Raw genomic sequence first — 72,089 nt, 5'->3', positions numbered from 1 at the left:
TATTTTCTTCTATATTCATTGGGACAAATGGAAAAAAAAACCGTGGTACTTAATGAAGGTGTCAATCCTTTGCCAGGGGGCTCCACTCTCATAAGCTAATTATTTCCTGCACTCAACATGAATTGTACTCTAATCTACATCTTAATACCATCACCCTGGGGTCAGACTTCAACACAGGAAGCTTGCAAAGGTCACAAGCATTCTGCGTGTAGTCGCCATTTTTATTGATGAAATGAAGAGTGTTCAATTTATAGTAAATGCCTCAAGTTATTTAAAGCTACTTTTATACACTGGGAATAAGAATTTAGAGGGTTGGGCTGTTGAGATGGCTCCGTGGATTAAGGCACTTGTCACCAAGCCTGACAACCTGAATTTAATTCCTAGGACCTATGTGATAGAAGAGACCCAACTCTCATAAGTCGTCCTTTGATCTCTATGAGCACACACACATTCACACAATCATGCATGTGCACACACAAACACTGTGATAAAATAAAATAAAAAATAAAAAAGAATCCAGGGAATTGAGCACCCTGCACTTTTCAGAAGACCTTGGTAAAATTATTGATTACCTCTGGTCTTAAGGTGTTTTCTATCACTTGGTTCCATCTGTAAAGTTACCTGAATTTTATTACAAAAAATAATATTGTAAGTGGTGTGCTTGTATTTATTGCTGCTGGGAAGGTCAATGCTAATTTCTTTCTTTTTTTTTTTTTTTTTGGTTCTTTTTTTCGGAGCTGGGGACAGAACCCAGAGCCTTGCCCTTCCTGGGCAAGCGGTCTACCACGGAGCTAAATCCCCAACCCCAATGCTAATTTCAAGTATCAATGCAGAAGAATGTTTGTACCCCATTCTTTTCTCTACGTAGATGGAAACAGTAATGAATGAGAAGCAGTGAGTGGCTTGAGTATTATGGTTGTCATGGCAAAAATTGCATAGGACAAATAGGATAAAAGGAAAAGTAGGTATTTCTAAATGATACCGAAGCAGCGATGAACAGCCCCGCCGAGAAGCTGCAGAGGAACTGAGCTGTAAGGATGATTAACCATTCAAGAGTGGCCAGCGCTGAGGGCTGGCTATGGTAACAATGCAACAAATAGAGTTCAGCATGTTCTTTCCTCGGAACCAGGAGTAATGCAGTATGACCATGGGAGGCTGTGAGCACTTAAAACGCTCCATCCTTCGTGCTGAGAACACCGACTCTATTTTCTATTGTTATAAAGTTATGAGAACTTTTGAAGCCGAATGACATGATCAAATTTTATGCCTTAGAAAAACCGTGCTCATCGCAGTGGCCACTCCTGCTGCCAAAGAGTTGAGCTAGAAGGCTGGTGCAGAGACTTTTCGTTATTTAAATTCCAGTTTTCCCTTCCTCCTGAGCACACATTAGACGGTATCCTTACCTCGAAGGGGAAGGGAAGGTCATAGGATTGAGTTTTAGTGGGAGGAAAGTGAACATCTGTTGCGTGCTGCTTCCGGGTGTGCCACATGAAGATTGTCAAAATCCTGCGCCCTCATCGTCCTCGGGGAATAATACAACAGAGCATTAGAGAAGAACCTGCGCCATTGATTGGAATTTGAAGATGAACCACCCATGAAATTAGAATATCTATTTGGTCATTTCGTGAGGGAAAATAATTCTGTCAGTCCTTGAGATTTGGGGATCAGTTCGGTTATTTGTTAGTATATCTGCAATTTATTGCCATGCATGAATATTGTATTGTCTTTTCTCTCATCTCAACTTGAAGTATAAAGGAAAAGCTTCCTAAGGGTTAGAGAGACTAGAGGCCCCAGGGAGTTTAGAGGTCTGGGGGGGTGGGTGGGGTGGGGAGATCCTAGTGGAGACCCTGGGGTGGGGGAGTGTGGCGAGGAGGTATGGGATGTGAAACAGTAGGAGGGTGGACCAGGAGGTGAATAAAATCTTGAGTGTAAAAAAAAAAAATAAATTAATGAAATAAAAAAAAAAAAAAGGAAAAGCTTCCACTTCCCCAGTCAGTAAGGTGTGATCGGTAGGTTGTCACACAGCATCGTCCCCAGTCAGGATAATGTTAGTTGTCGGAGGTGATGTCTAATGTGTTGAGGTACATTCCTTCTATGCTTCATTTCACGAGGCTTATTTGTATTATTTTTCTTTCATGAGCAGATCTCAAATCTTATCAAATGCTCGCACTTGCTGTACCTGCTGCAATGATCTCCTGCTATTTTTCACTTGATTCTGCCGAAGGGGTGGATCCCATTTGCTGATTTGCATAGGTTGAACCATTCTTTAATCCGAGGAGAAGCCTATGTGATGCCGACTTATCTTTTAAATTTTTTTTTAAACTAAACTCAGCTTGCTAGTATTTTGCAGAATACAGTTTATATACGTCTTCAGAGAGGATAATAGAATTTCATTTCCCCTTTGGGCTGCATCTTTGTCTAGATTTTGGTATTAAAGTAATTCTTTCCTTACAGAATAAGCTTGGAAAAATTCCATCATCTCAATGAAAAAAAAAAAGCTATGTAAAGAATCAGTATCATATTTTCATTAAATATTTGATAGAATTCGACAGAAAGTCACAGGGCACTGTGTTGTTTGATGGGAAATGTCTGAAGACTGCTTTAATCTCATTGCTCTTCGTTGCCCTCTTCGGACTTCCTATTTCTTTTATTTTTAATCTAATATTGATGACCAGTATGTTTCCATTAATGTGTTTACTGGACCTAAATTTTAGATGGAAGATTATTAAATTTGTTTATTTATTTCTTTGTTCTTTCTGCCATTTGACGTGCCTTAATGTGGCTAAAGTGTACTTTCTTGTCTTATTGATTTTCTGGTCAGAACTGTGATTTTCTGGGCTAATGAAAAGACGGCAGAGTTGGTACATGAGTCCCCCACAGAGACCTTAAGGAAACTCACTCTCCATGATGCATCTATCTTAAACCAGGAAGCACTGAGACACAGAATTCACTTCTCCAACTGCAAAAAACATTGAAGCAATGTCAGGCCGGGCATATTGCATATGTAAGTGCAGTGGTGTGAGATGCTCATTAAAAAGCATTAGTTTAGGATACAGACTGCATTCGGCCCACTGAGATGTGATTACAATGTCTTCTAATTTCTGCATTCTACCAACTTTTCCTCCTGAAAAACCCTTGCCCTATTCAGTACTCTGGTTACAGAATCACAGATGCAGGTACATATACCTGAGGACCTGAACCCAGCATTTGTATTTGCACAGCCATTTTCACAGATTCTTGGATAAATATTCTTATCTTTTATTGAAAATTGATTTTTTCATATATTATATTCTGATTATATTTTCCCTCTCCCTACTCCTCCAAGTTCTTTCTTAATTCCTTTCCTGTGTGTATCCATACCCTTTCTATCTCTTTGTAGGGGGAAAATAGGCATTTAAGCCATAATAATAAAATAAAATAATAAAATAAACCAAGCAAATCAGAATATGACAAAGCAATGAAACAAGAAAAAGAACCAATGAATCAATCAATCATTAAGTAAGTAAGTAAGTAAGTAAATAAATAAATAAATAAATAAATAAATAAATAAATAAAACCACAAGAAACATATAGAGAGGTAGAGACATACACACACAGGATTCCCATGAAAAACCAACCAAACAAAAAGAAGCCATAATACATCTGCAAGAGAGCTGTAAGAAAAAAGTAATGCTCTGACTTAACGTTGTGAGACAAAGAACCTCCAACGTTGTGGCCGAGTTTGTATTGTGTTGGTCATCTATTGCTAGGCATCAGGCCTACCCTTTAGAATGGTCTGTTTCCCTAGAGGGATGCCTTGGGAGAAAACCAATTGTTATTTCACAAGTGGCTATCAATAGGAGATAGCTTCTGGACTAGGACATGAATTCAGTTTTCCTTTCAGCTCTATGATCCCTCTGGTGCAGACTCAGGCAAGTCTTTTGCATGCCATCATAGTCTCTTAAGTTCATAAGAGTCATTGTGTCTAGAAGGCCTTGATTCCTTGGTCTCCTACATTCCCTCAGTCTCTTACACTCTTTCTGCCTACTCTTCCATGCAGCTCCCTGAGCCCTGAAAGGAGGGATTTGAAGGAGACAACCTGTTTCTGGTTGAGTATTCCAAGATCTCTCATTCTCTGAATAACGCCTGGCTGTGAGTCTCTGTATTTGTCCCCATCTGTGGAGGAGGACGCTTCTATGATGTTGGCTGAGCAAAACACGAATTGCATTAGGAATCATTTTATTGCTATGTTATCGTAAAATTATTTTTTAGAACAATAGTATTTGGGTTTACTCTAGGTCTTTGGGCTATGTAGTTCCAAGTAATTGACCACCCAAGCGGTGTTGGGTATGGGTTCCATCTCATGGAGTGTGTCTTCAATCAATTGGATTGATTCGTTTGATCAATTACTCCCACAAGCTTTGTGCCACAATTGCTTCAGCGTAACTTACTGTCAGGATGCCAATGGAGACCAGAGGGTCTGTGGCTGGGTCCTGTGGTAGCCCGCAGCATTTCTTCCTGTAACAAAGATGCTAGTGTGTAGGGGTGAAGGTTCTATGCCCGTTTGGGTTGCTTGGGGATTCCCATGAGACCTGTTTGCCCAACAACTCCATTAAAAGCAACTCATCTGGTACTGTCATTTAGTGACAAGAGATGGCCAGTTAGGACTCTGCCTCCTCCATTATATGACAACTTCACTTAGACCGCACAACTTCACTTAGATTGCATATATATACTGTATTATTGTATTATTATATTTTATATATTATATATTTATTATTATATATTATATAAATATTATATAATTATATAGCATAATTATTATAATTATATAATTATTATATATTATTAATATATTATATATTATTAAATATTATTAATTTTTATACTACTCCTCTAATGGTCCTTAATTTTAACTCTTTTTCCCCATATTCCCTCCGTTGTCCCCACCTCCTCTCCTCTTTTCCACTTGATGCTGCCATCCCAGTGCCCCACACCCATCCAACCATAATTATCTACTCTATTTCCCTTTCCTGGGGAATCTATCTGTCCTTCCGTACTCTCTTACTCTATATGCTATTCTGTTGTTTTACAGTTTGCAGCTTGGTTATTATTTAATTAACAACTAAAATGCACATATAAGTGAATAGATACCGTATTTGTCATTCCGGGTCAGGGACACCTTGTAACAGGCCCCCAGACCTTAGCATGACTCCGTGATGGAAGTGCCACTCAGGCCATAAAACTGAGCACAGAGAAAGTACCATGTGCCCCCCCCCATAAAAGAAAAAAAAGAAGGAGAAAAAGCAGCAATAACCTTATATATCGAAGTCCATAGCTATGGGGAAGTCCCTAAATGTGCTAACCTTGCTTTCTGGCTTCTGTAGCTCTGCCTCTGACTGACTGTTAGTTGAAGTGCATTAACAGGGATATGGTTTTTGTGCTTACAAACTCACCTTGAGAAAGACTTAGGGCTATGCTGGGATGCGTAATACAGGATATAGTCAATGCCTGTTTAAAAAAGATTTTCTGAGGCTTTAACCCATGTCTAAGTAGTCTTTTCTAGTGGACGACCCACAATATAACTCACTCAGGATGATTTTTTTTTTGCTAGTTTTTTTCATTTACCTGCAAAACTCATGATTTCTTTCTTTTTTATTTTCTGAGTAATAATTTGTAAAATATAAAAATATGCCACATTGGTTTTACCTATTCTAATGTTGAAGAATATTAGTAGTTTCCAATTTCTGGCTCTTATGAATAGGGCAGCAATGAATATGGTTGAGCAAGTGTCTCTGTGGTAGGTTAAAGTGTATATAGGGTATATACAGGGTATATATAGGGTATATATAGGGTTATGCCCAAAAGTAGTATACCTGGATCTTGAGATAGATCAATTCTCATCTTCCTGAAGGACTGTGACATTGATTTCCATAGTGACTGTACACATTTCCATTCCCACCACCAATGGATGAATATTCCACTTGCTTCATGTCCTCGCCAGCCCGAGCTGTCATTTGTTTTATTGATATTAGACATTCTGACTCATATAAGATAAATTTCAAAGTAGTTTGATTTGTGTTTCTCTGATGACTAAGGATGTTGAACATTTCTTTAAGTGTTTCTCAACCAACTGAGTTTTCTCTTTTGAAAATTCTCTGTTTATATCAGTACTACAATATTTAATTGGGTTGTTTGTTTTCTTGCTATCTAGGTTTTTAAAGTTCATTACACATTTTTGACATTAGATCTCTATTGAATGTGTGGTTGGTAAAAAAATATTTTCCCACTCTGTAGGCTGCTGTTTTGTCTGAAGGATTGAGTTCTTTGCTCTGCAGAAGCTATAGTTTCATGAGGTCCCATTAATTAATTGTTGAACTCGGTGCCTGAGATAACCGTGTCCTGTTCCAATGGGTTTAGGGCTATTTCTCACTTTCTCTTCTATCAAGTGCAGTGTATCTGGTTTCACATTAAGATTTAATCAAGTTTGAAAAGCACAATTTGTTAAAGATGCTGTCTTCTTTAAAAATAAAAACTCAAGTGTTCACAGTTGTGTAGTTGTATAGATTTATGTCTGTCTTCAGTTTGACTCCATTAACCATTGCGTCTGTTTTTGTATCAGTACTATATCCATCCATCCATCCATCCATCCATCCATCCATCCATCCATCCATCCATCCATCTATCTATCTATCTATCTATCTATCTATCTATCTATCTATCTATCTATCTATCATCTATTATAGCTCTGTACTACAATTTAAATTCAGAGAGAGTGATACCTCCAGTTGTTCTTTTATTATTCATAATTATTTTAGCTATTTTTTGTCTGTGTCTCCATATAAAACTGACTTTTTTCCTTTCAGCATCTGTGAAGAAATGTTATGAAATTTTATTCGGGATTGCATTGAATCTGTAGATTGCTTTTGGTAGGATAGCAATATCAACTCTAAATAAAGGTTGTTTGACTTCTTCCTTTCCAATATATATATCCCTTTGATCTCCTTCAGTTGTCTTAATGATCTAGACTTCAAGTATTATATTGAATAGGTATCAAGATAGTAAACAACTGTCTTGTTCCTGATGACATTATGCAGAATCTCAGAGTAGTTTTGATTTGCATTTCCTTTATGGCTGAGGCTGTTGTACTTTTCTTTAAGTGCTTCTCAGCCATTTGAGTTTCCTCTTTTGAGGATTCTCATGGATAAATATTTTTAAGATCATTCAATATGGCAATATGCCTGTTTGACAGAATTGTGAATTAAATTTATGTACTCTTCTTATTCGGTAGCGATTAAAATAAATAAACAAAGTGCTCTTCCAGAGCATAAATGAAATCTCAGCTACTGTGTATGCAGTGCTCTTGACTTTTGCATTTTAGGAAGTACAGATTTGTCACATTTATGAACCACTTTCTTTAAGTATTTGCTGGATGAGATATTTTGCCTAACAATTTATGACCGTAAAGCACCTGCGATGTAGAATTCTTGTCATGTTGAACAGCTTTCAGAAAGCCAGGCAGAAAAGATTATTGGTATTTAATTTAGTGAACTGGAAAATGCAAGAAAGGCTTTTACAGTCCAGAGAGATAGTGTGAACATATCAATATAAATATTCCATATGTATATTCCTACTATGATACTGCTCAAACACTGTATATGTCACTAAATATAGGCACAACAGAATCATCTCTAATGGACTCAGTGTGAATACAGTAATTATGAAATGAGCAGTATTTTTTAAGGGTAAACATAGGAGATAACCCAAGAAGCTTCATTATCATAGTTCTTATATGATATTCTAGGCTGAAGGTTTCTACCTAACTAATGAGCTGCTTCCCTTTAGGGATGATGACTTTGTTTTTTAAGTTTGACTAAAACTCATTCATTCCAGGATGGCTGAAGTAGTTCTGGGTGAATTTTGACTGAAGGCAGCCATTTCCTTAGTGAAGTAATTGCTTTGTGATGCCTTTCATTGGACACGAGTTGAGGACCTTCAGTCAGACTAATTGATGTTTCCTTTCCCCTTGGCATAATAGGGACTGGTAGTTCCATGATACTGATTTCCTGGTGCACAATTGATTAACATGCACTTCTATTCCTACGGGCTTATCTAAAGTCAATTGTATCAGCAATTAAACCTGCTTATGCTCTGGTTATTATAAGATTTCAACACAAACTTGCACATAATAGAAAATATTAAATATTAGGATAATAAATACTGAATACAATATTAAATAGATAAATGTTAGGAAAGTAAATGGGGGTAAAATATTGAAAGGATGTGTAGAGATCGTAAAAATTAGAATTAATGTTTTGTTAAACAATGTATTTGTTGAAATACATAGGTGTCAGCTCTAAAATGATGGAAGAAAAGTTATGAAAAATCCAAACTCCAAAGACATTTCTTCAGTTAGGTCAGGTTTAGGAAGCTTCACGTTGTTGTTCCATTTTTAGGAGAACTCATAGATGATATGTTATAGGTGTGGTTTGTGTAAAATGATCTGAACAGTTTGCTCATGAATGCTTACCTAAAGAAAGCCATTTTCTCAGCAGTCTAAGGGCTGCACATGAATATACAGACAGTTGCTGGATGAAGACTGTGTAAATATATGTATGTATATATACACACACACGTGTATATGTGTGTGTGTGTTAAGAGGCATATACTTCTCTTCATGAACATGTGTGTTAATAATCCATGTCATCATTCTGTCTCATTAGATACCAAGGCTTATTGGTATTGCCCACACTTCAGGGAGTCTCATCTGTATGCTTTAGTACAGTATCTTTTCTAGTGATATTCTGTTTATGTGGCCACACCTAGGTGGGTCTTTATCTGTTGCCAAGAATAATGTAGATCTATGTTCTAATGAGCATTTGTCTTATAAGATGAAGAGGCAGGGCTAGAGGAACATATGTGGCTATAACTGCCTAAGTCCTGGTATGTAAAAGTGTACATGTTAGTTAAAATAAATGCCCAGCTAGCTACTTTATTGATAATAATTATCTCTTTAGAAGTATGTTTGTTTCTTTAATTTTCTTTCATGTCTTACATTATAGTACAATACAATTTTTTTCTTCCTGAGGAGAGAGGTCTATACAGTAAGAGGAGGCAGAACTACAGACAAATACCAGGGAAGCTGTTTTATCAAACTGCAAGGGATCATGTTATTTTCTATTTACCTGCAATTACACACAAACCTTATAAATATATATGTGTACATGCATACATACATACCTATATATACAAATGCACACATAATACTCATATGCATTCATACATATTACATACATATGATGCATATAATTACATACATATAATATACATGCATATTATATATTGATTAATATGCATATATATTTATCTTATATTACATATTGTCTGTTATATATTATATGAAACTTAAGTCCTGTGGACTGCATTGCTCCTCATAAGAACAGACTAACAAAACCCCCAATACTAGGCATAAGAAACCTCCGTTTGAAATGCATGCTTAGGGTAGTTCAAGAGACTCTCCAAACTATGGATTATCACTACAGTCTTCAGGGATTGAGATGGAGTTCTGTTGCTGAGGACACCATAAACTTAGGAAACAGAACACCGATGATTGCAGATGTATTTGACCTGGAAACCTCTTTCCTTTAGTCTAGAGCCCAAAATTCAAGAAAGAATTACCCAAGCTGCTGAGAGAGAGAACCAATTAAATAGTGAGCTTCAACTCCTATGAGCCATGGCAATTCCAAGTATGGTAGGATATCCATAAAGTTGCCAAAAATGCCACTCACCAGTTGTTGCCAACGAACAGCTGTGTAATTGGACCCACGTCCCACTCAAGAGTAAAGAAATCACTCCTGGTACTGGAAATTTAGCCAGAGTCCAAGAGCCAGTGAGGTTTAGCAAAGAATCTTTGACCACCACTTGCTAGACCAGAATAATTCCTTACCACATTGTAAATCTTGACATTATACCCACAGGTAAGTGTGTCTACTACTCATTAAAAAAGCAAAACAAAACAAAACAACTCTCTTTACAGCAAATGGACCATCATAGAAAATCATGACTGAGCTCAATGTAGAAATCAACAGACTGTAGGTGTCTTGCCTGAGTGTGTACACTTACGTTTCAGCTCTGCCCAGAGAACATCACAGAAGAGGGGGTGGAGAGGTTGTAAACGCCAGAACACGAGGAAGTCTGCTGTGCAACAGCCCTTCCTGGAAATGGCTGATAAAAGAAGACAGGAACAGCAGCAATATAAATGGATATGTTAATGTGGAAGGGGAAACCTTCGTGAGGTCCTACCCCTAGACAGAAGCCAACTACACACATCTAGTTGGAACTACGGGGATTTCTCCCAGAGATGAGCCTATTTATTGGTTGTCCAAAGCAGAAAGGCCAGTTTTGAAGCTATATATACACACACACGATCGACAAAAACCACACTCAGCATGTTGTTTATACAAATGTATATGTATGTAACTATAATAGTAACAGTCATAAAGACTCTCAGCTTGAGAGTCAGGGGTTCATGGGAGTGGTTTGAGGGATAATGGGAGAGATTAGAGGAATGGGAAAAGTTATGGAATTCTTTAAAAACATATTTTAATGTTTTCTTTGTTGTTAAGAATTAAACAAACATTGGCAAACTCTAGGCATTATTATCTATACAGACAAATTACCTGAATGATCTATGCATGTCTTTGCAAGTTGATTTTAAGATTATAAACAAGTAAATGAAGACTCTTTTCAATAAGAGACTTAACATGAGAAGAGGCTCATGTCTCAAGCACAGAATCCTTCAGTAGTGTGACTTGAATGAATGGATTGTGTTTTATAAGACATGGTCTCTCACTGGTCTGGAGCTCACTGAGTAGGATAGATTGTATGGCCAGCGAACCCCTTAGATCTTCCTGTCTCCACCCCCCTAGCATATGGAATACAAGCACATGACGTCACATCCGTGTTTTCACATGGGTTCTACAGATTGAACTCATGCTTGCATGACTAACACTTTGGAAGCTTCCCAGTCCGAGGTGGCTATTTTGATTAAAAGCTAACTTTATTGAAACCTGGTACTGATAGCTTTTAAGTAATTTTAATATGCTTCTGTAGAACATGCCTATCTTTGCATTCTAGTTAAAGCATAGCTTGAAGGAGAACCGTGTTCTTTATCAACTGTAGATCCACACACATCAGTTCTTCCATGTCATCCACTTCGTCCCCTGTAAGAATGTTTTTCTTTGTTTGTTTGTTTTTAACCAATTCAGACTCCCAGTATGGACTAAAATATTGGATAAAGGTCATGAGATGGGTTTCTATCCATAACTAATATACCATTCCTTGGGACACAGTAATTAACCTATTTTTATTTCAATTTCATCAGCTGTTAAATTGACACAAAAAAATGGCTTATAGAATTAGGATGTTGGTAAAACAATTTTGCATGGGCAAATGTGATTTCTTTTTAAAATTAAATAACATGAAATAGAAAAGTGAGATAAATGAGGTAAGTGATACCACACGTAAATGGTGATTTCATAAATATTGTGTAGAGGCAGACATACCTGTAATAGATAGAATCAATATACGTTTTAAATATTCCCTATCCTTTATGGGAAACAGATGGGATAATTATTTGGATAACTTTTACAATATTTTAAACAACATAAAGGCAAAGATTAAAGACATTCTTGTTTTTCATCCTACAAAACAAACCAAGAGTTGCAAAGATGCTGCTCCTTTGGGGAAAAGAATGAGCTCACAGGTTTGATGAGCTACTCTTCCTGCAGAGCCAGGCTGATGTATCTAGTCCTTTCCCAGTACAATCTGCCCAAGCAGAAATCAGGGCCACTTTTCTCCCTGGAGTTCTTTCAAACTTTTGAAAAATTGACATTACTCCACCATTTTTCTTTCTGTTGGTTTTGTCCTTTCTCATCCCCGGAATAAAAGCAACCTTCAAAGAGAAACTCCTAGGAAATGGAAACCAGGTAAAGAATCTATTCTAGTTTCAATCTCTGTTGCTGTCAAAATACCAGGACACAAAGCACCTTAGGGGGAAAGGTTTATTTTAGCTTACGATTCTGGGTCCATTATTCCAAGAGTCTAGGCAGCAGGAACCCAAACCAGCTAGTCACATCACTCCCACAGTTAAGCAAAGGGAAAAGAGCACATGCATGCTCACTCACTTTATGCTCAGCTTGATTTTCCACTCATACAATTCAGAACCCTCTCCTATGGGATGGTGCTACCCACAGGGGACTAGGTCTTCCCACTTAATTAAGACAAACTGCCATAGACATTCCCAGAAGTCAACCAACATAATGGTTGACATCCTTCCCTGAAATTCTTTCTAGATGATTACAGTTTGTGTCAAGTTGTCATTTAGAGCCAACTACTATAGCATGTCTGGGAGGCAAGATTTAATAAGTCGGATGGCTTACAATTCTGTTAAAACTGGTATATTATGTGGGACTGTGGAAGGGACCCTGGTTCCTGGTTGAGGAGGTTGGAGATTCCGGTGACCCTGAAAGGATGGTAGGAATTTTGCCTGACTCCCAGGAAACCAGGCCAGTCACTAGCCTGGTTTGTGGCCATCAGTCATGTTGTGAGGGCAATGCTCCAAACCCCTCCACAGGTAGAGGATGTGACCACAGGTCACATAGGCTCAAGACAGATCTCCATTATAATGAGGTACCCAAAGGCCTGGAGGCTTAGCTTATAACCTTTTCTTCCCAGACACTTCTCCCTGCAAAAGGTATTTAATCTCAGGCTCACTCTGACACGTGGGGAACAGTTTTAATCATACACTTTCCGCCGTGACAATAAATGTCTTAAAACCATGGACTGTCTCTTTTCATCAGGATCTGCCGTGGGGTGCCAAGAGAAGGCCTTCACCTATAGAACCGCCATCTAATCTCCTGAAGAAAGCCTACCTGTGGTGACTGCCAAGCTCAAGCCCACGGGTGCAGTCCAGCCAAGGACTATTCCTTTGCGACCAGCGGGAGCGCCCCCTCTTTCCATTTGGCCCTGGGATAGATACAGCCCTGTGGGCCCCCACTCCATTCTCAACTCTTCTGTGGCATCCAGCGGTTCTTGAATGCCCCAGAGCCTGAGAACCAGACGGCCCTGGCGTCCTTGCAAGGCCAGAGACCCCTGAGCCAGCTCTGGCTGTGCTCCCCTCTCAGATGCAGCTTCCCACAGCCTGAGGGGTGGGGGGCACAATCACCCTACAACTAGTGCCAATCATAAACCTACTATATTATAGGTACATTTATTTTTTTTAACTGCTAACCAACATTGCAAAAAAGACATTAGGAACTGTAGAGTGGATAGAAGACTGTAAAGAGAGTTTGGGTAGGAGTCCCTATGAAAGAAGATATCCCACAAATGGCTATGAGTTCAGCTCTGAGTGGACAGAGAAACAAGAATCATAGGTTGGCTGACCTCCAGTCTAGCTTTGGAAACCGAAGACCTGGGTTCAGGGAGAGACTCTGCTACAAAGGAAAAGGCAGAGAGTGATAGAGGGGAACAGACACTCCCTTCTATTGTCCCTATAGGCACAGAGGCATGCCTTTCCCCAATATGTACATATACTCACATAGACACATACATACATACATACATACATACATACATACATACATACATACATATATACACAAATAAAGAAGCAAACAGATGGTAGAATAGATAGACAGATAAATACATTAAAAAGACTAATAAAAAAAATAAAAAAGGAGGAGACATTATTTGCAGCTCCTCTGGCTAAAATATCTGGATTAGGCCTAAATAATTTATAGTACATTTCGTTTCTATTTTAAATTGCTCCAAAAATATTACTCCTGTCAGACATCAGCCTATTTTTGTGATCTTGTGAGCACTTCGAGAGTATGTTTGTAGACAGAACAGTGTTTTGGCATTGCCTTTCTTTGCTCAGCCATTTTTAGTTCCCAAACTTTCAGAACTGATGTGGGTAAGTTGTATGTCATAGTTGAAAATGTCCAAATTAGTTCTGCGTCTCCAGAAGTCACTAAAACATTTTATTATTAGCACTATCTATTATCAGGCAATCATCTGAAGCTTGGTACTTTACCTTTAAAATTTTTGATAATAATAATAATTCCTTTCGTGGGAATATAATTTTAAAAATTGACAAAAGAAATTCCATTTATTTGAAAAGTTGAAATGCTAGCACCAATTCCAAAAGGAGGAGAGATATTTTTCTGGAAGTGCAGAGTGGCAAAAGTTTTGTTCAAATGAAATATGTTAGGAACTTAAATAAAATTAGAGGATGTTTCTCATAACCCTTCCTCAATCTCCTTTTCCTGTTCTGTCATACACTCTTATGAGAAACAACATGGCTGATCCCTTGATTGGATCACTGGTGTTTCCATTCATTTGGTCTCAAATTCCACAATGTGCTGGACTGCAGAGGCATATATACCAATACACACACACACACACACACACACACACACACACACACACAGAGAGAGAGAGAGAGAGAGAGAGAGAGAGAGAGGCGCTCAATCCCAGTCAAAGTGGCAATGAGTGATATCTTAATGTTACCTAAAGCTATTTTTAAATTTTGCTTATTTATTTACACATGTATGGATATTTTCCCTGCATGTATAACTGTGTACCATGTGTACAGTGCCTGAGGAGACGAGAAAAGTGTATTAGATACCCTGAGTGGAGTTACAGATGATTGTAAGCTGTCATGTGGGTATGGGGATTGAGTCTGGGTCCTCTGGAAGAGGACCTGGTATTCTTAACCTCTGAGCTATGTCTTTCCAGTCTCACCCAGTGTAACTTTGTGAAGTAGAACTATATTGTTTTAAAACCTTTCTTACTTATGTCTTTTCTCAGAGTCCCCAGTTTTTCATGTGCTCTTTATGGATTAAATGTATTAGTTATTTTTGCCCAAGAAATAAGGAGAGCATCCTCTTGGTTTGCAGTTGAACCCTCCCCCCGACATAATTCCCTAACTATTGTGTTAAACTCTGAATTAGAGGTTTGGAGAGGTCTGAAATCAAAGAGATGTCAATTGAATTTAGATGAAAATTTAAAAACAATGAAGATAGCATACACTAGTAATGACTCATCTCACAAACGCACTGATTATTGTAAGACCCTGAAGTGGCCTTATCTCAGGAGCGCAACCCACAGATCACAAATTGACAAAGCGACCGCTGCAATAGCAAGAGGTTTAATGATCCATGTATGTAGGGTTGCTCATCCATGCTGGGAGAGGCAACCCTGAACCTAAAAAGCACACAATTCTTATTCCTTATAGAGAGCAGACTTCAGCAACAGGGTTGGCTGGCATATTCTCATTGGTGGTACACAGGACAAAGGATCTGGTCAGGTATTGGCTGGCCTGCTTAAGGGGCTGTTCTTGGCTCAGTTAGTCACTTTCCTCATCCAGCCCTACACCTGGTCTTGGAGAATCACTGGAAAAGGACTAAGTTGGCAAGTCCCTTAGAGTGGGGGAGGAACTGAGTGGTCAGGCAGGGTCAGGATGATATCTTGTGGTTGTTCTCATGATTCACCACAGGGAGGGCTAGGGGGTCTTTCCAAGAACAGTTGTTTTTGTTTTGTCTTAACTTTAGCTGGGTCAGAATAGCCTGATCCTCTGACTCATATATCTAGATCATAAAAACCTTGTCATAACATTAGGCAACCTGACATCAGATGTATTTCTCTAAACCTTGTTTTTACAACTTTGTTTCTCATATCTATGAAACTATGAAACTTTTTTCTTCACAATAATTATAGGAGTTTAATTCAAATAAAATATGTAGAATAACTCTTTGCTCTTCTCTGCTCTCTTGCCCTCTTCCCCTTTGTTCCTTCTCTCCCCATTCCCCTCTTCCCTTCCCTCCATGTGCTCATGACCAGCCTTTGCTCCCCCCCCCCGTTCTACTCTTCCTCTCTCATTAAACCTATCTATGTGGAAAAAAAAACATGTAGACTAAATGAGTACAAAGATAAAAACTGAGATGCTATTTTAAAAAAAAAAGGTGGACCTCCACTGAAGATGTTGCATATTCTTCTGTCTTCATGATTGGAGAGCAAAAATGCAAAGCAAAAGTGAGCTGAGGGTCGATTCCTCTGTCTCCTGTGTGAGATACGAGTCGACCCGGGATCCCTGAGTCGACCCAGGATCTCGTTACTAAAAGCTACCTATTGCTGTTACATCAAGACGGCTACTCGTGATTCCTGGGGGCACCCCACCCCGCGATCGGAGGGAGAGACGCGGCTCCCCATTTAGGGGTTCGCTCTTTCATTTGGGGGCTCGTCCGGGATCGGAGCGTGACCCCCCGGAACCCCGAATGCCCCTTGGAGGTACGTTAGTGTGAGTGCTAAAAGCGGCCGCTGAGTGTGTGTGTATGCATGTGGATGTGAGTTGCATGTTCTGGATTTTGCATTTTTTGCACTACAGACGCCTGGGAGTAGAAGAGGTTTTCCTACTCCGGGGTAGAAGAGTATTCCTACCCGGTGTGGGCGTCTGGGAGTAGAAGAGGTTTTCTACTCGAAGCGGGTGGATGAGTATCCCCACCCAGTGTAAAGGCTAGCTTGAGAGTGCATGAGGTGGAAGAGGTTTCCCCACCCAAGAGTGCACTCGGGTAGAAGAGTATTCCTACCCACTACAAACTAAGCAGAAGGGGACGCCCCAATCGCGCAGGCTCTGGGACGCGTGAGAGACATTCCGCGAGCCAGCCTTTGTCGGGAGGACCCGGCAACTAGCAGTTAAAAAGATCTGACTGTGACTTGACTTTGGAGGTCGCGTTCGGCTGCCTATTTAAGTATAGGCACGGACAAGTGTGCTTAGATGTGTCTGTTGTCTGTATTCTGTTTCTGTGTTTGGTATCCCAGAAGCAGCTAAGGTTAAGCTGCAGTTTGGGCCAGGTACTGAAGGTACCAGGCATCTGTGGAAATTGGTTATAGGATGCTTTGTCTTGGTCTTGTTTGTCTGGATTGTTTTCTGTGGTATTGTCCAGTGTCTTTTTGACTTTTGTTTCGTGTTTGAATTTGGACTGACGACCGTGTTTAAAATCTTGGACCGACGACTGTGTTTGAAATCATGAAACTGTTTCCTTTGTTCGTCAAAGAGTTTTACTTGGTCCTGTTGGTGCTTAAGTTAAAAGTTAAAAATAATTTGCTTGAGAAATTGTTTTCTGCCAGGAGTTTTATCTTTCTCTCTTGAGCCTCCTCCCCAAGGAGAGATGCCCCAGGTTGGGGGGCAGAGAAGCCCCTAAAATAGTTTCAAAAAGAATCTACAACCGTGAAGAACTTTGTTTTGCCAGTCAAAATTTAGAATTCAGGCTTTGGCGGTGGCCAAGGTCAGGATTAATGTTTTCTTTTCCACGGGCCCTTTTAAACCCAGTGAGACAGTTTGGTAAAGGGCTGCTACTGAGGTCCTGACAGCCCCAGGTGAATTGGTTACGATTCTTTTGTCAGCCACCTGGCATCTAACACCCAGGTTCTAACCATTTCTCCATCCTTTTGTTATTAGTTGTTACTAGAAGCCTAGTGTCATTTGGAGGCTGGTTCTCTTGAGAGGCAAAGCCATGGAGCTGACACTGAAGAGAGATACTCCTTGAGGGAAAATCTAAGTCTAGAGAGATAGTCGATAACAGATCTGCTGCCTCTCTGCTCGCCTTTCTGTTTCATAGACAAAGCTTGTGCTTCTTTGTACAATGGCCTTTTTGTCCAAGAAGGCCTCCTGGTTTGGCTGTGTGACTAAATGCTGTTTGCCCTCTTCACAAGATTCTCTTGTTTTCTCACCATCCCATTTGAGATGCTTGTTAGTAACTGTTAGAAGTCTTCTTTACCACTGAGGAAAGACGGAATCCTACTGGAGGCCAGAAAGAATGTTCCAGACATGGATGGAAGGCCCTCACTCCTGACTGTTGACTTCAATACCCCTGAAGGTAGGGAGTGCTCCGGGTCTGCCCCCAGGCTCCAAGGGTGGGTCTCCTAGGGGCTGGAAAATGCCCCACCAATCTGGCTAAGATAAGGAAAGGATATGAAGAGAATGTTACAGAAATTTAAAGGGTTAAGTTAAGTTGCTGAGAGTTAGTATAAGTTACAGAGAAAGTAAGGTTGAAAAAAAAAAGAGGTAAAAAGAGTAGGAAGCTAGGGAAGAAAAGAGACAAAAGAAGAGGAAGCTAGAGAGCTAAAAGAGAGAAAAAGACGAGAGAGGAAATATACTGGCCACAGTAGTTAGGGAACCTAGGAAGATAGTACCTGGCAACAGAAGAGAATTCCTGGCTAAAGATCAGTGTGCCTAATGCAAAGAAAAAGGACACTGGGTCAGGGACTGCCCAAGAAAGAACAAGAGGGGCCACTGGAGAGCTTCTTGGTCCTAGAGTGCTGGCCATGTACAGAGATAGAAGGGAAGTGTGGATATAGGGACCCAATGCTCTGTGCTCCTATGCCCCCCAGTGGGCCAATATCCAAAGACCTTGAGTGCAAGGGGCTACTGGCAACAAATAATACTTATGGACTGCCCGAAGAACAGTGGACCTTGGCGTGGGCCGGGTAACCCACCCACTAATTCATGGTCATCCCTGACTGCCCCTATCCCTTGCTCATGAGAAAATTGCTCTCCAAATTGGCTTGCGTGGGCTGAAATGGCTGGGTGAGGCCATGTGTATGCATATCTACAGACTGTATGTGGAGCTTAAGACCTGTCTCAGTGCACCAGTACCTGTTGCTGGGAGATGAATGGCTTAGCGCTGTTCTGCCTGGAACATATCACTCCTGCCAGCCAGGCACTAACAATTATCACCCAATCCAGGACTTAAACTGTGATAGAGTGGCTGATGTTTTGCCTTTGAATAGAGTGTCCCAAAAGATGGATCCACTGGTCAGCTGCCATGGACTAGATTCTCCACCGGTTGGGGACAATCTGGTCACCTTGCTGCCCAATCCTGACCTGGAGCCACTGCAACATGAGTGTCAAGCACTGGCAGAAGCCCATGGATGGAGGAAAGACCTCTGTGACTGGCTGATTGACACCTGCTGAAAGCCGAGGACCTTGTCCACAGACGGGAACAGTTCTCTTCATGAATGAAGGTCAGAGACAAGTGGGTGCTGCCATGGTGGACAACACGATGTCATCTGGGATGGCTGAACCTCAACCTCCCCAGTACATCAGTGCCGCAGATGCCTTTGCCATCTCTTGGATGTCCTGGTGAAGCCAACAACTGTGAGTACTATTCATTGCTCAGGATATCAGGAGGGAAGAGATTCAGTGGCATGGGGCAGTAGCAAAGCAGATAAAGTGGCTCAGGAAATGGCTATGCAGGAGCCTATCCTGGTTACAGGCCTGCAAGAGACAGCCACTGAGAACTAGGATCGGACTAAGGGATGACCTCACTTAGAAAAGGCCCAAATTGCTTAAAAGATAAAGGACAATGGCACACTTGAGGGGAAAGCTATACTCCTCAGAGAACAAAGAAAAGACTCACTTTGCCAAATACAGAAATGGACTCATTTAGGAGATAAGAAGTTTGTCCAAGTAGTTAAGGTGTATGTAATAGACTTTAAGATTTTAGCCAGAGAGACAGTAGAAAGTATAAGGTATGTCAATAAGTGAATGCTTAGCAAGCAAACAGGGCAAAGAGACCTAGAGAGTTTAGTGAAAAGTCGAAGTGAACTTCACTGAGATAAAACCAGAAAAATATAATCACAAGTATCTCCTAGTGCTTGTAGATACTTTTTCAGGAATAGATAGAAGCTTTCCTCACCAAATGAGAGACGGCCTCTGCAATCATTAAGAAGATACTGGATGAAATCTTCCCCCGATTTGGAATGCCCAAAGTAATCTGGTCAGACAATGGCCCTACTTTCGTTGCCAAGGTAAGCCAGGGTGTGGCCAAGTATTTAGAGGTCGATTGGAAATTACATTGTATTTACAGACCTCAAAATTCAGGACAGGTAGAGTAAATAAATAAGACTCTAAGAGAGACCCTGACCAAATTAAATTGACCATGGAGACTGGCACAGACTGGGTGGCACTCCTTCCCTCTTGCTTTCTTCAGAGCAAGAAATACCCCTTCCAGATTCAGCCTTACCCCTTTGAGATCTTATATGGGGCCTCAACTCCTCTGACTGTATTAGATGATGTTACTGAACCAACATGTCATAGTAATAATGATTTGTATGCCAGGCTAAAAGACCTACAGGTGATACAGAAAGAAATCTGCTCACAGCTGACAGCAGCCTATGCCCCGGAGACCCCTGAGACATCCCTTCAGTTCCAGGTTGGAAACTGCAGCTACACTGAGCCCAGACACTCGAGCCTTGCTGGAAAGGACCATACCTGGCGCTGCTGACCACCCTGACAGCCGTCAATTCTCAGCCCTCACCAGCCATGTACTAGCTGTTAGGGCTGAGAGCTGGGACCTAGAGGGAAATTCAGTCATGTTTGTCCTGGGTTCTATCAAGATAGGTGTGGGGATAGGCTTGATTTCTATTACAAATGATGTAACATTGCATATGTTAGTACTCCTAACACTTCTTGGGACTGTGCCTCAGGGATCACAATCTGTATAAGTTTAGAAGTTCTAAAAGCTAGTCATGACCTTGGTGTGTAGGTTTAGATAGTGTCCAGATTGGAATCCTGATGCTAAAGACTTAGTAAGACACAAAAAAAGGAGTTGAGAATTACTTAGGGCTAAGGCTATCTAGGTGCTGCAAGGGCAGCACAAGGACATCTGCTGTTGCAATGCAAGGCTTATAGAGAATTCAGAACTGCCATTCAGGAGTAATTAAAGACTCCATGAATAAACTTAGAGAAAGGTTAGATAGACAAAAGGCAGACAGAGAAGCGCATCAGGGATGGTTCGAGAGCTGGTTTAGTAGATCTCCTTGGATGACTACTCTGATATTTTCCCTTATGGGACCCTTCTTAGTTTTGCTTCTGCTTCTGATTATAGGTCCACGTGTGTTAGAGAAACTAGTTAATAGGTTTGACTCCTACAAAAAGATAGAGTAGCTCAACAAGGTTGGTTTGAGTCTTGGTTCACTCGATCTCCCTGGATGACTACCCTACTCTCTGCTATATGGCTGGGCCATTACTAATAATTTTCTTGGTTTTAGTTTTTGGACCCTGCGTGACAAACAGGTTAATTGTTTTTGTTAAAAATCGAGTGAGTGCTGTGCGGTTGATGGTTCTGAGACAACAGTACCAGTCAGTTAGGACAACTGGTGAGACCAAATACGAGACTTGATATCAAAATTCTAAGATTAGAATTACTTAGTAGAAGAAGAGGGGAATGAAAGGAAAATTATACAGATGTAAGGTTTAAAAATATGAAGTTAAAAGAAAATTCAGACTCAGGACTAAACACTGTGAAAAGCAAGTCCAGGCAGCCCTGCCCTGCCGCTAGGACTAACAGACCATAAAGATAAAGAAAAGGAATGCAGGAACCAGCCCGAGTTATCAGGACTGACCCAAACCATCTGGCAGAAGGGCACCTCCCCCAGCTTACTCAGAGTCACACCTTAACCAGATGTCCTTCAAACCCTGATATGCCCCTAGCTCCTAAACTCCTGTACCCTCCAGTCAATACGTACTCTCCTGCTGTGCTGTAATCTCACTGCCATGTTTAAATGAGCCAATCACTTATAGCCGCGCCAGAAATTAGCCAATTGTGTGTAACCGCGCCAAACCCCCTAACCTCCCCTATTTTGGAGGCTCGGGGTCGATTCCTCTGTCTCCTGTGTGAGATACGAGTCGACCCGGGATCCCTGAGTCGACCCGGGATCTCGTTAATAAAAGCTACCTCTTGCTGTTACATCAAAAAAAAAAAAAAAAAAAAGTGAGCTGAGGCTATCTCCAGTCCCTCGATAACCATTCATCAGCCATCTCTGTGTCTGACTTAACATTGTTTTAATATGACTTCTGGACTTACTCTTTGTCTTTCTGTCTCTTTCATCCTCCTCCTCCTCCCCCTCCTCCTCCTCCTCCTGTCTGTCTCTCTCTGTGTGTGTGTGTGTGTGTGTGTGTGTGTGTGTGTGTGTGTATGCGCGCGGGCGCGTGCGAGAGTATGTGTTTAATTTGATTTAGTCATGACATTGTCATTGCCTATTATGGATCAGAGGCTGCTGTTCTGACCTACAAAATGCTTCTTCCTGTAATCCTAGCAAAGAAATTAGCAGAACAATGTAGTTATAACTATCCCTTTGATAGTAAAGGAGGCTATTAGCATTCCCTTGTGTGAGAAGTGGGGAGGGGCTTTAATTGAATTTCTACCATTCCTACTGAAAAATGCTTTAGGATGTGAAGGTTAACTGAAAATGGGAGTCCATTAATTTGGCTTTCTTGAAGTCATGGCAAGTGGGACTTTTCTGTTATGCAGTTTCTGACTCACCCAAACTCCTGTAAGTAACCCCTCATTCATGTTCCCGGAAATAAGCCCAATTAATTCATTGTCTCACTGGACTTGTGTCCATCCCTAAGAGAGAGAGTTTACTGGGATCTGGGGGAGGGCATGCAGGCAGAGAAGGAAGGAGACAGGATGAAGGGAGGGGACAGAGAAGGACAGGGTGGGGGGGAAAGAAAGAAAGAGGAAATAGAGGCTGGCTGGGGATACATGGAGATAAAAGAAAGGAGATGAAGAGAGGGAGAGAAGAGGAGAGGACAGGAGAGACAGAGAGAGAGAGAGAGAGAGAGAGAGAGACAGAGAGAGAGAGAGAGACAGAGAGAGAGAGAGACAGAGAGAGAGAGAGAGAGAGAGAGAGAGAGAGAGAGAGAGAGAGAGAGAGAGAGAGAGAGAGAGAGGAGCCATACCTGGCTGTTGCTAAATAACTATTGGGCAGAGTCTAGAGGAAATACTTATAAGTAACAGGAGATGGGATTAAAATGGCAAGAAGAGACCAGAATACAGGACACCTTGATTTATAGCTTGAGGTTTTTACATTCCAAGCACCATGGAAAGATTTCCACAGCAAGGGAAGAGATTAAAGATTGTTTCACTAGAATCATGGGAGCCCATAGACAGATATGGCTTGAAAGACATCCAAAGCAAGGGGATATGACGACCAGGATAAGAGGCCCAAATGATGGGCATGTCAGCAAAAATGGAAGTAGAAAGAAGTAGGAGAAAATAATTATAAAGGACTGAGAGGAGTTGAAGATAATATCATGTCAGATCAGTGAATCAATTATTAACAAGAGCTAGGGGAGGAACCAGATAAAAGTTCAAGAATCTAATTTTGAGTCAGTTGCATTTGAGACAAAATGGTACCATACTTTGTGTTAAAACAGGGTTGCTGAAATGTGGCAGGCTTAATAGGGGTTCTAGTTTCGTTAATATTGTCAAAGGAATGCTAAATCCTTGGGAATGCAAATGGCAGGTGAATACATGGGGTATTCAAAACTATCAAATTTGCTTACTGGGGGATTGCGACATCCATTTCTGAAAATGAGACTCCATACATTATTAGAAGATACAATTAGAGTTTGATGGCATGTCAGTTTGAAAGTTATTGTAACAAATATCCCAGCAAAATTCTGTTCAAACTGGATAGAACTGGGAAGTAATCGGTTTGGTAGTGTGGTGTAGCTTTGTTAATTATCATAGCCATAGTTAAGGAGTCAGCTCTCCATTTGTGATACCTGTGACTCTGATATTCATGGCATGCACTTTTGATCCTCCCTAGATATACTTACTGAATGAGAACTTCTAAAAGGGGGCCCAGAATTCTATATGAGTCATTCTAACATCCATTGATGATTGTGAATCTTCAGTTCTTAATCTTGAAACTGGAGTGTGAAGGAAAAGGAATCAGATGCTGTGCCATGGTACTGGCAACACTTACATTTTGTGACAGTAATCTGTAGTAGGTTCTGTCCTTTCCTATCACATAGTACCTGCCTCAAGTGGAATGGGGATTTAATTGGCCCCTCAGTGACACTAATCCAGTATCGGCATTTGCCATAGACACTCAAATTCAAAAATGGTGATAAAAATAAAAACAGCCTTCATATTCTCTAGGGGCAGGCTGCCATTCCTCCTCTGTGTTGGTTTTGAATTATTTCACTTCCCAATATTGTTGAACTCTTAACATAAAAGTGTGTACATAAAAATGTGACATTTGGAAATAAAAGTTTTTATAAATGGAAACTACCATCATTAGAATAGGTCTTAAAACAACATGCCCTGTGTTTTTATAAAAATTTAAATAATTGTATGTAGGAATAGAATCATACACATGGACATCTGAGGGATGGCATACAACATGAAGGAAGTCACTCGTTGTGATGCATTTGTAAGCCAAGAGTTGCTGACAACTTATCAGAAACTACAAGATGCTCAGAAAACTACTGTTCTAGAACCTTCAGGGAAAGGATAACTTGGTTTCAGAATTCTAATTTCCAGAACAGATTCTTTTTTTTTTTTTTTTTTAACGAGTATTTCTTATATACATTTCCTGAGTGTTATTCCTTTCCTGGTTTCGGGCAAACATCCCCTCCCCCTCCCTTCTTTATGGGTGTTCCCCTCCCATTCTCCCCCCTTGTCGCCCTCCCCCAACAATCTAGTTCACTGGGGGTTCAGTCTTAGCAGGACCCAGGGCTTCCCCTTCCACTGGTGCTCTTACTAGGATATTCATTGCTACCTATGAGGTCAGAGTCCAGGGTCAGTCCATGTATAGTCTTTAGGTAGTGGCTTGGTCCTGGAAGCTCTGGTTGCTTGGCATTGTTGTACATATGGGGTCTCGAGCCCTTCAAGCTCTTCAGTTCTTTCTCTGATTCCTTCAACGGGGTCCTGTTCTCAATTCAGTGGTTTGCTGCTGGCATTCGCCTCTGTGTTTGCTGTATTCTGGCTGTGTCTCTCGGGAGAGATCTACATCCGGCTCCTGTCGGCCTGCACTTCTTTGCTTCATCCATCTTGTCTAATTGGATGGCTGTATATGCATGGGCCACATGTGGGGCAGGCTCTGAATGGGTGTTCCTTCTGTGTCTGTTTTAATCTTTGCCTCCAGAACAGATTCTACTTGCTGGAAGCTACACGTGGTTGGTACTTTGGTCGTAGGAAGCAAACTATTTCTCTGAATGTGTCAGTGTGTGCAGGAGTTCCCCTGGTCACATCAGACACTATGTGTTATCTGATCCAAGAATGAGAGGTCACCTACAAAGCCTGCATTCTAGCACTGATGACACTGTGATAGGAGGGACATTCTTCAAGAGGTGATAGCTTCAGAGAGATCAGCCCAGACAGAAGCTTGGACATGTGCATTAGCTTGATCAAGTGTGCATATAACAGACTTGCCGTCTTAGTTCCTCTTTCTGTTATGGTGATAAAATACCTTAACAAAAACAACTGGAGGAAAAAAGGTTTATTTTGGGCCCCAAGTTCTAGGACACAGTCCATCATAGTGGGGAAATCCTTGCAGCAGAATCTTGATACAGTAAGTGGACCGACCATATTGTATTCTCAGTCAAGAATCAGATAATGAGGAATGTTTGCTTGTGCTCAGTTTCTTTTCTTTTCTTTTGTACAGTTTAGGATTTGAACCTTAGGAAATGGTGTTAACCGAAGTTAATTTAAAATGAAGCTAATTAAAAAAAATTCTCTCACAGTCATGCTCAGAGGCTAACCCAGATAATCCTTCACAGGTATGCTAGGAGGCTGGTCTTCTAGAAGATTCTAGATCCTGTCGAACCGACAAAACTAATCATCACATATGCTTATTTTGAACACAGGCATTACTAAGTTATGCTTTGTATTGCTTGAAAAAATATTCTAGCCATTTTAGAATAATATATCCCAAGATCACCTGTGTGCTTCAGGAGTGCACTATATCATACACCTCACAGCCACGAATGCAGAAGAAGATGCAGTGATAAGTGACCTACCAGTAGAGCTAGGCTGTTAGGAAGGCAAGCTAGTATTGTCATATTAGCCTTGGTTTTCTAATGCAGAAGAGTAGGAGAAAAGCAATCACAGGAAAACTGGGTTGAGCTGTTCCCATGTCTATTCCCTTGAGTTCGAGTTATAATAGACCATTTCAGTACGAGCTATAAATTCAGTCTTCTCTCACCCGCTCTAATGACATAAACGCTCATTAATTAAAAGGATAGGGCTTAAGAGCTACCAATAAAAGCATTAAATCCATAAATTATCTAAGACACACTCAAGTGGCAGTTTCTAGGCTAATTGAGAAAGACTGGTTTCTGCTGGGGACGATGAGCAGCGGCTGCAACCTTAAACCAGTTCTCAAGAGGACCGTTCCTATAAGCAGGAAGCAAAGCACTCTTCTAAAGGGATTAACTGTGGAACTCAGTGTGCCATTCAAATGGATAGTCTCTTCTTAGTTTAATGCAAGATGAAGAAATATTATGCATGAAGAAGTGAAAATTTCAGATATGCAGGGGAGAAAAGTGGTTTTCCTTTTCTTTTAATTAATTAATTTACTTTAGTAAAAAATCTATTAATGGTGTGTAGATTTTGCTAGGGCACAGTAGACCGTGGTGTGATGGTTAGTTTCAATTGTCAAGTTGACACAATTGAGAATCACATAGGAATGGGGTCTCAATGAGGGATTGTCTGGATTAAGCTGCATGTAGGGATGTTTTAGATGGATTATTTTGATTATTGGGAAGATCTATCTATTGGATGGTGCCATCTCTAGGACAGGGTGTCTTGACTTGATGGAGAGGGTGAGGCATACAGTCAATCCATTGCTCTTTGCTGAAGGTGGAATGTGTCTAGCTCTTTTGAGTTCTTGCTGCCTGGAGATGAACTATAACCTTGACTTGGGAGCCAAGTAAAGCCTTTCTTTTCTTAAGTTGCCTATGTCAAGGTCTTTACCTGTACCAGAAACGGTGGTCATTGCTGTGATATATCTGATTATTAGGCTTTCTGCACAGAAGGCTTTCAGAATGTTTTGTGGGAGGAATGTGAAAGAGTTTGGGACATTGGGCCAGAAATGTAGGCTTAGATTTTTTTTACAACCTATTTTAATAAGAATTCTCAAACACTTTGACACCCCCTCCCGTTCTAGCCCACTATCCAAAGGTAGGGGAGAAAAGATGATAAAAGGGACAAGGGGATGTGGACCTGTTTAGAAGTGGTTCTTTGGGGGAATTCCAATCTCCATTTGTCAGGATACCAGCAGTCCAGTCAGTGGAGTAACAAGGAACAGCTGGAATGCCAGGGGTTCTCTCAATGGACTAAAGACCAGTGAAGACGTGAAATCAATGAAGAGTTGCACAGCTACGTATGCAAGTGCCCCATCACTGTCCTCTGAGTCCTATTTATACTGTCTCCAAATAGCGTGTGTCCTCTCTCGAGTCTTGCCTCAGTAAAATAGCAGGAGTCTGCATCATATGACACAAACAGAAACTTCCATTTCATAGAAAAGCTACTGAATGCTGTAAACACTACTTAATGGACTGGCTGTCCTAGTGGGCATTTAGAAGAAAGGATTTAGAGAGGGACATGAATAACCAAGTTCTGCTTATATGGTTACAGAAAACCAAGAACTCCGTGAGTAACTGGGCTAAGGGCTGTTCACATGAGATTTGGTCCACAAATTGTTCTTCATTTTTACCATATCCCAGGAACTTGAGTGAATTCGCATTGAATAATAATGGACTGATTTGTAAGAAGAAGGGATGATGTGTGAAGAAGATGATCAAGTTTTGGACAAGGAAGGTATAAACAACAAAGAGCTGTGACAAAGAGATTACTGTCAGTAAGAGAAGCTTGTTGTTTTTTACTGGGGCAACGGGAAAGCATTCCTGCGGGGCAGCTCACAGAAGTCATTGCAATGTGATCCCTGGTGCCAGGCTATATCTTCCACTGGTAGAAGGACTTCTTAACAGCATCTGCGTAACATTGGTTTTGAAGACATAGTAGACGAAGACGGGGGAGGAGGGTTATAGAGAAAAACTAAAGCAAGGTACTGTGTATTAGTACCAGAAGAGTTACAGGTAGCCCCGTTTGAGCCATTGTGTGAAGTTGTGAAGATAAAGCTTAAGCCATAGGGGAAACCTCTGAATATTGGAGATGCCAAGCTCATTTGACATCTGCCTAGAAGACCTGCACATAAGGAGAGGATCCAATTCGAGAGAGAAGTTGCGTGTGTTAGAGGCAGCGTAGCTAGGAGAGTGGGGTTGCCCAAGCTTTCTCAATGCCAGTTGATAATACTAAAGGCCTTGAAGACTGGAAATGGGATGGTGGGATTTAATGTTCACACTGTTTGGTTTTGCTTTACTTTGCTGTGGTTGTTTCTAGCTATTCTCTTGTTTTACTTCTTTGGAATAAGGATGTTTAAAATCGTACCATTATATAACTGCAAGTATGTAACTTGTTTTTTATTTTATAGGAGGTCATGGTTATAAATGTTTGGATTCTTAAAGTGCAAGGATTTTGTAAGACTATGGAGCCTTTAGAGGTTATCCATGATTTTGTAGTTTGAGATAAGCGTGAGACTTTGAAGACGTTTAAACCACAGAGGTTGTGACTTTAAGTGATGTGTTCATGAGTCAAGTAGACAAGGGTAGAGTCATGGTGGTTAGTTGTAATTGTCAAGTTGATATGATCTGGCCACCTGGGAATGGAATCATCTAGAGTTGGTTGGCCGGTGAGCAAGTGTGTGGGTGGATGGATGATCTTGTTTCGTAGGAAGATCTACCTGCTCACTGTGCATGACGCAATTTCCCAAGCAGCAGGTCCCAGACTGTGTAGAAGTGGAGAGTGCTCTGAGTACGCATTAATCCATTGCTCTCTGTTCTTGGCTGTGGCTATAATACAACAAACTGCCCAGGCTCCTGATGCTATGATTTCCCTGCTGTGATGAACTTATGTGGAATTTTGATCCAAATAAACTCATTCTCCTTTAAGTTGCTTCTTAAATCAAGTATTTTATCACGGTAACAGGAGAACATGTGGCTATAGCAACTGATGAAAGCGAGAGGATAAAATCTCAGTTGAGATCAGCTTGCCTTCCATTCCTTCTCTTATGCCTTAAATCTGTCCCCATTTAGTGACATTAGGAAGGCTGATGGATGGTCTAAGTAGACTGAAAGGACATTGTGTATTTCTAGAATAAAAATCACAAACCACCATACTGAGGCAATTAGAGAAAACAGATGTGAACAGTTAGGAGATTCTGTCCCACAGAAAAGACATTGTGAATATTGTCCCATCTCCACTTTTTGCTTCTTTTTATGGCATTAACCTCATTTAATGACCCTTTTATGGCCCCCAGAGTACAGAAGCTTTTCTAGCATATTAAAATATTCAAAAAACAACTCTTGTGGATGACAGAACTTTCATAGTTGTTTGGAACTTGGAGTACAATTTAACCGTGTGTGTGTGTGTGTGTGTGTGTGTGTGTGTGTGTGTGTGTGTGTGTGTGTGTATGTGTGGCATGGTGTGTTTCTGTGGGGAAATACACACACACACACACACACACACATGTATTCATATGTCTGCATGTGTGTGAATGGAGGACAGAAAACAACCTCTAGAGTAGTTTCTCAGGCAGTACTGCCTACCTTGTTTTCTGAGATAGGGTCTCTCATTAGCTTAGGACTTCCTTGAGTAGACCAGGCTGGCTGGCCACAACACCTCAAAGACCTGCCCGTCTCTACTCCCTAGTGTTGGAATTTCAAGCACAAGCCACCGCACCCAATTGTTTAATGTGGGTTGTGGAGATAAAACCCAGTCTTCATGCTTGGGGACAGCCCTTGCATTGTTTCTCATATGCTCTATTTATGAAGATGGAGATCTGTTGTCCTGTAATCACCAAGGGCCTCAGCTCTGTTCTTCCTTCCTCCAGTCACTGTTGACAAGTGAGATTGACCTTCACACTGTAGTACAGCTGGATCTAACACACTGAGCACACATTTCTTACCAATTCAGAGAGAGGGGCCAGACCTCATTAACACTGATTTAGTGAAATCAAAGAAATGTGACATTTATATCTAAACAACTTGAATAGTTGTAAATTAATGGCTAGTATGTATTAATTATGGCAAAGTTATAGACCTGATGATAGAAAATATTTTGATAGAAGTATTGAAGCTTTTATGTTATTTTATATATTAGAAATAATTCAACAGTTCACTTATATTTTTCTCTAAAGGTTAGTTGAAATGAGAGTTATATATTAAGGATTTATTTAAGAATAAACAATTAATATAACATCTACAAATTTCTTCTACTTACTATTTATATCCAGATTCTAAATTTCTTGAAAAACTAGGCAATGTATAAATGATTAGAAAGTACAGATGGAAGTATGGTTTCCATATTTCATTTATTTTTATTTTACAATGCTGGGGATTAAATGTAGAGTCTTGTGTATGCTAGGCAAGTAATAGTGCTACACTTCCAGACCTTTAAAATAATAATAGTCATACTTATTTTACAACAATGATGTCAAAATTTCACATTTTTTTTTATAAAGATGAAAGCCACCAACCTGGAAAACAATGATAAAAAATAAGGAAGCAGCACTAACATGAACAAGCTGGAAAATTAATGTAAGTATATTATGATGAATTTAAATAATACTTTACCAGTTTAGTTAACAATCCTTCAAGTCAAAGTTTATCACTACATTTATGCCAATGAAATTAAGTAGGAACCTTTAATGACTTGTATCCATAAGGATTTCAATACATCTTTGTTGCCCTTTCTCTAGTATGCATAGGTATAGGTACATGTGTATGTATGTATTTGTGTATTTTTGCATGTAGTAGCAGAGAAAATTTCAATAATAGTATCTATTGCTGATCTCATGTCAAGTAGTTCCCATTCTTCTGGTCATTCTTCTTGCTCGTTCCACTAAGGAAGGCAACTGGCTATCACCTATAGGGACCATTGAGTCCCAATACGGAAGACCATTTCCAAATTCGAATAAAAAGAATCACCTGCTCACCCTTCTGAGCCTCACAAGCCACTCTGCTTTGTAGTTGCAGTGATGGCCAGATAATTACAGTTGTGGACTTACGCCACCTGCCCTATTTTACCCCTTGTCTGACTTTCTTAATGGTCAATGGTTTTTTTTCTTGCTTTAGTCCATTTCCAAGAGCATTTCAATACACAAGCACTCTGCAGTTGTATTGGGCACACATCCATGAGGTCAGCCCTGGTGCAATTTGTGAATTACATCACCTCTACCTGCATCTATCCATGACCTATCAAGATGACAACTTCATCCATTCAGTGTTCCAAGAAAAATAACACTGTGTCATCTTGAATTTGTTCTCTTTGTCCTAATGATGGGGCCTATGAGCTTAGTTTGCTTATGACAAACATATTTATTTTCTTGGCATGAAGATTAATAGAGTTCTCACTCGTTTGCAAAGGGTTCCTGTTTGAGTAATGAATTATAAATTCATTCAGACCTTATTTCAGGTGGTGTTCTATGTAGTGTCTCAAAATTTCTATTGGCACTGCCTTCAAAATATGTGTAGTATCCATTCACTCTTCCCCACTTCTCATATACCGTCACAGTCCACATTGTCTTTCAATCCATACAAACAGCCAGCCAGCTGCTTTCCTGCTTTTGAACTGCTTCCTGCAGTCTGAAGTCTGCCCAGGCTAAGCCCATGTCACTCTCTTGCCACAATATTCTGCTGGTTTCCCCTTCTAGATTACATCTGAACATCTTGCCCTGCCCTACAGAGCCAGAAGTAATCCTGCTTTTGTTTTCTGTAATTATACAGCTCTCTCTCTTTTTGGTTTTCTTCTTCAGCTGCATTATATTTTTGTAGGGAGCTGCGACGTGCCGCGCCTTAAAGATGGCGCTGGTTTCCGCCTTCCACCCTCCCGATGGTGAGCGCCCTTTGTAGTAAACAAGTCCTTATTTGGCTATGCCTTCCTGGCCTGCTAGCTTCCGCATAGAGACAGCCTATCGGCATGACCCACGTGGCACATTGTGTTTGGTTGGCTTTGGGTACTTAAGCTGATGTAGGGCATTCCTGGGGTAGTAGAAGAGTGTATCAAGGTTCCTGAATAAACTGCTTGAGGAAGATCTCCTCTGGTCGTGTCTTCCTTGCTGGTCGAGGTTGGGCGCGACATATTGTTCTTTTCTAAGCACACTGAGCTCACTCACATCTCTGCAGTTTTTAGTCTTCCTGCCTCACATTTTCTTCCTCAGCTTATGTGACTAAAGCCTGGACTCCTTCCCAGGCATCTCTTCAATCAAAGGTGAGCTTGATCTGGGAGATTTTCTTGACAATCAGTTTCTGACCACATGCCTCAATTAAGTATAAGAAACAGGCGCACTTGTAGATATTTCAAGCAGAAAGAAAATTAGGAGCTTATAAAATCACCAGGAAAAAAAAGAAAGAAAGAAAAAAAAACCCAGAGGATAACTCTGAGATTCGACCTGCAGGTCATGCTGTATGTTTACATCTTCTGCTTGACAAGTACAAGAAAATGGTTTTATGCATCTCACTGGGAGAATTTAAGCAATTCCTAGTGAAAAGTGATGCTGGGAAATATATTCTTTACTCTCTGTGAATGTTAATTGTGCTTAGTACTACCTCTAGACTGAGGACCTCAAAGGTAGAATGAGAAATTCTCCCTTCCCTTCCCTTCTCCCTCTCCCTTTCCTTCCCCTCCACTCCTCTCCTCTCTACCCTATCTCTTTTCTGGCTGTGATCAGATGACTAAGTTTGCTCCTCCCCATCCTTCCTACCAACCTGTTGTTCCTCACCACAGGCTCAACATCAACAGGGCCCACGATAATGGACTGAGTCCTCTGAATTTCATGAGCTAAAATAAAAATCTCCTCCATTTTGACATTTTGCTAGGGATTTCTCAATATCAATGGGAATGCTGACATATACTCTTTCAATACTTCTGTAACTAAAAAGACAACTAGAACCCAGACTGAGTAAAGACAGCTAACAGGTTGAACATGATCACTGGGCTCTCTAACACTCTTACCTTTACTCTGCTTCACTTTTCTCAACAGAATTCACTACCACACAAAACATTTCTTTGTTTTCAGGTTAGAACTGATAGGGTTTGAAGTTTAACAGAGGGGCTAGAAAAGTGCATATAACTATATTCCATGTTGTGTAGAAAGTATTGTCAGAGAATTTTTCAAGTGAACAGGAAAAGGGAAGCCAGTGTGCATTAAAATGATAAATTTCAGGAAACTCAACTTTAGGTCAGCAGGGTTATGTGGGAGAATAATCACTTAATTCTAATTCAATTAGAATTGGAGGTTATATTTACGTATCTCTGTGGTAGGATTTTCCCCTAATAAATAAACATTACAGGAAGCCCATCACTGGATGAGTAGACAGGACTTCTGTGTTGGGAAGAGGAAGAGAGAAGGCAGGAGCAAGTGAGGCACACAGAATGTAGGGTGCCAGAGGCCGTCAGTCTGAGTGGAGGATCCACCACTCAAGGATTTATAACAGATTACTTTACAAAATTAGAATGCTAGGTTCGGTACCCAGTGATTGTGTTACCTGTTAATTCTAAACAGATTTTGTGGTGTTTTCCTTTCTGAGGAGACTCAACTGGGTTTCAGAGAAAGGCATGGCGGCAGAGCGTGGTGTGCAAGAGTGTACCCCAGCCAGCCATAGGAATTTGGAAGCACGGGGTGTGGGAAGCAATAGCCAGCCATGGGAACTTAGTGAGAACATGTCGGCCTGCCTGCTGGTGCCTAGTGGGTAATAGCATGAGCTTTTTAAATATTTCGTGCTACATATCTCATGAAAGAGAAGCAAATAGATTTCTGATTATTGGTGACATCGTTTTTTTCCAAATCTCTCTACCTTCTATGAAATATAGAGCTGATAGGTGAGATGGTGGATTTGTATGTGCTGGCACAGCCTTTCTTCTCTTCCTCACAGGACCTGACAGCTGCTTGGTCAAATGCCAGAAGTCAACTGACCAGCTCTGCCCTTGCACAGGCCTGTAATTGTCTGACTGATCTCTCTATGGCTGACGGTTCAATTTATGCTCAAAGAAATAGAAAGTGGTTTGGGCCTCAGAGATGAAGCTCTGTTCAGTAATAAAGCAGGTTGTTTTTACATTTTAATTTTCTCTTGCATCTATAACACACAGGAGAAAGAACCGAGATGCACATTGGAAATACCCAAGAGTTTTCAGATATTCTGATGTGCGACTTCTACCTCCAGAGATGCTGTTTTAATTGTTCTGTGCTTCATGTCTGTGAATTAGAATGTTTAAAAGCCCGTAGGTGATTCTCAGAAGCAGCAAAGTTGCATTCTGTTGCCTGGGAGAAGGAACTGTTGGTTGGTGCCCTGTGGAAATGGTTCAGTGGATCAAGCATTTGCCTCTCATTTGAGATTGAGAACCAGAATCCATGTAAAAGCTGAATGGGCATACTAGTGTTCCTAGAATCCTGACACAGGATTAAAGTGTGCTATAATATATACAGTTGGGGGGGGATAAGGGTTATACACTTGCTAATCAGCAAGCTTTATATTCAACTGGTAGACTCACAGACAGGAAGCTGGAGAGCTCTAGAGGAAGACATCTGGAACCAAAATTGAGCTTCCATGTACAATGTAAACACATGCACCTTCATCCATAAATCAACATACATGAATCCACACCACACATTCATACACATGCAAAAAAAATACCCAAGAACTCTCAGTGCATTCACTAGCTGACCTTGCACTAGTTAATTGCTTCCCACAATACTTGTACTACATCTGGTAGATGTTCAGCCCATGAAGCTGTATGTCTCTGCACCTTCAATCTGGGGCTGGAGTCCTGAAAGATTTCCTGAGAGTTGGTGATCTTTAGTCTGTATTGGTACCCTGGAGTAGTTGGTTTTAGTACCAGTGAAGTAATGCCACAACAGGAAAGATTAATTTACCAGGAAAAACAAGGGCAATTAGGCAAACAACTAAATCCCCTTCCTTCCTGTTTTTGGGACAATCACTAGAAGAGGCTGTCAAGGTTTAGGGTGAGTTTTCCTGCTTCATATAATCTTATCAAGACTATTTCTCACAGGAAGGCCCAGCAAGATGAATCTTAGTTGATTCCAGAGGTAATAAAGTTGACAATCAAGATTAGCCATCACTGGGCCTTACCATCAGATTCTGTTGGGCACCAAGAGCAATGGCAATAGCCTGCATTGTGTGTGTGTGTGTATGTGTGTGTGTGTGTGTGTGTGTGTGTGTGTGTGTGTGTGTGTGTGTTAGGTGTGGTGGTGTCTGTATATCACCTGTTCCACACCTAGTTCTGGGTTTTTTGTTAATCTATGGCTTCCAGCCTGAGCAAAATCCCTTCTGCATGGTAACTCCAAGTAAACTCCTTTATGTGAATGTAGATATATATTTTACACACAAATACGTAATGTATATATAATATAAAAGTGTAAAGTGAAGGTTGTAAAATGCTAGGTCTCCATATGACTTTTCAAACATTCTTAGAGCTACCAACCCTCTACCTCTGCCCTATCCTCCAATCCCTGTCTACACTTAAACTACTTCCCACCAATCTACATCTCCCCTTTATATTCTCCATGCTCTAATATCCTCTTCTTAAAGTGCTCTCTCACTCACCAATGATTTCTTTCTAGTATCCTAGATTTCACATGTAGGAGTGCTAGTTATAGTCCCAAGGACAGGAAGGAAGGAGAGTTAGTTGTTTGCCTGATTGTCCTCATTCTTGCTGACAAGTTCTTCTATCGTGTTATGTATCTAACGTATCTAATATCGTTGCTTCACTTGTATTAGGTTCCATGCCCACTTCTAAGATCCAGTGTTAGCTTTTCTGGGTCTTGGCTATCTCTTTCAGTCTAAAGTTTTCCAGGATCATCTGTCTACCTGGAACGTCATCATTTCATCTTCCTCTGTAGCTGACATTGCATATAAGTGCCACATCTTCATACATCTATCAGAGGATGGACATACAGGCTGTTTACATGTTACTGTGAATACAGTAGCTGTGAACATCAGTGAGTGAGGGACTGTCTCTGAAGCTGGAAAGAGTCTTTTGGGAAAATGCTCAGGAGTGCTAGAGCTCAGCCCCGTGGCAGACTCACTGCCGGTCTTTCAGGAACCACTACATTGATGTCCATAATGGCTGCAACAGTCTGCACCCCCACCAACAGTGTATGAATGGTCCCCATTCCTCATATGCTCACCAGCATTTCCAGCCTTAATACTAGCCCTTCTGACTGGGGTAAGATGAAATCGCAACTAGTTTTCATTTGCATTTCTCTGATGGCTAAGGACAGTGAACTCATTTAAAAATATTTCGTAGCCTTTTATATTTCTTTTGAGAAATGTATTTCTTTACTTTAGTTTCATAGACCACCTAAAATTATTTATGTATAGTTATGTGCATGGGTGTTTTGTCTGGATGTCTGTGCTCTACATGTATGTCTGATGTTCAAGGAGAACCTAAGAGGCATCAGATCCCCTGGGAGTACTGTAAAAGTTGAACTACCATGTTTGGGTGCCAGGAATTCATCCATGTTTTCTCGGAGAACAGCTTAGCTCTTAACTGCTTAGTCATTGCTGTAACTGGATAGCCCAGTTTTAGTGGGATTTTTCTTTGTTTTCTTCATCTTTTGTCATTTGAATCCCTTGTATATTTATCTTAACATGAACACTCAATGTTTTAAATTTTGTATTGGTTTTTCAAAAGCTGTGTTTCAACTTGGAATGAGAACTCTTCACTCCTGGATTGCACCAGGACCTTTTAAACTTTTCTGGAATACTTATTTGCTTTTGTTTTTTTCTTTTCTTTTTTTTTTTTTTGCTTAATATTTTAGTTTCTTTATAAATAATGTAAATGGTCAATTTTATTTTCACTGGGCAGCTGTAGTTAATATGTGTGTGTGTGTGTGTGTTTGTGTGTGTGTGTGTGTGTGTGTGTGAGTGTGTGTTGCCTTCTGATTTGTTTTGCTAACTTTATAAAATACTGAATTCTCATGTGCTCACAATTTTCCTCCTCAATTCCATTCTCTTCTTTATGGCCATTTTTCTGATACACCATTACAGCTAAAGACAGTGATAGAACTCTTGCACCTTTGAAAAATTTCTACAATTTTCTAAACTTGTTCCTTAGACTTATCCCAAAGTATATTTTAGGCATAGCCACTACTCTAAATATAACAGTTTTCCTGACTTTGCAGGTGCTCCTTATTAGGCAATGAGACAGGTTTTTTTTGTTTTTTGTTTGTTTTTTTTTTTTTTTTTTTTTTTTTTTTTGTAAATCCTCTTCCACTCAGTTTCTTTAGCAAATCATTTTCTTTAAACTTTTTTTTGGTTTATTTATTCATTTATTATATATAAGTACACTGTAGCTGTCTTCAGATACACAAGAAGAGGGCATCGGATCTCTTTACAGATGGTTGTGAGCCACCATGTGGTTGCTGGGAATTGAACTCAGGACCTCTGGAAGAGCAGTCGGTGCTCTTAACCGCTGAGCCATCTCTCCAGCCCAATCATTTTCTTAATGAAAGAGCTGGGATAGGCTCAGTGTTAAGCATGTATGAGGCCTTGAGTTTGGTTTCTTATGTTGCAAGTAACAACAACAGTGGCCTTTAAAAATATAATTAAATTAAAAATACATAGTTTTACTATCAATAGTGAGGATAGGTTACTATTGTTGAAAATTGGTTTTCTTCGTTTATCCATTTGGTTAATTCCTAGATGATGTTAAATATTCTAATTAGCAATTAAGCTAGTACTTTAATGACATACTCATCACTTCCTTAAAATTAATGATGGTATGTGTATTTTAACATTCAGGTCAGTAACATTTGTATTTTCCTATCTGTTTTAAAATTATATTTACACTATGCCCTTTTCTTTTCATTTTAGAGTTTTTTTAAAATTGAGTATTTTATGTATTTATATTTCAAATGTTATCTCCTTTCCCAATTTCCCCTCTGGAACCCCCCATCACACCTCTTTCCTCCTGCTTCTATGAGGGTGCTCCCCCTCCAACCCACCCACTCCCACCTTACCGCCCTGGCATTCCCCTACACTGGGGCATGAAGCTTTCATGGGACCAAGGGCCTTTCTGTTATTGATGCCAGACAATGCCATCCTCTGCTACATAGCCAGCTGGAGCTATGGGTCTCTCCACGTCTATTCTCTGATTGGTAGTTTAGTCTCTGGGAGCTCTGGCAGGGTCTGGTTGGTTATTGTTGTTCTTTTTATGGGGTTGCAAATCCCCTGAGCAACTTCAGTCCTTTCTCTAACTCCTTCATTGGGGACTCTGTTCTCAGTCCAATGGTTGGCTGCAATCACCTGTCTCTTTATTTGTCAGACTCTGGCAGAACCTCTCAGGAGACAGCTATAACAGGCTCCTGTCAGCAAGCACTTCTTAGCTTCTGCAATAGTGATTGGATTTGGTGTCTGTATATGGGATGGATCCCTAGGAGGGACAGTCTCTGGATGGCCTTTCCTTCAGTCTCAGCTCCGTACTTTGTCCCCGTACTTACTTTAGACCAGAGTCATTCAGGGTCAAATATTTGGAGTCGAGTGGGTGGCCCCATTCCTCAACCGTGGGCCTTGCCTCCCTCCCCTTTGTTGGGCATTTCAGCTGATCTCATCCCTGTTGGGATCTTCTGTATATCATTCCTGTCTCCTCCCAAACCTGATCCTCCTTTTTCCCACCTTCTTCCTCCATTCTTCAATAGTTCTCAACTGAGGAATATCAAATGGCAGAGAAGCACCTGAAGAAATGTTCAGCATCCTTAGTCATCAGGGAAATAAAAATCAAAACAACCCTGAGATGCCACCTTACACCAGTCAGAATGGCTAAGATCAAAAACTCAGGTGACAGCAGATGCTGGCGAGGATGAGGAGAAAAAGGAATAATCTTCCATTGCTGGTGGGATTGCAAGCTGGTACAACCTCTCTGGAAATCAGTCTGAAGGTTCCTCAGAAAATTGGACATTGCACTACCTGAGGACCCAGCTATATCACTCCTGGGCATACACTCAAAAGATGCTCCAACATATAACCAGGACACATGCTCCACTATATTCATAGCAGCCTTATTTATAATAGCCAGAAGCTGGAAACAACCCAGATGTCCTTCAACAGAGGAATGGATACAGAAAATGTGATAAATTTATACAATGGAGTACTACTCGGCTATTAAAAACAAAGACTTCATGAAATTCTTAGGCAAATGGATGGAACTAGAAAAATATCATCCCAAGTGAGGTAACCCAGTCACAAAAGCAAAACAAAAAAACCCCACACATTGCTATGCACTCACTGATAAGTGGATATTAGCCTCGAAGTTAAAAGTTACCCAAGATACAGTTCACAGAGCATATAAAGCTCAAGAAGAAGGAAATAGAAAAATGTGGATGCTTCAGTCCTTCTTAAAAGGTGGAACAAAATACTTACTCATTTTAGAGTTTTATAAGAAGTTGTTCGTTGAGCGTGACTTAAAGAAATGTCTCCAGGAAAACCTTGATGGATGAAGCAAGTCACTGGGGTGAGCTAAAGGGTTCATAGCCCCTCCCTACTTCCTGTTCTCTCTCTCTCTCTCTCTCTCTCTCTCTCTCTCTCTCTCTCTCTCTCTCTCTCTCTTTCTCTCTCTCAGCGGCTTCCTATAACGGGAAGAAAGTCTTTCTACTCCAAATACCATATGTGGCCTCTTCACCTCCTAGTTTCAATGGATTCACTCCCTCAGGAGCCATAAACCAAAATAAACTCTTCCCTAAGGGTTTGTTTTGTTTGCTCTTTTTTTTTCTTTTGCCATGGTATTTTATCTCAGCAACAGAAAAAGAACTAACCACTGAATTCTACCATATGTCTTTTTATTGCAGTTGAAATTAAAAAAGATCAAAAGGTTTTACCCAAATTCAACATGGACTTACAGGAAAGATGCACATTTTGAAATGAGTAAAACAATTGAGAACTCTGATAAAGAATTGTGAAGATCCAAATTGAGAGGAAACATTTGCTCCAAAGGACAAAAATGCCTATCCCTTTACCTCAGGTCCAGTTAGTAGAAGATAAAGTAACATCTGCCAGCATCTGACAGAAGAAAACAAATGAAAAGATACACATAAGACTCATCTCTCTCTTAGGGCCAAGAGAATATATCTGAGGATTTGCAATATTTCACATTCGTGTCAGCCAAAAATGATATTCTTGGAATATTAAAAGTAACTATGAAAGAAGTCTTTTAAATAATTCACACCCAACTGCCCATTGTTTTCAGAAAATAGTTGAGAAAATGTCTGAGTTGAAATTGACCAAAGAAAGGTGAACTCTGTCACTATGGTCTCAGATATGTCTTCTCCACAATCAGCATTGGCTGAAGCAATATAGTGACTCACTGCCACCGGCTGACATGTCATTTATTTATGCTTGGACCCTTAGAATAACTAGAGGGAAAAGCATTGCTTTTTTTTGATGTAGAAGAAATGAGAGTAATGAAAGCTCACTGACTAATAGTTTTTGGACATGTGTTTCCATGTGTGTCTGATCTGATCTCCATGAAGACTAGTGAGCTGGCCCAGTCTCCATGTGTCATTGTACAAATGAATATTAAGAATATTAAGCCATTAGCTCAAGGGCACACTTGCAGTAAATGACAGAACCTAATTTGAAGGCTAGAAATATGGCTTCAAAAATCCATAACCATCCACATGTACACTGTTCTGGGTGCACATGTCCTGGCATAACACAATGAAAACTGGTCATAACTCTTCTTTTTCACTTACTAAATTAATAGAAACTTATTAAAGAGTGAGAATGGATAATATTTGTTATTATATGTTGATTTTAATAGCAGAGCAAATCCTTGGCATTAAGAAGCCTTAGGGTCAGTTTGTATAATGTGCTGGCCTATTTTTCTGGGATATGTTGTTTGCATTATTTTAGCACACGGATGACTGAAATTTACTAGACTGGGATTGCTAAGGAAAGATCTGGTAGCTTTGGCCAGCCCACTGCCTGTTTTATAAATAAAACTGTGTTAGAACAGCTGTGCCCAGTGGTTCATGTGTTTTCTTCAGTCACATTTGGGTAGTCTCAAGGATAGAGTCCCGATAGAGACTGGGCTGCCTATAAACCCTCAAATGGTCATCTTGATTCTTTATGGAAAAAGCTTCCCAAACCTCACTCCCAGCTATTATATTCTGAAGTTTTCCTGGAGTCTCATTTCTGCAGCACTAACACTCAATAAGAGATCACATTCCACAGAGCCTTTGTTCCCTACCCAGCAATCAGAAAGCAAGTGCTCTGAAATATAATTTTATGAAAGTATTGAAGATGGATACAGTTCTTATATGTTTTTTCTAAGGTGGAGCTCATTAATAATACTTCTGAAGGCAAATGATGTGGAGAAAAGAAATCAATACCTCATTTTGTAATTTCAGAGTCCACAGCAAATTAGGAAAGATCTTTCTAGAGCCTTTCCAACGTTGTTCCCCTCTATACTTTTGACCATATTAACCAAGCATGTGGTTGCTTTGCTTTGTCTGATGTTTCCCTGGCACCTGGACACGTAAGTGCATTATTACCTTTTGTATTGGCTCATTGGCTCCAGTCTGGTTATCAGATGTCTGTAATCAGCGACAGCACAAATGTTGAAAAGAGAGGTGGTATTATGGCATAGAGACATGGGACTGGCGGCTTATTCATTCAGGAAGAAGGGCTTCATGAAAAGAGAGAGGGAAACTAGGAGATAAATATTACTTTGCAGGAAAATGAGAACTGTTGTAATTAAGTCTTATAGACACTGACCTTGAGTTGCATTTCTGCAGGGCTTGGGAGTTTATAAATCATCTTTCTACATATTTGTGAATAGCATCGTTTGTATCCCTATCTCACAAATGAGATACAGGCTCAGATACAGCAGTTCCAACATGACAGAAACAGAAGAGATATATGCCCTTAGGCTTTACGCAGGATGTTTCCCATGTCCCGGGATTATTTTATTGGCTAGGATGGGGGCAAGTATGATAGAGAGGAGTAAGGGACACTGTGGGGATGAAGAGAGGACAGGAAAAGCATTTTTTTCCCTGAAGAGGAAGGCAATTTTCTACACTGCAAGGAAGGAAAAGGAAAGGAATTCTTTAGAAGTTTGGCATTTGTAGATCCTTCCATTCATCCCACAAATGCTTACCAAAGACTAGAGCAGGAGATAGGATTCACCAGAGGAGCCTTGTCTTCATAGAGTTGCATATTTAGGGAGTCAGAAGCTAAAAACGGTTTATAAATGCGTAGCATATTATTCAGAGACAAGTCCTAAGGAGAAAGAAGACAGTGGGGGCAGCATGGCTTGGATTGGAATCTGTGGAAAGAGTGGCCAGGAGAGGCCTCACCTAGAAGGCACCTAATAACAATGATATTATCTTGATAATTCATTTGACATGATGTCCTGTTCTTCTCTTTTCACTTATGTAAAATATAATACCCATTCTCAACTTCAAAACTATAAATTAATTTTTCAGTGTGACTAATTAACCATGTCTACTAACTAATAAAACTAATGGTGTTCTACCCATTAGAGCTAGCAGCTGTCAAAGAGCCTGGCATGCTATTTCTTCAGCATTGTTGCAAGTAAGGTCTACTTTTAAAGCCCTTTTTGCTTAGTGATGAATAATAAGCAGTGCCTAGCCTGTAAGCAAAATCCTGCAGTTCCCAGTACAGTCAGAGTGCCAGCTTGGATGATTGAATCAGTCCGCTGTTCTGAGCAACACTCTGAAGTATTGCTAGAAATACCAGAATCGGGTGGGATTTCTTCTTCTATGTCAAAAGAACAGAGAGAAGAGACTTAATATTCTAGTACTCACTCTCAGTTGGTGGCCATCCATATGTATATTCTAAGATATTCAGGGAGCCTATGACTAAGTGATATCTACAGCTTCTTATGGGATAACAGAAGCAATTCATCTTTAAAAGGCAAATGTTGTCATTTAAGGAGGGCTTAATAAAATGACAGCTCTTAGTTCTCCAAGTCTGACTTTGGAATTAAATGACATAGGAATAACAAATAAACATATCCGTTTTATTTACTGAGAAAGTTATTCAAGTCTTTTTCTGTTTGTTCACCAATGGTACATAGCGAAGGAAATTTGCCAAAGCAAGTGAAATCCTCAGCAAGATTTGATAATTCTGTCTCTGTCAGTGTTTCCATATGAAGGCCGCTCTACTACAGCAATACCAGGCCTCTTTTCAGTGGTAACCGTCATGCAAAATTTAAATTTCCCAAGAGGAGTAAAGGGGATTAATTGCTTTCAAGGCTCCATGGGGGCATATTTCACTCTCTCTGAAGCCTTCTCCTGTGTGAAGATTTGTCTTTGTTGTGTCGTATTTAATTTCATTTGGTATCAGATGAGGACAATACACAACAGGATAAATAATTCAATTTAAGCAGAAGAATTAATTGCATAGAAATTATCAGCAAAACCATGTTTGCATACACACAGGAGTAAGAGTGTGAGAGTCCAAATCCATTGGGTTCAGCCCCATCTTAGAGAATCTGACCTAAGGTTGAACTCAAGTTAACTAACAGGCAGGAACCTAGCACCAGTTTCTAGGCTACCCCCAAACAAGACCTGTGTCTACCAGTTTCCAGGTTACCCTCCAACAAAACCTGCATCCAGCATCAGTTTTCAGGTTATTCCTGAACAATCTTTACCTCCAGGTTACAAACCTGCCCCTGGACTTTATTTTCTAACAACCACCAATCAGGAGGAAAGCAGAAGTTAAGTTTACGATTTGGTTCCCAGCACGAGCCAATTATGTTAAAGGCCATGATGCACCCCAAATCAGATGTGTACAAGGGTAGATACTCCCTTTTTGAATCTATAAGTGTTTGCCTAAAACTAGGCTCAGGGTCCACCTTCCTGCTGTGTCAAGGTTGGCAGGGAGCCCAAGCTCGAGTAAAGACTCTAATGCGAGTGCATTGACTGCACTGGATTCAGTTCCTTGGTGGGCTTTTTGGGATCCACGAACGTTTTATGCCACAACACATGTACTTACACACACACACACACACACACACACACACACACACACACATACACACATACACGTACTTATACACATATACACACATGTACTTACACATATACACACACACATACACACATGTACTTATACAATACACACATGTACTTACACATGCACGTACTTATACACATACACACATGTACTTACACACATACACACATACACATACATACACACATGTACTTACACACATACACACATACACATACACACATGTACTTACACACATACACACATACATACACATACATGTACTTACACACACACACACACACACACACACACACACATTGTCCCAGGCTTAAATGCTGTTGCTTCAATAAACTGTAATATCTTCCCACTGCACTTGACCAAGAAGGCAGAAAAAATTCTTCCTGTCTGCAACTGCTGTATATTTTGTAAAATGGAAAAGAAAAGGTTTTCAGGAGATTGGAGTTTTTTCCACCTCTAAGCAAAAATAAGGCAGTTTTTTTCTTTCTTTCTCCTTCTTCTTTCTAGATTTTCCCTCTCTTTCTTTCTACCTTTTCCTTTCTTTCTTCTCTCCCTCCCTCCCTCCCTCTCTCTCTCTCTCTCTCTCTCTCTCTCTCTCTTTCTCTCTCTCTCTGTTTCCTTTTAAAGAAAACATCATTAAAATGGTTACACTTGAAGGAATCATCCAGGAAGGGCTGGCTACAGAAAGGTTCCTACAGTGGCTGGTTCAGGTAGAAGGAACACTACAATACTGTCTTTGTGAGGAATCCCTTACTGATTTCACAAACTACCTTGATGGCATCCCTGAGCCTGGATCCCAGGAAAAAACTTGCCTGTGTCCAGGCAAGTCAGACTCTATTGTTATCTGTAAACAAACTCAGTGCTTTCTGGAACATGTTTGCGGAGGTAGAGGGGCTGTGAAATCCTTGCTTAATTTTGTATATAATTTTTATAAATAAATAATGGTCTTAGTTCATATTTTCTTCAGATCCATATAGAGTCAATTTCCCAAAGCTTGTTAATGTTTTCAGAGACTATTTGTGGGACAGAATTTGACTCTTCATAGATTTTTATCTTATAGTAGAGAAAAATTGTCCATGTTGTGTTTTGGGTTGGAGACCAAGGCAATGGATTTGGTTTAGGAAGATGTTTTAGTAACTCTTTTGATATAAGTACAAGGATGATTTAAAATTAAAAAAAAGTTCTGTTTAACTGCTTAAAAAATTAAGAGACTTTTGGGTATTTGTGTTGATGAACTCCAGGAGATATTATTCCCAAATATGGCATTTTGGCATCATTTGAAAACGTATCCCTTCTTCCCCTTCTCCCTGAAGTAGACATAAGATCCTCCTGGGAGGGCTTCGGTGTATGAATGTAGGTGCTTCCCTACACTCTAAGGAGTAAATCCAGAGATGCCAAGGGCCTTGGGTAACAATGTATTTCTAGAGCTTATAGCATGCAGCATCTCTTAGATACAAGTCTCATTTCTGATTGTGTTATTGGCTAACTTAAACAAACACCAGGCAAATCCTTGTCAGGAAAACATGCTTAAGTAAAAGCCATATATTACAAATGACGTCTTTACTTTGGAAGATGATCTTTCTCTTTGTGAAGTTACATAAATCTTATCTTGTATCCAGTGAGTCATCAAACATTATTGCTAATCACTGGCAGATTGGAATTTGAGTTTTATAGCTTGAAATAATGATGTTTGTTGCTCTAGCGTTGTGTGGGTGGCAGTCCATGTGAGAGTGCGTGCCTTGAGCTCCACTGATGGGAGGTTAAATTACTCCGCTGCACTGGAAAATAAAGGATCTTTTCTGCCCCTGTAATGGATGAAATGTCAACCTGGAGCCAAGGATTTTTAAGGTCCCCAAATAAACCTGTGTGTTGTTTATGAATTATTCATGGCGGACTCTGGGCTTCAGTGCTTGGCATAGCTGTCAAAAGAAAATGAAAGACATAGATCAACATAGCACTAACTTTGTTTTTGTATTTATAAAGTTGATCCCCTTTCAAATTCTTCCAGATTCCTTAACTGAGTTATGTGTCTATCGTGAGCATTCTTCCAAAGTCACGTTCTTTGGGGACATGATTACCTTTCTGAAAGAGCATCACGGCAGCATTGTCACAAATACCTGGGTACACTTTCCCAGGCTGAAGCTCTTGGAGCTTTGTTTTCAGAGGACTTTGTCAGTGAGGTGCTATAAAAACAGAGCAGAATTTTTCTGTTAGGTTGATTCCCACAGGGTTTTAACCTGTAGAGATAAAACTAATCTAGACTACAACAAGAGCGCAATGTGCTGAGTAGGATGTCCTAATTTTAACCTATCCTTTGAAAAAAAACTATTAATAACGTTTTATTTTCTTGTTATTTTCCGATGTAAATTTGTAGCTGGACTTTTAAAAACACTTCTGTGGATGAAACGACATGGACTACTTTTGATGTATGTAGAAGAGGAGAAAGAAGAGAAAGAGGAAGGGTGAGGGAGGAGGGAGGAAGAAGAGAAGAGAAGGAGTGTTAAAGATTTATCTTTAATATAAATGTAAGCAGTGAACTAATCTGGTGGCTAAATTTCTTTACTTTATGCTAGTCCATAATAGCCACACAGAGAAACCAGGATTTATTTAAAACTGTACCTGAATAGCTGAGTAGTTAAATGATCTACTGTTACCTCCTATGCTAACCTGGCTCCCTCCCAGACCCATCTCATGATGCTTGCATATCGTTATTGATCTGCTTCTTTGTGCTTCAGCTGTGTTTCCATGATTTCTCTCCATATTCCTTCCTCGTGGCTCTAATTCCTCTATCCTTCTGACTGATCAAATCTCTCTCTCTCTCCTCTCTCCTCTGGCTGGCGGGCATCCCACCCAATTCTCTATTCTGCCCAGTCATTGTGTGATTTGCATTTACTGACAAAGCAGAGAATAAATGTTAAGAATTGTTTACACGAACTTGAGACAGGAGATTCTTGGTATAAGCATAACAATACCGTGTCTGGAATGAATCTAGGTATGATGGCAGAGAAATCAGCATTTGAATAACACAAGGGTAAACTTTCCACAGTATACAAAGACATTATGCCTGCAGAGGAGAAAAAAAAAAATCAAACCAACTAATAATTCTGTCCAAGGTTGGGAGAGGGGCTCATGAGATTCCTTTTTCTATCTGAGAGCTATTAGTAATTCATGGTTGCTATGGGAGGGAGTAATTTTTCATTTTTCTTAATGATGTGGCCAGAGAAAGGCTACCCATGTTCATACAAATAGCACTAATTGGACTCAGTAGGTTACAGAAAAAAAAATTAGAAATGGACCTGAAGGTAAGAAGAGCATGTATTGGGAGGTGATGCTGGTGGGGTATCTGGGTGTGGATATGATCAAGACGTGATGTTAAGCCTGGTATGGTACTATATAGTTTTAAGTCTAGCATTTGGGAGTTAGGGGAAGTCAGATCTCTGTGTGTTCAATGCCAACCTGGTCTTCATAGTTGTTCCAGGTCACTGAGACTTTCTGATAAAGTAATAGCAACAACAACAAAAACAAGATACATAAAACAACCAAAGAACAAGACTTATAATAGTAAAGTTGTCAAAGAAGAGATAATGTTAAATTATTAAAGGCTGAATATCCATTGTTCTCTTGCTATTGGATGAACTAAGATGAATTTGGGAGCATAGAGTTAAAGGTGAAGAGAAAATGAAGAAGACAGAAAAGTAGATGTCCTAAAATTCTGTAGCCAGTAGGATAGAAAGATATCATGGGCTTGGCCTTTCTCTAATGCCACTTCCTCTTTCCTGAATGTGGGCTTGGAAGTGAAATGCTACAGTGATAAGAGCTTAGATATTGACCTTTCATAGTAGATATGAATATGTATGTATTGATCACATATATGGTATTTATTACATATAATAATATTATATATTATTTATATAGTATATATAACTATATATACTATATAAAAGGGATTTATTGATTAAAATGTAGTCAGGCTAATCCAACAATGAATGGCTGTCCAAGAATACAGTAGTCGCTCAACTCAAAAGGCTGGATGTGCCAGCTGATCTTCAGATACACTAGGATCCAGAAATAGGCTTGAATGCCAGCATAGGAAGAGCGAGCATGCAAGCAAAGGCTTCCTTCTTTCAGGTCCTTATACAGGCGTCAAGTAGAAGATATGACCCAGATTAAAGGTGTATCTTCCTACCCCAAGGACCAGGTTAAATCATATTTTCTGGTTTGAAAGATCTGAATTGGAAGTCTGTGTCTTTCTAACTCAAAAATCCAGATTAAAGGAGAATCCCTTTAAATTAGGTAAAAAATCTCTCACAAGTAAACAATCCATTTTTGGGTTTTAGCTCTAGAAGAAGTCAAGTTGACAACCAAGAATAGCCATCTTAGTAATATGTAAAATTAAAAAAAAATTGTGAGTAGTTAGGGCTGCTATTGCTGTGAAGAAATACCATAAACAAAGCAACTTGGGGAGGAAAAAGTTTATTTCTGTTTACATCTCATCATTATTGGAAGAATTCCTAACTCCATGAGGGCAGGAACTTGAAGGCAGGAGCGAATGCAGCGGCCGTGGAGGAGTACTGCTTACTGGCTTGCTCCCCATGGCTTGCTCAACCTGCTTTCTTATAGAACCCAGGACCACCAGCAAGATGGCACCACCCACTGTGCCTTCTTCATCAACTCTAATTTTAAAGATTCCTTACATCAGGGACTCATGGAGACATCTTACCAATTGAGGTTACCTTCTCTCAGGTTCCTCTGTGTCAAGTATAAATATAAAAAGGACCTATATAATGGTATTTATTGTTCCCTACACGATCTGACACTGCTGGCTCAGTTGGTCCTAGTGCTGGGTGTCTCCTTTGCTGTTTCACATTGATTATTTTGTTTCTCTCTTTGTTTTATAAGGCACCCAGTTTTCTTCAAACCTTGGTAATTTCAGTTTGAAGTTCTAAGAACCAGGAACTTATTGCTGGCTTTTAAATTTCTAATAATTACTGTGTCTGTGCCATATAATTAATAAAAATAAGTATTTATTGAGTCTATTCAACAATTTTTCCTCTTCTTTTTTTCTGCCTAAGCTAAAGTTGTTTCTGTATCTTTCAAATAAGGATCTGAAAACTACCAACATTAGAAGTGGAGAAGTGGGATATTTTAATGGTTGGTCATAAAATGCAAAATGAGCTGAGCCCTACAGTAGGAGTGGACAGTGAGGTGAAAGCTTCATAGCTCCAGTCTGAAAGAAACGGTTTTGGAAAGTTGTTAGCGAAGGTCCTGTTTAGGTGGCTTCTAATTCTGTAGGAGACATATTAGCAAAATGTGAAGATATTGGAATTAGTTGGCTATTTTCACTCCCTGAAGTGCTGTGAGAAAGACAAATGACTGCAAGACCCAAACAACTATATTGAAGTGGAAGAAAGAGAACAAAGCAAATAAATTTCTGTTAACTTGTTTGAGATTTACCTGGAAATCTCAGACAAATAATCTTCAGGAAATTGCCTCTCCTCATTATGTCTACTTGGCTCCAATTAGCAACTATATGGTGATAAATTTTATCCTTAATTTACCCTCTAGACTTCAGATCTACATACAATAGAATTCTTTTATAAGCTTGAACTTAGAAAAGAGCTCAAATTGGAGAGCTCAAAACTGAACTTATGACTCTTGCCTTTTGCTTTCTGTTGTCTGACCTCCCTCTGTCTCACAAAATCATACCAGTTTCATTCAGATTACTCTATGTTGTTCCATTGAAGAAGATTACATCCATGTTCTGAGCCTCCCTTTTGCCTCCATATTAGTTTTCTCTTGATCCCCCAATGTTCTTAGCCACATAAGAGAAAAGTACTTTATATCACAGTTCTTTACTTTAGAAATCTGCTACCGTGTGGTTGAATTGCTTGTTTCAGTCTCGTGGACAAAACAGAAAGAAGGCATTAGTCAGGCTGCAGCTGTTGTTTGGGCCTTGGGTCTCTCTCAAACATATCCAAGCCATAGCACATTTCCTTATCTTCCTGGGGCATCTTACACAATCCTCATCTATTTCCTGCTGCATTTGGAATTTCTTCAATAATTACATTAGTATTTAAAAATAAAGCAAACAAAACATTAAATAATTTTTTGTTGCTAGTTCTTAATAGAATTCTAAAATCTATATACTTGAGTTTGGGCTAGTACTGTGACTCCTGGTTGGATCCTACATGCCTTTAGGATGGGAAGTGATTGCCAAGAGAAAAATCATGTGAGTAGAAGGTTGGGCCTTTTAAATATGTACCTTCTACAGTCCCTTGACCTTGAAGGGGGACAGAAGGGCAGTAATACAATGGATTCCATTAAAACTCCTAAGTGTGTCTTGGAGAGTTTCCAGGTTGTTTGGCACATCAAAGTGTTTGGAGGTGACATGCAAAAGGAAGATGTCACAGATCTTCTCTTCCCAGCCATGTGACTTCAGATTTATTTGCACTGTGAGCATTTTACTGTGAAACCAGCATGGACCACAGTGATGGAGACCTAATCCAAGGACTTGTGCATGTTAGTCGGGCAACAGATCACCAAGCTACTCTCCCAGCTTCTGTATCTAGGACATTTGATCCAGTGATCATACTTGCTTTTCTTCTGGGAGGAACACTTGTCCTAAGGGTAAGTCAGTTTCTATGGTTCTGAATACGATTCTAAGTAATCAGTAATTAGCTGGAGACATATTAACTGCAAACATGGGAAGTACAGAGAAAAACTGAACTGGAGAGGCATAGGAGGGAGAAGGGAACCTGGGGGCAGTGGAAATCAATCTGATTTAGAGCAGGGCATAGAAAGTTTGTATGTATGAAATCTCTGAAGAGTTTCAGCTCTACTTGTATTTTAAAATATTACATCAGCACTTCCCTTGGCTTCTGAAAAGAACCTGGTATCCTCAGGGTAAATCTTGCTTTTTATCATTAATTACTTGCTAGAGTGAGAACTAATATTTATTCCTTTGTTCCTTTGACAAGCATTGTTGGAACTCTTAAATGCATCAATCACTTTGCTGTTGCCGAGGACAGGAATGTTTACCTTCAGAGGGACAAGCACGATGACAATAAAGCAAAGGTCACTTTAGGGATGGCGTGTAGGAGGCATTAATCTGCAGAATGCAGGGCGCATGGTCTGTATTTGTAGCTAATCAGAAATTGAAGGAGAAGCAATACTCCTGCTTTCTTATGTTTTATCTAATTAGAGGATGATTATTCTGATATTATGAGTTGGCATATGAAAGGAAAGGACATATCTAATTTGTATTACAGAGGCAACAGTGAAAAACATGACCTGGGGCAATACATCATTAACAATGTGGTACTTTTCAACTAATGTTGAGCATCACTGAACAGCAGGTGCTAAGGAGAAAGGAGGAAGAGAAAGTTTAAATGTCTGCAATCAATGAAGCTTACTGTAAGAAGAAAGGAAAAACTGGAAAATAGAATGCCTTCCTACCATACTCTAGTAGGTTTGGTTTTACTCTCTACACTATATATATGCCAGAGAGTAAGTGTTTATTCCAATAAAATCATTTTTAATGAGGTACATGCTTTGGTACTTGTGATGGCTATTCTTGGTTGTTAATTTGACTACATCTGGAATTTACAAAAAAAACCAAAATGGCTGGGCACATCTATTGTGCCTGTGAGGAACTCCTAATCTCTCTCTCTCTCTCTCTCTCTCTCTCTCTCTCTCTCTCTCTCTCCTCCCCTCTCTCCTCCCCTCCTCCTCCCCCCCCTCCTCCTTCTACTTCACTCTGACCATATTTCTCTACCACCACTTTATTCCTGGCAGTCCATAAACCCAACTCCCCTCTTCCTCAGATTCATTTCTCCTGTTTCCTTTCAGAAAAGAGCAGGCCTCTCAGGGATATCAATTGAACATGGCTTAGCAATATACAATAAAACTAGTCACAAACCCTCATATCAAGGCTAGATGAGGCAACCCAGCAAGATGACAAAAAGGGTTCCAAGGGGAGTCAAAAGAGTGAGGGACACCCCACATTCCCACTGTTGGGAGTCCCACAAGAACACCAAAGCCAACACCACAGCATATATGCAAAGGACCTAGCCTTGCAGGCTCTGTGATTGTCACTTCAGTCTCTGTGCGTCCCTTTGAGTCCTGCTTAGTTCATTCCATGGACAGTGTTCTCCCAATGATGTGAAGTGGGAAGATCAACCTCTAATCCCGATCTTGGAGGTGGGAAGACACATCTTTATTCCATATCTTTTGAGGAGAGAAGATATATATAGAGATATATCATCTCTAATCAGAAACACATGCTCCACTTGCCAGCCTTATGGATTTGCTGGATTCTTGCACAGTCTGAAAAAATACAGTCATTGTTGGGATAACTGGACTAACCCAATATTATTAATACATTATTTAGTACTAATTAGCCCAAATAATTACTCCACTATTTAGTACTAATAATGTACTAAAAGGCATGAAAGGCTTTTACATTTTTGGTGAAACAGTAATAAGACTAATAACTTTCCTTACAGTGCCCATGTCTTTTGGTCATGCTCTCTAGAAATTAACTTTAGAGGAAGCAAAAAGAATGGGTGATTACTGGGTCTGCTTTCCTAATTGATACAGCACTGAGTGTCTTTGTTGAACCTTGGAGAGGCTCATATGGCATCTCTGAAAACACACTAATCAGATACTCGTCTTCAGACTTAGTTGTATCATTTAACTCCATCATTTGCCAACCACTGTACTTTACTATGTAAAGATAGGATGTAGATTACAGGCTCATCGAGATGACACCTAGGTGCATATATTTATTTGTGAGGAAGTAGTGATGTCAAGCTTTGCATGACTAGGACTATCTTGAGCATTCTCGTTTGGTTTCATCTATGCTTTATGAAGTTTTGCCTTCAACATTGGAAACAATGTTAGCTAGATGCATGCCACTTGCCTGATTTCAAGTTGGCCATATGGGCTGCTGAAATTTCATTCGTACACATTGAAAGTGGAGCTGCAAAACCCATTTGGACTGTGTGATAAGACGAAGGGCTGATGCATACTGTTGCTATGAGAAACAGCAAAACTATCGTGCTGTCAAGGATACCATTATCATAATATGCAGAAATTAAATAAGGCTTTACAAAAGAAGCTCATATGAATTTCAATTTTAATTGTTTTATTAAATTGACCAATTAGAGGTTTATGAGAATTTACTAATAACTACTTAAACTGATTGTTTTTAATGTGATGTGTCAATGAGTCACTGTTTAATAATAAATGACAACCTAATTGGCTTCATTCATTATTTTGCAGATACAGCTTTAGTCTCTCATAAATTTAACACTTGAGCATATGAAGTTCACTGCAGTTAAATTATCACTTTGTCCATGTTACGAATTGATTTACTTAATTTTCTAAATCAAAACAAATTAAATGGACAATGTGTTTAAAATGTTTACTTTGACATTTTTCATTCATTCACTGAACATTCACTTCAAGACAGAACACCAAAACATATCCAAGAAATAAAAAATTAAAAATTCTATTGTAGAATCAGTCATTTGTTTAAAAATAAATATTTCTCCTAATATGTGAATTAAAATGTGTCCACCATATTTGATATATCTATTATTACTGTCACTAAGACATTTCACTTTTCTCTTATAATTAGGGAGTCAAATATCATGATCAACCAAAAACATTCAGGAAAAGCAGACATGATATCAGTATAGAGTTTTCACAGTTTCTCATCAATATTTAAAATTTTTTATGAAGATTATATAATAAATAGGTTAAAAGTTATTTTGAGTATACTCTAATAATCTAAAATGACTGTGTACATTTTATTTCTCCAAGTCTTCCTTAAGCATAAAAATGCTTAAAAAGCATTTCCTATAATTCTTCTAGGGTTAGGAGTGGGATTCGACACTGAGTAATGCAGATAGAGAACCCTATGATACCAGTACAGTGTGTTCTTGGAATTGATGACCTTATCACAAAGACTCCCTATTGTTCTATTCTGCTGTACTCTTCCGTTACAGAATAATTTTTGTCTAATGTAACAGATGGTTTATACACTAATTCTATGTCCTTTCTTCTCTAACAACCTGTAAGCTTTAATACTGTTTCTCCAGAGTATTTCCAGGTCACAAATAGGAACTGAATATTATTGATTAGTAAATATAATTAGAACACCATTGAGGGTAGATGAGGGACATGGAGTATAAAGCTAAGCAGAGGTCAACCTTGTATTTACACATTATTTTTAAGCAAGGCTAGGACGTTATACATTTTTGATATTGATCTAATCCATATGGTATGGCAATAGGCCAGAGGAAGGAAAGTGAAAGTTTGGGGAGAAAATGTATACTTTCCCAGGACCACTGACAAAATGATTTTAGCAGAACAGTTACAGAGAGGCAGGCATGGATCTTTGAGTTATGGATGCTGTGGGTGTGATTGTTTGGGTGCTAAAAGTAATGTACTGAAAGACACCTTCCACATGTTGATAATTATTAATTATGCAGGAAAGTTTTAATATTTATTGAGGTTGGTGATTCACGCTATTAGACAGACATTGATTTTTCTTTGTCTTCTGTACAAATTTAACACCAACAACAAGCAAAATCATAGGATCACATCTCTAACTGCTTCAAATCATACAGATAGAAGTCTTTTGTTGAGAAAAGCAAACACATAACTTGCTTACATTCCAGTGGTGATACAGCTATAATAATAACCAAAGAAGTGTGACTGTGACCTCGTGGTAACAATCTTTGTCCTGTTACAGAGAAGCAACAAAGGGAACACATTGTTAATTTTCTGACAATTTTTAATTCTCATTCTAGAAACTTGCTAGAAATTTGAGTACTATTTTTTTAGGATGCCCTGAAGATGAATCAAGAATTTATTTTTTGTGGAATTGCACGGCAGGTACCCTGAAGCAGAATCTGTGCTTCTCTCAACTGGGGGTAAAACAATAGAATCAGCAATGTCTCTGATGATCTTCCAATTATTGGTTTCTACAGAAGTGATTTGAAAACCGGTCTCTTTAAAGGTGTAAGTGGAGCAGAACAGGGCCTCGTAGGTTGGCAACTTACAACAGCTGATATGCAACTACAAACGATAACTTAGGCGTTCTATTTCAGGGGCTAGAGAGATAGTTCAGTTAGCTATGAGCGTGCTGCTCAAGCATTATCATTTGAGTTTGGTTTCCAGAACCCACAAAAAAAATTACAAGTAATCCCAGACCTGGAGGCAAGAGATAAGTGGATCCCTAGGCTATTTGGTCAGCCAGACTATCTCACTCCTGAACGTCCAGTGAGTAAGAGGCTGGGTCTCAAAAACTGAGATGGATAGTGCCTGAGGAACAGCATGTGAGTTAGTCTTCTGACCTACACATACTCATTATATAATATATTCCACATATATACATGTAATATATAATATATACTACATATAGACAAAAGGCACAATGATTATGTGAATGTATATACATATACGTGCGCACACAGAGTTCTATTTTATAGTCTAAAGTTTTATCAAGAAATATTAGTTAAAAGTATAAAATTTGAAATCAGTGTATGTAAAAGGCTTACAATCTTGAGAAAGGATGAGGTCACAGAGAGGACAAGTCTTGGGGTAAAGCCTATAATCCTGAGCACTCGAATACTTGAAGTATTCAACTTGAATAACTGAAGGCAGAAGTTTAACTGAAGAGGGAAAAATATGTTAGCAAGTGAGGTTCTGTAGGAAAGACACGTGTGATGTGTTAGCAGAGGAGGCGAGGACCATTTCAGCAAGGAGACAGAAGCTGACTGTGCCCAGTGTTGTTAAGAGTTAGGACAACAATACCAACCAACCAGAGCTCCCGGGACTAAACCACATCCAAAGAGTACACTCCAGCTGCATATGTAGCAGAGGATGGCCTTGTTGGCCACCGAAGGGAGGAGAAGCCCTTAGTCCTGTCAAGGCTTGACCCCCCCAGTGTAGGGGAATGTCAGGACAGGGAGGTGGGAAGGGTGGGTGGTTATGTGGAGGAAAGGGGATAACATTTGAAATGTGAATAAAAAATGTCCAATAAAAATTTTTAAAGAAGAAATGTATTGTCAAAAATTGGAAATTCCAAAATTTATCCAATAATAAGTAAGCTCCAAAAAAAAAAAAAGAAAAAGAAAAGAAAAAGAAAAAGAAAAGAAAAGATCCAGATGTAGCACATTTCCTATGGTGCAATCCCTGGCCTGGTGGTTCTGGGCTCTATCAGAAATCAGGCTGAGCAGGCCGTGAAAAGCAAACCAGCAAGCAGCATCCTTCTATGGCCTCTGCATCAGCTCCTGCTTCCAGGGTTCTGTCCTGTTTGAGTTCCTTCCCTGGTTTCTTTTAATGATGGACTACAATGTGGAAATGTAAGCCAACAATAAACACTTTCCTTCCCAAAGGGGAAAAAACAGCTTGAAGACAAGAAAATAAAGATATCCACAGAAATGTTAAAAAGAAGGCCTTTCTTGGTTCCAGATTAGGAAAGGTCATGATCTAGGCTTCATATATTACTGGAAAGGAGGATGACCTGTTGTGGATAGTCTGTATGATTTGGAAAAAAGAAGGAATCTCAAAGAGATCTCACAGTGCATATACTTGAGCATTACTGTGAGTTTATGGAAAGAATCAGTTATTAAGAAGGACAGTTATGGAGATGTGGGAGGAAACCAAATGAAGGTTTAGTACATAGGAGAGAATGGATATGGAACTATAAAATAATAGCCTCACTTTAGAGATGCAATAAGTACCACAGTGTTATTTTTTTCATTTTCTATTGGATATTTTCTTTATCTACATTTCAAATATTATCCCCCTTCCTGATTTCCCCTCTGGAAACCCCCTATCCCATTCCTGCACCCCCTGCCTCCATGAAGGTGCACCCCTACCCACCCACCCACTCCCTTCCACCTCCCTGCCCAGGCATTCCCCTGTACTGGGGCACCGAACCTTGACAGGACCAAGGGCCTCTCCTCCCATTGATGCCCGACAAGGCCATCCTCTACTACATATGCGACTGGAGCTACAAGTCATTCCATGTGTACTCCTTGGTTGGGGGTTTTGTCCCTGGGAGCTCTGGGGGTTCTGGTCTGTTGATATTGTGTTTGCAAACCCCCTCAGTTACCTCAGTCCTTTGTCTAACTTCTCCATTAGGGATCCTGTTCTCAGTTCAATGGCTGGCTGCTAGCGTCCCCCTATGTATTTGTCAGGCTCTGGCAGAGGCTCTCAGGAGTCAGCTGTATCAGGCTCCTATCAGCATGCACCTCTCGGCATCCCCAATAGTGACTGGGGTTGCTGACTACATGTGGGATGGATCCTCATGTGTCGCAGTCAGTGGATGGACTTTTCTTCAGTTTCTGCTCCACACTTTGTCTCTATTTCCTCCTGTGAGTATTTTGTAGTATTTCTTATGTCCTCCATATTGATTTCTTCATAGTCTTACTTCCAGCTGTTTTGCCTTTTCTTCCTTTGAGACGTTGTTTTGCCTCCTCAGGTTGCATGGCACCTGCCTCATATAGCCTAACTCTTTCTTGCTTTTATGAAAGAAAATTCAAGATAGTCTGACTCTAGATGCCTGAAGATTTGATGGTTTGAGGATTCTCCCTATTGCAAAAATTGGCACTCCATTTATCACAAAATTCATTTGAATAGTTTTTGTTACCTAAACAATATTTGGCTTTTGTTAAGCAACACAAACAATGGATAAATAGTTACAGTGGATAAATATACAAGTGGATGAAATAATTGGTTCCTAGACATAGTAGAGTTTCTGGTTTTTCTTTTCTTCTACTTCTATTTCTACTAATTCTTCTTCTTCTTCTTCTTCCTCCTCCCCCTCCTTCTCCCCTTCCTCCTCCTCCTCTTCTTTTTCTTCTGCTGCTGCTGCTTCTGCTTTTTCTTCTTCTGCCTCTTCTTTCTTTTATTTTGATTAGAAATAATCAACTGACTTTGAGAAGGTATGAGTGATGTTGATAGTTTGAGCAAAAAGAATCACATGTGAAATAGACACTTTTTGAGAAGGAAAGATCAATCTCATTAAAGAAGTATGATAGCTGTCATAAGTATTCATTTGTAGTTTATGGTCATGGGTGTAAAGGCAATCAGATTATATAGGTATGATTTTCCCTGTTAACATTAAGTTTCTTGGATGCCAGTAGGAATCCAGATAATTTACTGCAAGTAAATATGGTTTGTTTTCTAGAGATATTAACACTAGAGAGGAGGAAGTAAGGAAGAAGATGAAATTTTCATCCATAATGTTTGATAAAAATTCTTCAAAGAAGTAAGGTCAAGAGGGAGTTATGATTGATTACTGGAATAAATGTACTGGTGGTCAGATTTAGTTAAAGGTTAAATTGGAGAAATAGATCTATTATCTAGAACAAGAGGAGACATACAGCTTTCACTGGTATGTTTAAAAAATTTTAGAGGTGTCTTGATAGCAATATTAACTGTGATATAGTTGTACCAGAGAAGAAGAAACAGTTGGCAAGGTTAAAAAAGAAAAAGCCCGGTGGAAGGATGACATTCTCCGGAATAGCTGTACTGTCTTGGTGAAAGTACTTTTGAACCCTTTTCCATCTGATTACACCGAGCTTTCTCGGCAGAGCTAGCATGGGGGTGGGGTGCTTCGAGGTGTTTCACTCGTTGCTGTGCCTGGGCAGGTGGCTGGTATCCACAAGAAAATGGCATACACCATCGGCATCTCTGTGGACCCAAGGAGGCGAAACAAATCCACTGAGTCACTGCAGGCCAACGTGCAGCGCCTGAAGGAGCACTGCTCCAAACTCATACTTTTCCCCAGGAAGCCTTCTGCTCCGAAGAAGGGAGACAGTTCTGCTGAAGAACTTAAACTGGCCACGCAGCTAACAGGACCTGTGATGCCCATCCGGAATGTGTACAAAAGGCCATCACAGAAGAGGAGAACTTTAAGGCTTTCGCCAGCCATCACATGGCCCAAGCCAATGCCCTGCTCTTTGGCATCCTAGCAAAGAGGGCGAAAGAAGCTGCAGATCAAGACGTTGAGAAGAAAAATAATGCGCGGTTGGAGAGTTGTAATACATTTTCCATAAAGCAAAAAAAAAAAAAAAAAGGCAGGAATAAAGAGCTGATATGGGAAGAGATAGAATAATCATTAATATTGGCTATGGGTGCTGGTAGGGAAGAGAGCACCACACTAAACAATAAACTTCTAAAAGGCAGATTTAATTCCATCCTCCTGTTTCTCCTCCTTTCTTCCCTTTACTTTTCTTTATTCCTGTTTCAGAATGTAAAGTTAATTTGGCTTTGAGAACGTTAACTGAAATTGACACCATTTTTATTAGTACATTAAAGTGGAGTAGGTAATATAATAACTACCTTGATAAATTACTTAAAACAACTCTTTTTAAAAACAGAAAGAATGCCTGATCTAAAAACATTGAAAATAAAAACAAGGATTAATTATGAATGAAATGGTTCATTACTAAACAAAATAATTACGGACAACTATTTACTGCTAATAATTTGAGAGGGAGAAATAACAAGGACAATAAGTATAGTGAGTGTTCTGAAAATGGTGCAATTTCCAAGTTCTGAGTTTTCTATAAAACGAAGCAAGCAACTGATAAGCAATAGTATGAGATATTTTTTTCATTTTTTATTAAATTGGGTATTTATTTCAAATGGTATTCCCTTTCCCGGTTTACAGGCCAACATCCCCCTAAACCCTCCCCCTCCCCTTCTATGTGGGTGTTCCCCTCCCCATCCTCCCCCGATTACCGCCCTCCCCCCAACAATCACGTTCACTGGGGGTTCAGTCTTGGCAGAATCAAGGTCTCCCCCTTCCACTGGTGCTCTTACTAGGCTATCATTGCTACCTATGAGTTTGGAGACCAGGGTTAGACCATGTATAGTCTTTGGGTAGTGGCTTAGTCCCTGGAAGCTCTGGTTGGTTGGCATTGTTGTTCATATGGGGTCTCGAGCCCCTTCAGCTCTTTCAATCCTTTCTCTGATTCCTTCAACGGGGGCTCGTTCTCAGTTCAGTGGTTTGTTGCTGGCATTCACCGATGTATTTGCTATATTCCGGCTGTGTCTCTCAGGAGAGATCTACATCCGGTTCCTGTCAGCCTGTACTTCTTTGCTTCATCCATCTTATCTAGTTTGGTGGCTGTATATGTATGGGCCACATGGGGGGCAGGCTCTGAATGGGTGTTCCTTCTGCCTCTGTTCTAAACTTTGCCTCCCTATTCCCTGCCAAGGAATTTCTTGTTCCCCTTTTAAAGAAGAATGAAACATTCACATTTTGGTCATCCTTCTTGAGTTTCATGTGTTCTGTGCATCTAGGCTAATTCAAGCATTTGGGCTAATAGCCACTTATCAATGAATGCATACCATGTGTGTTTTTCTGTGATTGGGTTACCTCACTCAGGATGATATTTTCCAGTTCCATCCATTCGTCTATGAATTTCATAAAGTCATTGTTTTTGATAGCGGAGTAATATTCCATTGTGTAGATGTACCACATTTTCTGTATCCATTCCTCTGTTGAAGGGCATCTGGGTTCTTTCCAGCTTCTGGCTATTATAAATAAGGCTGCTATGAACATAGTGGAGCATGTGTCTTTGATATATTTTGCAGCATCTTTGGGTATATGCCCAAGAGAGGTATAGCTGGATCCTCAGGCAGTTCAATGTCTAATTTTCTGAGGAACCTCCAGTCTGATTTCTAGAATGGTTGTACCTGTCTGCAATCCCGCCAAATATGGAAGAGTGTTCCTCTTTCTCCACATCCTTGCCAGCATCTGCTGTCACCTGAGTTTTTGATCTTAGCCATTCTCACTGGTGTGAGGTGGAATCTCAGGGTTGTTTTGATTTGCATTTCCCTTATGACTAAAGATGTTGAACATTTCTTTAGGTGTTTCTCAGCCATTCGGCATTCCTCAGCTGTGAATTCTTTGTTTAGCTCTGAACCCCATTTTTAATAGGGTTATTTGTCTCCCTGCAATCTCACTTCTTGAGTTCTTTGTATATTTTGGATATAAGGCCTCTATCTGTTGTAGGATTGGTAAAGATCTTTTCCCAATCTGTTGGTTGCCGTTTTGTCCTAACCACAGTGTCCTTTGCCTTACAGAAGCTTTGCAGTTTTATGAGATCCCATTTGTTGATTCTTGATCTTAGAGCATAAGCCATTGGTGTTTTGTTCAGGAAATTTTCTCCAGTGCCCATGTGTTCGAGATTCTTCCCCACTTTTTTTTTTTTTGAAAGTTAGGAACTTTTTAATGTTTCAAAATTTGAAAATTGTCAACATAGCATGGGGCATATGACTCATCACTTCCCCACTTTTTTAAAAGAGTTATTTTTATTAATGTTACTGCTCAGGATTGTGAAATTTCTTTTGATGACTAAGAGAATAAACATGTAATTTCTTTACGATGATCTTCAGATAGTTCACATACATAAGTCTATAACCATTCACAGATTTTCTTTTTAATATGTGTTTAAACAAACATCAGCTAAACTAGTGAAATTTAATGACATAAATACCTCTTTTAAACAATCAGGGAGGACCAATTTGATTTTAAATACTTACATTGAAAATCATTTTTTTGATTTTTCTTATTCTTATCCTTTAGTCTAGAAAATTTAAAGGGTGGTTGTGAAGTATCAAGCGATGGGCACAATGTTTTTTTCAGGTTCATAATTGGTGAAGTTATGTAGTCATTCAACAACGTACATTGGAATTGTATATGCAAAACTAATGGGTTATAATTCATGCTTATATAGTCACCCTCCTAGATTCCAGGATTTATCATTTGTCCCATGTTGTTCTGGCACTGTATGTATGTATGTATGTATGTAGGTATTCATTTTTGTTTTATTTGAGAATTTCATAATGTGTAAACTGTGTTTTGATAAAATTCACACCCATTCTCTTCCCTCCAATTCTTACCAGTCATCACAACTTTTCCTCTCAACTTCATGCCCCCACCCACCAAACTGCATTTACTTAGTGGTGCCTGTATGTGCTTGAGTGTATGTCCTTCTACTGAAACATAGATAGGCTTTGGAGGACCGATCCCTGAAGAAAATGTCCTTCCTTTCCCCTGCCCCAGAAGCCTTCACTTGTCAAAAGTCTCTCAGTTATGGCGGGACATCATGAATGCCTTCACCATCCTGTCCATGTTAGAATTATGATTGCTTTCATTGTTTTTGCTTCAAACCTTGGTGACAAGAGGGAATGCTTTATTTTTATTTCTATTAAATTATTCTTTTACATTCTATCAGTCTTTTATTCATAAGTGGAAATAATTGAAAGGGAGGAAATGCAAAGTAATTGCTTGGAATCTTTTATGCATCTGATAGAGTATGAAGCTTCATTAGCATAATGCCATCAAGGCTCATAGTCTAGGTTGACTGTTAGTCTTATTCACTTAAGAGTAATTATCTTCCGAGCAGAAGAGCTTCCAAACTATTCTTTATGATAAGATAAAGAGTCAATTTGTGGGTGAAAGTTATGCAGCTTTCATTTTGATTTTAATTAAAGACTGTAGAAGCCCAAAGGAATAGGCTGTTAACAATTTAAACAACTAAGCAGATCAGAATATCACTGAGATTTCAAAAACAGCCTCGACAATAGAAATGTAAATGTGAGATAGGGCTCTACACTATTTTAAAATCATACATAAATTAGCAATTGTGTCATGCAGGAAAATTTGTTCACTGAGAAATAAAACTGAGCTTATACTTGATATTTATAATCAGTCTCCTATAGAACTATTAATTTTTAAATGATTAAAAACAAGGAAAGTAACTGTGATGAATTGTAATTTATTTTTTTAATTGCAACTGAACTAACCCTAGAAAACAATTACAATGCTTTAGATGATTTTAGGACATTTAAAATTTTTTATTATAGAGATTTCTTCATGTAAAAGTATTTGATAGAAAATTAAGATTTTTACCAGCTAAAAAATTATTTCTAACAAAGTGAAAAAAAGACCCACTAATCAAACATTTAATGCATTCTTCCACCATGAATTAGTCATCCTTAAAACTTGAAAGCTAAAGGACAGAATGAGAGTTAAAAATATAATTTTGCACAATTAAAAATATCATTTTTGAAGTGAATACTATAGAATGTGACAAGGCAGAAATATATTTTCTTGGAGCATAACAAACCATCAGTTAAAGAAAATATTAAAATTTCTACAACCCCAAACAAAATGTTTAAAAGGAAGAAAAGACTAGGAATAAGGTGCCAGATGTAGAAGATTATCAAAGAAGAGAAATCATGTCCAGTTAGAGTGTTTGCAGATGCAAAGAAAGACTAACACTAACGAGATTTTCTAGAACCTCACAAGGCATTAAGTCTGTGCCTTCTAAAGGCCTGACATTTACCTGGTGAGATTGTCCTAGATGGTCAATTTTAATATGTAGACTAGAAATATTCTGAGTCCTCTGGGGCACCCCAGGATGCTCTAAGCATCCTGTTACCCTGTCGGGACCTCCATTCTTTTTGAAACTTTCTGCCCACTTTCATTGGACCTGCAGATCCTGAACCATACAGATCTGCAGATCCTGAACCATCCAGACCTGCTGTGTGCAGAAACACACAGACTAAGGACACCCACCTAAGGCCCGCCACAACAGGAACATGAAGGTTAACCCCCCCTTCCTAATACCTATAAGGAATATCCAGAGACTAAAGCCATTTGATGACTAAAGGTCCCCAAAAACACACAGCCAATAAAAGTCAGGACAATATGATATCTCAGAGTACAGCTAACCTGTTACAGAAAGGCCTAGGTAACCTAACAAAACCATAGCATAAAAATATTACCTAAAATGCAATCTTATAAGGATGAAAGAGACTTTTAAAAAGAAAGTTAATAAATCTTTTAAAGATAAACAAAAATATATAGAACAATAGTGATAAAAACTGCAAGGTATTGGTACAGAGACAGATAGGTTGCTCAATGGAATAGAACTGAAGACCCAGAAATAAAACCACATACTTATGCACACTTGATCTTTGGCAAAGAAGCCAAAAATATACAGTGGAAAAAAGAAAGCATCTTCAATAAATGGTGCTGGTTTAAAAGGCTGTCTGTATGTAGAAAAATTATAATAGACCCGTATTTGCCACCATGCATGAAGCTCAAGTTCAAGTGGATCAAGGACCTTAACATAAAACCAGATACACTCAGTCTAATGGAATACCCAAGATACGGTGCACAGAACTAACAAAGTTCAAGAAGCTCAAGGGCCCAAGTGAAGACACTTCAGTTCCACTTGGGAGGGAGAAGAAAGCAACCACAAAGGGGGAGGGAGGAAAAGACAGGGGAGAGAAAGGGTATGGGGGTGGCAGGAGAGGGGAACATGATCTGGTATGGGGTCGGGGAAAATGCTGAAGCCCTGAGGGCCAGCAGAAAGAATGGAAACAGGTGACCTTGGGAGGAAGGAGGTTGGGAGGACCCTCTAGAATATACCAGAAACCTTGGAACTGAGAAATTCTCATGACTCAAAGGAGGAGGACCCTAGATGAAAGGTCCTACAGTGGGGAGAGGGAACTTATTGAAATTCCATCTCCAGCAGAAAGACAGGGCATCATGTGAAGGATGGGGTTGCTATCCCATAATCAAAACTCTGACTCATAATTCTTCTTGTCTAAAAATGCAGGGTTGGAAATGGAAAAGAGCCTGAGGAAAAGAAGGGCTTGGGGCAGGCCCAAAGTGGGATCTAGCACAAGGGGAGGCCCCACGACCTGACACTATTACTATTCACAAAAAGAGAACTACCATGACTGCTCTCCAAAAGATCCAATAAACAGCTGAAAGAGTCAGATGCAGATGTGTGCACCCGACAGAAGCTGCTGACCCCTCTGGTTGAATTAGGGAAAAGCTGGAGGAAGCTGAGGAGGAGGGCAACACTGTAAGAGCACCAGCAGTCTCAATTAACTTGGATCCCTGAAATCTCTAAGACACTAAATCAGCAACCAGGCAGCATACATCAGCTGAGATGAGGCCCCCAACACATATACAGCAGAGTACTCTAGGTCTGGGTTCAGTCAGAGAAGATGCACCTAATCCTCAAGAGACTGGAGGCCCCAGGGAGTTTAGAGGTCTGGTGGAGGGGAGATGGGGATGTCTTCATAGAGACAAGGGGGTGGGGGTAAGGAGGAGGTATAGGATGTAGAGCAGTTGGAGGGTGGTCAGGGAGAGAAATAAAATCTGGAGTCTAAAAATAAGTAAAATATTTTAAAAATATATACGATAAGATAAAATTAAAAGGGTGAAGGAAATAAATGAAACTGTGTAAGACCTGAAAGTAGAAATAGAAATAATTAAAAAAATCACAAAATGAGAAAGTGCAGGTGGAAAACCTAGGGAAGAGAAAAGGAACAACAGATGTGAGCATCGCCAACAGAATACAGGAGATTGAAATAAAAATCAAGCATAGAAAATACAATAGAAGAAATTGATACATTAGTTAAATGTTAAATTAGAAAATGTTAAATCTAAGAAATTCCTGACACAAAATGTCCAGAAAATCCGGGATACCATGAAATGACCTACCTTCAGAATAATGGGAATAGACGAATGTGAAGAGTTGTAGCTCGCCCACACCCGCGGATCCCGGCCCGCAGCAGCTCTCTGCTCCCAGAACCCGTGGGAGAGATACCTTACCGCCTGGTCAGGCGGGCACTCCTGAGGCTGCAGAGTGGAAGAGACCACCAACACTGCCCACCCCTGCCCACATCCCTGACCCAAGAGGAAACTGTACAAGGCCTCTGGGTTCCTGTGGGAGGGCCCAGGAGCAACAGGGCCCTGCCTGAGACACCGCCCGGATCCTGAAGGAAACAGACGGGTAAACAGTTCTCTGCACCCAAATCCCGTGGGAGGGAGAGCTAAACCTTCAGAGAGGCAGACACGCCTGCGAAACCAGAAGAGACTGCTCTCTACACATTTGCTGATTCCAGAGGAAAACACGGAGGCCATCTGGAACCCTGGTGCACGGAGGCTCCCGGAAGGGGCGGCACAGATCTTCCCGGTCGCTGCCACCGCGGAGAGCCCGTGGGCAGAACCCCGCGAGCGAACTCCAGCCTCAGGGCCACAGGTAAGACTAACTTATCTGCTGCAAGTGACTTGCCTGGTGAACTCAAGGCACAGGTCCACAGGAACAGCTGAAGACCTGTAGAAAGGAAAAACTACACGCCCGAAAGCAGAACACTCTGTCCCCATAACTGACTGAAAGAGAGGAAAACAGGTCTACAGCACTCCTGACACACAGGCCTATAGGACAGTTTAGCCACTGTCAGAAATAGCAGAACAAAGTAACACTAGAGATAATTTGATGGCGAGAGGCAAGCGCAGGAACCCAAGCAACAGAAACCAAGACTACATGGCACCATCGGAGCCCAATTCTCCCCATCAAAACAAACATGGAATATCCAAACACACCAGAAAAAGCAAGATCTAGATTCAAAATCATATTTGATCATGATGCTGGAGAACTTCAAGAAAGACATGATGAACTCCTTAGAGAACAAGTAGAAGCCTACAGAGAGGAATCATAAAAAATGCATGAAAAAATTCCAGGAAAACATAAATAAACAAGTAGAAGCCCATACAGAGGAGACACAAAAATCCTGAAAAATTAAAGGAAAACACAATCAAACAGTGGAAGGAATTAAAAATGGAAATAGAAGCAATCAAGAAAGAACACATGGAAACAACCCTGGATATAGAAAACCAAAAGAAGAGACAAGGAGCTGTAGATACAAGCTTTACCAACAGAATACAAGAGATGGAAGAGAGAATCTCAGGAGCAGAAGATTCCATAGAAATCATTGACTCAACTGTCAAAGATAATGTAAAGCGGAAAAAGCTACTGGTCCAAAACATACAGGAAATCCAGGACTCAATGAGAAGATCAAACCTAAGGATAATAGGTATAGAAGAGAGTGAAGACTCCCAGCTCAAAGGACCAGTACATATCTTCAACAAAATCATAGAAGAAAACTTCCCTAACCTAAAAAAAGAGATACCCATAGGCATACAAGAAGCCTACAGAACTCCAAATAGATTCGACCAGAAAAGAAACACCTCCCGTCACATAATAGTCAAAACACCAAACGCACAAAATAAGGAAAGAATATTAAAAGCAGTAAGGGAAAAAGGTCAAGTAACATATAAAGGCAGAACTATCAGAATCACACCAGATTTTTCGCCAGAAACTATGAAGGCCAGAAGATCCTGGACTGATGTCATACAGACCCTAAGAGAACACAAATGCCAGCCCAGGCTACTGTATCCTGCAAAACTCTCAATTAACATAGATGGAGAAACCAAGATATTCCATGACAAAACCAAATTTACACAATATCTTTCTACAAATCCAGCACTACAAAAAGGATAATAAATGGTAAAGCCCAACATAAGGAGGCAAGCTATACCCAAGAAGAGGCAAAAAAGAAACTAATCGTTTTGGCAACAAAACAAAGAGAAGAAAAACACACAAACATAACACATCCACGTATGAATATAACAGGAAGCAATAATCACTATTCCTTAATATCTCTCAACATCAATGGCCTCAACTCCCCAATAAAAAGACATAGATTAACAAACTGGATACGCAACGAGGACCCTGCATTCTGCTGCCTACAGGAAACACACCTCAGAGACAAAGACAGACACTACCTCAGAGTGAAAGGCTGGAAAACAACTTTCCAGGCAAATGGTCGGAAGAAGCAAGCTGGAGTAGCCATTCTAATATCAAATAAAGTCAATTTTCAACTAAAAGTCATCAAAAAAGATAAGGAAGGACACTTTATATTTATCAAAGCAAAAATCCACCAAGATGAACTCTCAATCCTAAATATCTATGCCCCAAATACAAGGGCACCTACATACGTAAAAGAAACCTTACTAAAGCTCAAAACACACATTGCACCTCACACAATAATAGTAGGAGACTTCAACACCCCACTCTCATCAATGGACAGATCATGGAAACAGAAATTAAACAGAGACGTAGACAGACTAAGAGAAGTCATGAGCCAAATGGACTTAACGGATATTTATAGAACGTTCTACCCTAATGCAAAAGGATATACCTTCTTCTCAGCTCCTCATGGTACTTTCTCCAAAATTGACCATATAATTGGTCAAAAAACGGGCCTCAACAGGTACAGAAAGATAGAAATAATCCCATGCGTGCTATCGGACCACCACGGCCTAAAGCTGGTCTTCAATAACAATAAGGAAGAATGCCCACATATCGTGGAAATTGAACAATGCTCTACTCAATGATAACCTGGTCAAGGAAGAAATAAAGAAAAAAATTAAAAACTTTTTAGAATTTAATGAAAATGAAGGTACAACATACCCAAACTTATGGGACACAATGAAAGCTGAGCTAAGAGGAAAACTCATAGCGCTGAGTGCCTGCAGAAAGAAACAGGAAAGAGCATATGTCAGCAGCTTGACAGCACACCTAAAAGCTCTAGAACAAAAAGAAGCAAATACACCCAGGAGGAGTAGAAGGCAGGAAATAATCAAACTCAGAGCTGAAATCAACCAAGTAGAAACAAAAAGGACCATAGAAAGAATCAACAGAACCAAAAGTTGGTTCTTTGAGAAAATCAACAAGATAGATAAACCCTTAGCCAGACTAACGAGAGGACACAGAGAGTGTGTCCAAATTAACAAAATCAGAAATGAAAAGGGAGACATAACTACAGATTCAGAGGAAATTCAAAATATCATCAGATCTTACTATAAAGCCTATACTCAACAAAACTTGAAAATCTGCAGGAAATGGACAATTTCCTAGACAGATACCAGGTACCGAAGTTAAATCAGGAACAGATAAACCAGTTAAACAACCCCATAACTCCTAAGGAAATAAAACAGTCATTAAAAAGTCTCCCAACCAAAAAGAGCCCAGGTCCAGACGGGTTTAGTGCAGAATTCTATCAGACCTTCATAGAAGACCTCATACCAATATTATCAAACTATTCCAAAAATTGAAACAGATGGAGCACTACCGAACTCCTTCTGTGAAACCACAATTACTCTTATACCTAAACCACACAAAGACCCAACAAAAGAAAGAGAACTTCAGACCAATTTCCCTTATGAACATCGGCCTAAAAATACTCAACAAAATTCTGGCAAACCGAATCCAAGAGCACATCAAAACAATCATCCACCATGATCAAGTAGGCTTCATCCCAGGCATGCAGGGATGGTTTAATATCTGGAAAACCATCAACGTGATCCATTATATAAACAAACTGAAAGAACAAAACCACATGATCATTTCATTAGATGCTGAGAAAGCATTTGACAAAATTCAACACCCCTTCATGATAAAAGTCCTGGAAAGAATAGGAATCCAAGGCCCATACCTAAACATAGTAAAAGCCATATACAGCAAACCAGTGGCTAACATTAAACTAAATGGAGAGAAACTTGAAGCAATCCCACTAAAATCAGGGACTAGACAAGGCTGCCCACTCTCCCTACTTATTCAATATAGTTCTTGAAGTTCTAGCCAGACAATCAGACAACAAAAAAGGAGGTCAAGGGATACAGATCGGAAAAAGAAGAAGTCAAAATATCACTATTTGCAGATGATATGATAGTATATTTAAGTGATCCCAAAAAGTTCCACTAGAGAACTACTAAAAGCTGATAAACAACTTCAACAAAGTGGCTGGGTATAAAATTAACTCAAATAAATCAGTAGCCTTCCTCTACACAAAAGAAAACAAGCGAGAAAGAAATTAGGAAACGACACCCTTCATAATAGACCCAAATAATATAAAGTACCTCGGTGTGACTTTAACCAAGCAAGTAAAAGATTTGTACAACAAGAACTTCAAGACTCTGAAGAAAAGAAATTGAAGAAGACCTCAGAAGATGGAAAGATCTCCCATGCTCATGGATTGGCAGGATTAATATAGTAAAAATGGCCATTCTTCTGCCAAAAGCGATCTACAGATTCAATGCAATCCCCATCAAAATACCAATCCAATTCTTCAAAGAGTTAGACAGAACAATTTGCAAATTCATCTGGAATAACAAAAAACCCAGGATAGCTAAAACTATGCTCAACAATAAAAAAGGACTTGAGGGAATCGCTATCCCTGAACTCAAGCAGTATTACAGAGCAATTGTGATAAAAACTGCATGGTATTGGTACAGAGACAGACAGATAGACCAATGGAATAGAATTGAAGACCCAGAAATGAACCCACACACCTATGGTCACTTGATTTTTGACAAAGGAGCCAAATCCATCCAATGGAAAAAAGATAGCATTTTCAGCAAATGGTGCTGGTTCAACTGGAGGTCAACATGTAGAAGAATGCAGATCGATCCATGCTTATCACCCTGTACAAAGCTTAAGTCCAAGTGGATCAAGGACCTCCACATCAAACCAGACACACTCAAACTAATAGAAGAAAAACTAGGGAAGCATCTGGAACACATGGGCACTGGAAAAAATTTCCTGAACAAAACACCAATGGCTTATGCTCTAAGATCAAGAATCGACAAATGGGATCTCATAAAACTACAAAGCTTCTGTAAGGCAAAGGACACTGTGGTCAGGACAAAACGGCAACCAACAGACTGGGAAAAGATCTTTACCAATCCCACAACAGATAGAGGCCTTATATCCAAAATATACAAAGAACTCAAAAAGTTAGACCGCAGGGAGACAAATAACCCTATTAAAAAATGGGGTTCAGAGCTAAACAAAGAATTCACAGCTGAGGAATGCCGAATGGCTGAGAAACACCTAAAAAAATGTTCAACATCTTTAGTCATCAGGAAATGCAAATCAAAACAACCCTGAGATTTCACCTCACACCAGTGAGAAATGGCTAAGATCAAAAACTCAGGTGACAGCAAATGCTGGCGAGGATGCGGAGAAAGAGGAACACTCCTCCATTGTTGGTGGGGTTGCAGACTGGTACAACCATTCTGGAAATCAGTCTGGAGGTTTCTCAGAAAATTGGACATTGAACTGCCTGAGGATCCAGCTATACCTCTCTTGGGCATATACCCAAAAGATGCCCCAACATATAAAAAAAGACCGTGCTCCACTATGTTCATGGCAGCCTTATTTATAATAGCCAGAAGCTGGAAAGAACCCAGATGCCCTTCAACAGAGGAATGGATACAGAAAATGTGGTACATCTACACAATGGAATATTACTCAGCTATCAAAAACAATGACTTTATGAAATTCGTAGGCAAATGGTTGGAACTGGAAAATATCATCCTGAGTGAGCTAACCCAATCACAGAAAGACATACATGGTATGCACTCACTGATAAGTGGCTATTAGCCCAAATGCTTGAATTACCCTAGATGCCTAGAACAAATGAAACTCAAGACGGATGATCAAAATGTGAAGGCTTCACTCCTTCTTTAAAAGGGGAACAAGAATACCCTTGGCAGGGAAGAGAGAGGCAAAGATTAAAACAGAGACTGAAGGAACACCCATTCAGAGCCTGCCCCACATGTGGCCCATACATATAGAGCCACCCAATTAGACAAGATGGATGAAGCAAAGAAGTGCAGACCGACAGGAGCCGGATGTAGATCGAACCTGAGAGACACAGCCAGAATACAGCAAATACAGAGGCGAATGCCAGCAGCAAACCACTGAACTGAGAACGGGACCCCCGTTGAAGGAATCAGAGAATGAACTGGAAGAGCTTGAAGGGGCTTGAGACTCCATATGTACAACAATGCCAAGCAACCAGAGCTTCCAGGGACTAAGCCACTACCTAAAGACTATACATGGACTGACCCTGGACTCTGACCTCATAGGTAGCAATGAATATCCTAGTAAGAGCACCAGTGGAAGGAGAAGCCCTGGGTCCTGCTAAGACTGAACCCCCCAGTGAACTAGACTGTCGGGGGGAGGGCGGCAATGGAGGGAGGGTGGGGAGGGGAACACCCATAAGGAAGGGGGGGGGAAGGGATGTTTGCCAAATGTACATAAGAAATACTCAAGTTAATAAAAAAAAAATATATCCATCTATATCTTATCAAATATATTCAAAAAACATGATGAAAACTCTATTTCAGAGTAAAAAAAAAAAAAAAAAAAAAAAAAAAAAAAAGTTGTAGCTC

At 39.8% G+C, this 72,089-nt stretch overlaps 1 non-coding gene and 1 pseudogene across 1 annotated transcript; both read left to right on the top strand.

The window, feature by feature from the left end:
• Nucleotides 1–47,238: 47,238 nt before the first annotated feature.
• Nucleotides 47,239–64,675, top strand: LOC116914978 (annotated as a pseudogene).
• Nucleotides 58,473–58,558, top strand: LOC116915191. The gene has a single exon (XR_004389847.1). It is a non-coding gene; the product is annotated as a small nucleolar RNA MBII-202 (small nucleolar RNA).
• Nucleotides 64,676–72,089: the final 7,414 nt, after the last annotated feature.

The sequence above is a fragment of the Rattus rattus genome, chromosome 13 (genome assembly GCF_011064425.1).
Source record: "Rattus rattus isolate New Zealand chromosome 13, Rrattus_CSIRO_v1, whole genome shotgun sequence".
NCBI lineage: Eukaryota > Metazoa > Chordata > Mammalia > Rodentia > Muridae > Rattus > Rattus rattus.
This window is presented reverse-complemented; position numbering and strand designations above follow the sequence as displayed.